Source organism: Muntiacus reevesi, chromosome 12 (genome assembly GCF_963930625.1).
Source record: "Muntiacus reevesi chromosome 12, mMunRee1.1, whole genome shotgun sequence".
NCBI lineage: Eukaryota > Metazoa > Chordata > Mammalia > Artiodactyla > Cervidae > Muntiacus > Muntiacus reevesi.
Window position 1 is genome coordinate 56,938,898 of NC_089260.1, and position 71,874 is coordinate 57,010,771.

Sequence of the window (71,874 nt, forward strand, 5' to 3'; positions counted from 1 at the left end):
TAAGGTTTTGGTGAAGGCGGAGTTCAGTGTGTCAGGGGAGTGTGTAATTTCCTCGGTTCTGTCTCATCACAACAGAAATCTGAAGCGATGGACCAGTGTTACAGCCTTCAGACAGAACAGAGTTACAGTCCTCGGGCAGACCAGCGTTACAGCTCAGTTTTATTTAGAAAGTAAAGGAAAATAAATCCTCCAGGCGTGAGGGTGAAAAACCCAAAAGAACAAAGAGAAGAGAGGTCCCAGGCTCGATTTTGGCTCCACTTTTTATATGTTTTTCCCTCCTCCCCCTGGGCCTGCCCTATGTGAATTAGGCTAGCCAAGAATGCTGTTTGTTTTACCTGAGGTCCTCACTCGAGCCCTCAGACCTTCCTTTGTTCTATTTTCATGGACTTTTCCCTTCCTTATCTTTTAGCCACTGCCATTCCGAACTCCTTTTTCCTATTCTAACTACCTAATGTAATCAAGCTTACTTTACAAGAGGCTTTCTCCTAGTCATGAGGATCTGATGTCACCATGAACAGATTTAGTGCTTCTCTAGATATGATGAGATGCAGGGATTGAGAACATAAAATCTATTCCTAAAAATATCCACCCATCTAAAGACCTGTCCCACCAGATTACCTGGAGCACAGAGCACCTTACTCCACCCTGAACTCCCTCAGGGGTGTTGAAGGTCAACAGCTGCAGCAGCACAGGCTTCAGTCTCCACAGAGGCAGATGGCAAATGCCCTTGTTGTCATTGTTGTTTAGTAGTTGGCAAATGCTCTTGGCAAGTGCCAATTCGTAGTTGACAAAATCGAACACTCCCCTCCCCCATCCCTGAGAAAATTGTCTTCCATGAAACTGGTCCCTGGTGGCAAAAAGGGTTGGGAACCACTGACTTAAAAAACCTTCAAGGGTTCCCCTAGTAAAATTCAGCACCTTTAGCTTGTCATGAGTAAATTCACAATCTTGACTGAATGTACTTCTTCTTCTTTAATCTCAAGCCACAGATACTACACCCTCTAAACCCAAACTTCAAGGATAACTTATTCTTTCTCCCTTTCCAGCCTGGGCAGTTGCAGACACTGGTCCTTAGCCCGGAGCATGGGAAGGGGAGGGGCCCTTCTTCCTTCTAGGCCAGAAGCTCCTGCTCACCTTTCATCTGCATAGAGGATACTCTTGCTTTCCAAACCCTTCTCTGACTCTCATCTCCCTTCCCTTTGTGTCACCTGAAGGTCACTGTCCCTCTGTGAAGTCCTGCTGTCCAGCTCAGTTTCTGGATCAAGGCACTGACCACAAAACAGGTGAAATTGCACCTGAGGGCTTTCTTCTCACTCCTTTTCAGAAATTGTAAGTTCTCTGAGGACAAGACAGTCTGATAAGATTTTTTTTTTTTTTTTAAACTTTCTAGTACTTAGTGCTGCCTGGAACACAGGAGGGGTCCAACAACTGCTAACTGACTCAATCTCATCATCTCTTTCAGCCTGAAACTTGAAATTCTGCCACAAAGATTCACAGCCTCCTTACCTCCAGGGATAAGTCTACCTTCCAGCTCCTCAAGGACAGAGGTAACTCCTACCTGAAGACTAAAAGGCTCCTCAGTCTTCTTTTAAATTTAAATTAGATGGTTAGGGGAGGAGCATAAGTATAAATACCCTCAAGAGACTTCAGAGATTACCTGTGAATTGACATTAACCTTTCCACAATATCTGCTTTCTTCTACCAGGAGATGGTGAGTGAGACCAAGTTTTTAAATTGTAAATAACCTGGTTTTTCTAATTGCCTTCTTTTTTTTTTTATACTCCAAGTACTAAACAAAAAGCAATGAGATTTTTTGTTAGCTTAAAGAGTGAAAATACTTGTTCTATGAACATTTAGTTTGCCAGTGAGTCAGATGAATTTGGGGAAAAAAATGCAAATACTTTAAAAAGATTCTACCTTATAGATTCTGTTGAACTGTGAATTAGATAATTTTTAAACAAAACTATTTTTTGAGTGAAAGTTTTTGATCAAACCTAACTCAAACTAAAAACATTTTCAAAATAAAATTCCGCAGTCTTTGAACAAACCTGTAAGTAAAGCACAGTGAAAATTTGCTAATTAGAGAGGAACAGCTTTTAGCGGAAATGTGCTAAGGTATGTATGCAGTTGAGAAATGTAAGATTTTTGACAATTGAAAGACATTTTCTGTGATAAGAACACATATTTAAAAAATTTCCTCAGTTTGTCTTGGTTATGCTGGACTGTGCAATTTCTTAGCCTTGGCAATTTGTCTGTCTGGGTAAGCATAACATAAACAGGTGTGTCTGATTTGGAAACTTCTGTGAAATTCAATACTTAGGAGAGTTCTATAGGAAAGGATTATTCCAGGAGAATAACTACTGTGAGTTAGATCTCTAATTTGTCAAAAACAGTGATCTTAGACGTATTCTTAGCTTATTAACTGTTCCACAAAGGGCTTCTGGCCTTCCCAACTGGCTCAGAGGTAAAGAACCTGCCTGCAATGCAAGAGACGTGAGTTTGATGCCTGGGTCGGAAAGATCCCCTGGAGGAGGAAATGGCAAGCCACTCCACTATTTTCCCCTGGAGAATCCTGTGGGTAGAGGAGTCTGGTGGGCTACAGTCCATGGGGTCCCAAAGAGTCTGACTAAGTAACTGAGCATACACACACATGTGATGTCTTACCAGTTGTTAGTCTCATTTAATATATATTTTTTCATCTCGGATATAGTATTTTTTACATCTAGCAATTTAATTTGGTTCTTTCTACAATTTACATTTATTTTCTGCAACCTTCTTGAGCATATTAAGTACACTTCTAATAGTTATTTTAATGTTTTGTCTACTATGTCATTTTTGCATTTGCATCTTGGTTTTCTTCCTATTGGTATTGAGACAATATGCTTTACCACTTAATTGTTTGTCTTGTAATTCATGACTAGACATCAGTGCTGTCAATTATGTGCTATTGGATGTTCGAATTTTTAAAAATTTCTTTAAATATGTTTGGGTTTCAGTTCTAAAATGCAGTTAAATTGTTTGAAATCCATTTGATCCTTTTGAGGCTTATAGCTCCATCAGTGTAAGTAACTAAATAGTCTGTTTAATCTGATTTCAATTATAACCAAATACCTTGAAAAAAAAAGTGGGTCTGAGAGCGAATCAAATTCCCTTTATTCAGTCAAGGCCAGAAGTAGAAATTCATCCAATATCTTTTTTGATAGCAGTTCCATGAGAACACTTAAGTTCACTTGTCAACTTTCAAGTACATAATGCTGTTAACTGTAGTCACCATACTCTTGATTAGATGCTTTACATGCGTCTACATTAGTTAGAGATGGAACTTATCCATCTTATAACTAAGACTTTGTACCCTCTGACTAACCTCTCCCCGTTTCCTCCACCCATGAGCCACTGGCTATCCACCACTGTTTCTATGAGTTCAGTTATTTTGTTTTGTTTTTGCCATGCCACATGGCTTCTGGGATCTTAGTTACCCTACCTGGGATGGAACCCAGGCCCTAGGCAGTGAAAGCACTGAGTCCTAAACATTGAGGTAATTTCCTACAGTGTCTTTTAAAATTATCTCTACATGGATGTGTGCTAAGTAGCTTCAGTCTTGTCCAACTCTGTGTGACCCTATGGACTGTAGACCTCCAGGCTCCTCTGTCCATGGAATTCTCCAGGCAAGAATACTGGAGTGGGTTTCCATTCCCTCCTCCAGGGGATCTTCCCAACCTAGGGATCAAACCCCTGTCTCTTATGTCTCCTGCATCTGCAGGCAGGTTCTTTATCACTGGCGCCACTGCATGCACAATCATGTAGCAAGTCAAATGAAATAGTCACATTCTTAGAATGAACTTCATGGTAATGATTATTTGTTACTGAAAACTACACATATTTTTGTTTATAATTTTGTTGCCCCCTAACTTACAGACTCTAGAGGGGCAATTCACAAATCAAAGGATGAGGTCAAGCCTTCAACCTCAGCAAGAAGGGCTCTTGGGTGAAAGTACTGATGCAGGTAGTGGTTGTTTGCCTGCTTAGTTGCGTCCCACTCTCTGTGACTCCATGGACTGTATGCAGCCTGCAGGTACCTCTGTCCATGGGATTTCCCAGGCGAGAATACTGGAGTGGGTTGCCATCAGGCTGCTGATAAGCAGAACTACACTTAAGAGGAAAGGCTAATGGCTTCTGCAGAGCAGGTTTGCTGCAAGCTGAATTAGCCCAGCACAGACCTAACTATCAGTCAGTTCAGTCAGTTCAGTTGCTCAGTTGTGTCCCACTCTTTGCGACCCCATGAATCACAGCACACCAGGCCTCCCTGTCCACCACCACTCCCGGAGTTTACTCAAACTCATGTCCATTGAGTCCGTGGTGCCATCCAGTCATCTCATCCTCTGTTGTCCCCTTCTCCTCCTGCCCCCAATCCCTCCCAGCATCAGGGTCTTTCCCAATGAGTTAACTCTTCACATGAGGTGGCCAAAGTACTGGAGTTTCAGCTTCAGCATCAGTCCTTCCAATGAACACCCAGAACTGATCTCCTTTAGGATGGACTGGTTGGATCTCCTTGTAGTTCAAGGGAATCTTAAGAGTCTTCTCCAACAACACCACAGTTCAAAAGCATCAATTCTTCGGCACTCAGCTTTCTTTACAGTCCAACTCTCATTTCCATACATGACCATTAGAAAAACCATAGCCTTGAATAGATGGACCTTTGTTGGCAAAGTAGTGTCTCTGCTTTTTAATATGCTATGTAGGTTGGTCATAACTTTCCTTCCAAGGAGTAAGCATCTTTTAATTTCATGACTGCAATCACCATCTGCAGTGATTTTGGAGCCCCCAAAAATAAAGTCTGACACTGTGTCTACTGTTTCCCTATCTTATCTATTTCCCATGAAGTGATGGGACCAGATGCCATGATCTTAGTTTTCTGAATGTTGAGTGTAAAGCCAACATTTTCATTCTCCTCTTTCACTTTCATCAAGAGGCTTTTTAGTTTTCCTTCACTTTCTGCCATAAGCCTGGTGTCATCTGCATATCTGAGGTTATTGATATTTCTCCCGGCAATCTTGATTCCAGCTTGTGCTTCCTCCAGTCCAGTATTTCTCATGATGTACTCTGCATATAAGTTAAATAAGCAGGGTGACAATATATAGCCTTTTCCTATTTGGAATCAGTCTGTTGATCTATGTCCATTTCTAACTGTTGCTTCCTGACTTGCATACAGGTTTCTCAAGAGGCGGGTCAGGTGGTCTGGTACTTCCATCTCTTTCAGAATTTTCCACAGTTTATTGTGATCCACACAGTCAAAGGCTTTGATATAGTCAATACAGCAGAAGTAGATGTTTTTCTGGAACTCTCTTGCTGTTTCGATGATCCAGTGAATGTTGGCAATTTGATCTCGGGTTCCTCTGCCTTTTCTAAAACCAGTTTGAACATCTGGAAGTTCACAGTTCACATTTTGCTGAAGCCTGGCTTGGAGAATTTTGAGCATTACTTTAATAGCGTGTGAGATGAGTGCAATTGTGCAGTAGTTTGAGCAATCTTTGGGATTGCCTTTTTTGGGATTGGAATGAAAACTGACCTTTTCCAGTCCTGTGGCCACTACTGAATTTTCCAAATTTGCCGACATATTGAGTGCAGCACTTTCACAGCATCATCTTTCAGGATTTGAAATAGCTCAACTGGAATTCCATCACCTCCACTAGCTTTGTTCGTAGTGATGCTTTCTAAGGCCCATCTGACTTCACATTCCAGGATGTCTGGCTCTAGGTGAGTGATCACACCATCGTGATTATCTGGGTTGTGAAGATCTTTTTTGTACAGTTCTTCTGTGTATTCTTGCCACCTCTTTTTAATATCTTCTGCTTCTGTTAGGTCCATACCATTTCTGTCCTTTATCGAGCCCATTATTCATGAAATGTTTCCTTGGTATCTCTAAATTTCTTGAAGAGATCTCTAGTCTTTTCCATTCTGTTGTTTCCCTCTATTTCTTTGCATTGATCAGAGGAAGGCTTTCTTATCTCTCCTTGCTATTCTTTGGAACTCTGCATTCAAATGGGAATATCTTTCCTTTTCTCCTTTGCTTTTCACTTCTCTTCTTTTCACAGCTATTTGTAAGGCTTCCTCAGACAACATTTTGCTTTCTTGCATTTCTTTTCCATGGGGATGGTCTTGATCCCTGTCTCCTGTACAATGTCACAAACCTCCGTCCATAATTCATCAGGCACTCTGTCCATCAGATCTAGTCCCTTAAATCTATTTCTCACTTCCACTGTATAGTCAGAAGGGATTTGATTTAGGTCATAACTGAATGGTCTAGTGGTTTTCCCTACTTTCTTCAATTTAAGTCTGAATTTGGCAGTAAGGAGCTCATGATTTGAGCCACAGTCAGCTCCCAGTCTTGTTTTTGCTGACTGTATAGAACTTCTCCATCTTCAGCTGCAAAGAATATAATCAATCTGATTTTGGTGTTGACCATCTGGTGATGTCCATGTGTAGAGTCTTCTCTTGTGTTGTTGGAAGAGGGTGTTTTCTATGACCAGTGTGTTCTCTTGGCAAAACTGTATTAGCCTTTGCCCTGCTTCATTCTGTACTCCAAGGCCAAATTGCCTATTACTCCAGGTGTTTCTTGACTTCCTACTTTTGCATTCCAGTTCCCTATAATGAAAAGGACATCTTTTTTGGGTGTTAGTTCTAAAAGGTCTTGTAGGTCTTCATAGAACCTTCAACTTCAGCTTCTTCAGCGTTACTAGTTGGGGCATAGGCTTGGATTACTGTGATATTGAATGGTTTGCCTTGGAAACGAACAGAGATCATTCTATCGTTTTTGAGATTGCATCCAAGTACTGCATTTCGGACTCTTATGTTGACCATGATGGCTACTCCATTTCTTCTAAGGGATTCCTGCCCACAGTAGTAGATATAATGGTCATCTGAGTTAAATTCACCCATTCAAGTCCATGTTAGTTCGCTGATTCCTAGAATGTCAACTTTCACTCTTGCCATATCCTGTTTGACCACTTCCGATTTGCCTTGATTCATGGACCTAATATTCCAGGTTCCTATGCAATATTGCTCTTTACAGCATCGGACCTTGCTTTTATCACCAGTCACATCCACAACTGGGTATTGTTTTTGCTTTTGCTTCATCCCATCATTCTTTCTGGAGTTATTTCTGCACTGATCTCCAGTAGCATATTGGGCACCTATCGACCTGGGGAGTTCCTCTTTCAGTATCCTATCATTTTGCCTTTTCATACTGTTCGTGGGATTCTCAAGGCAAGAATACTGAAGTGGTTTGCCAGTCCCTACTCCAGTGGACCACATTCCCTCAGACCTCTCCACCATGACCCGTCCTTCTTGGGTGGCCCCACACGGCATGGCTTAGTTTCATTGAGTTAGACAAGGCTGTGGTCCTGTGATCAGATTGGCTAGTTTTCTGTGATTATGGTTTCAATGTGTCTGCCCTCTGATGCCCTCTCACAACATCTACCGTCTTACTTGGGTTTCTCTTATCCTGGACGTGGGGTATCTCTTCACGGCTGCTCCAGCAAAGCTCAGCCGCTGCTCCTTACCTTGGACGAAGGGTATCTCCTCACGGCCGCCCCTCCTGACCTTTAACGTGAAGCAGCTCCTCTCCGCCCTCCTGCACCCGCGCAGCCGCCGCTCCTTGGGCGTGGGGTAGCTCCTCTCGGCCGCCGGCACCGACCCTGGGCGTGGGGTGGCTCCTCTTGGCCGCTACTGCGCCGTCGCAGCCTGGCACTCTCGGTCGCCGCCCCTGACCTTGGGCGAGGGGTAGCTCCTCTAGTCCGCGCTTCTGCGCGGTCCCTCACAGCCACCACACCTAACTGTAGCTGAAAGCAAACCTGTAACACAGCTTAGCCTCACTTATCCTCTACAAAAAAGAGAAATCAGACTGAAATGCCTATGGTAGAGTTTCTCAACTTGAAATCCTTGCTTCTTTATTGGTAAAGAATTTTGTGCATTTTCCTGGGTCAGAGAATCTGTAGCTATAAACAAATTCTGGAAGGAGGGAATGATCTCTTAAAGTGGTAAAATCTAGAGTTTGTAACAGGAATTCTATTTCTTTAGACACAGGGTGTCCCACCCGACCAGAAAATTGAAAGTTTTTTAACCTAATCTTCAACCTGCATTTACTCTTTCTGTTGTCTTTATCCTTCATCTGCCTGTTTATTTTGAATAATAAATACTGAATTTATTTTGTTGTTGCTTAATATTCAGATAAAATCATGTGACTGATATTAACTCAATGTTTAAAAATGCTTAAAGGTTTCTAGCTTATAGTGACCCCTGGTGTTGCTTTAAAAAACATGCAGTATTCTATTCTTATCTTTCATCTTTAAGACCATCCACTGACATTACCTGGGGCTTCCCAGGTGGCTCAGTGGTAAAGAATCCGCCTGACTGAAGAGACATAGATTGGATTCCTGGGGCAGGAAGATCCAGGGTATGGCAGGAGGAGGGTATGGCAACCCACTCAGGTATGTATTCTTGTCTGGAGAATTCCATGGACAGAGGAGTCTGGCGGACTACATGGGTAGCACAGAGTTGGGCATGAATGAAGCAACTTAGCATGCACATGCACACACATTTTGGAGATATACATAGCTCTAGATCATGCACTTTAAACTATTGGGTAGTCTTCAGTTGTATAACTTGAGTATACTGCTATTTACTTATCTGCATCCCCACTAGTGGGCAATTATGCTTTTCCCATATCACTTTATCCTTTGGCAGAGTGCCTGTTGTTATTTAGCCGCTTAGTCATGTCAGAGTGCCTGCTGCTGCTGCTGCTGCTGCTGCTGCTGCTGCTGCTGCTGCTGCGTCGCTTCAGTCGTGTCCGACTCTGTGTGACCCCATAGACGGCAGCCCACCAGGCTCCCCCGTCCCTGAGATTCTCCAGGCAAGAACACTGGAGTGGGTTGCCATTTCCTTCTCCAATGCATGAAAGTGAAAAGTAAAAGCCAAGTCACTCAGTCATGTCCAACTCTTCACGACCCCATGGACTGCAGCCTACCAGGCTCCTCCGTCCATGGGATTTTCCAGGCAAGAGTACTGGAGTGGGTTGTCATTGCCTTCTCCAGTCAGAGCGCCTTGGTCCCTGATAAATGTTTCCTGAGTGAATGAATAAACTAAATGGATCATCCGTGAGTAACAAGGAAGCTTATTGTGAAGCGTGCTAGACTTCTGGTATGGACTGTAGTTGAGAATCGCTACTAGAAATTGCAGTGTCAAAAGGATACCCAGGCAGCTCCAAGCCCAGCCCCTCGCTTTGTTTTCATGATCTTAGAGGCAGATAGACAGGGTTGGGGAAGAATAGCCTTTTACTGCTTTCAAGCTCTATATAGTTTTTCAATGTTATGATTGGCATTAATATCCTCAGTCATCTCTCAGCTGAAGAAACAGTACATCTCAAGGATGATCTTTCTACTTTTGAATTCAAACAGCACTCTATTAGCCATCTTTTGAATTGTACGGACACACCCAGCTGGCAGGCTACAGGCCTCACAACCTGAGTGTGGCCTATATTTACTGAGTCAAGAATAAATCTGCCTAGGCTGCTTTGTTGTTACAAGGAGACCAGTTATTTAATGCTCGAGTTTGGGTTCAGATACTCTGGTTCCTCAGTTGGTTTTCATATCGTGACAGAGGGCAGCTTCCAGTGAAGAACTTGAGAACACTGACTATGCAGTGATGGCAAAGTTTTGGCATAGGACATTATTTACTGTTTGGGGATGATGCATTTTGTGGCTGGGGCAAAGCAATGCTGAAATGTGGTTGACTGAAACCATGCTTAGAAATTTCTGATTTTTGGCAAAATGCCGCACATACTTTCTCCTGGTATCTAGCTTCTACATCCTCTGAAGCATCTTGATGCCCTTCTTGAAAATCAATTAACTTTAACAGTTCATTTCTGGACTCTCAATTCTTTTCCTTTAATCAGTATAACCTTATGTCAGTACCACGCTTTTTTTAAAATAAATATTTATTTGGTCATTATCCCAAAGTTGGTGGTTGTTCCGTCGCTCAGTCATGTCCGACTCTGTGTCCCCATGGACTGCAGCACACCAGGCTTCCCTGTCCTCCCTGTTTGCTGAAATGCATGTCCATTGAGTCAGTGATGCCATCCAAGAAGCTTATTCTCTGTCGTCCTCTCCTCCTTCCTTCAATCTTTCCCAGCATCAGGTCTTTTCCAATGAGTCGGCTCTTCACATTAGGTAGCCAAAGTATTGGAGCTTCAGCTTCAGCATCAGTCCTTCCAATGAATATTCAGGGTTGATTTCCTTTAGGATTGACTGGTTTGACCTCCTTGCTATCCAAGAGACTCTCAAAGAGTCTTCTCCAATACCACAGTTCAAAAGCATCAATTCTTCAGGGCTCAGCCTTTTTTATTGTCCAACTCTCACATCCATATGTGACTACTGGAAAAACCACAACTTTGACTAGATGGGCCTTTGCAGGCAAAGTAGTGTCTCTGCTTTTTAATATGCTGTCTATGTTTGTCATTGCTTTTCTTTCAGGATTAAGCATCTTTTAATTTCATGGCTGCAGTCACTATCCACAGTGATTCTGGAGCCCAAGAAGTAAAGTCTGTCCCTGTTTCCATTGTTTTCCCATCATTTGCCATGATGTGATGGGACTGGATGCCATGATCTTAGTTTTTTGAGTGTTATGTTTTAAGCCAGTTTTTTCCCTCTCCTCTTTTATCAAAAGGCTTAGTTTGCTCCTCTTTGCTTTCTGCCAAACTCATGGACTATAGCCCGTGAGGCTCCTCTGTCCATGGGATTTTCCAGCTAAAAATACTGGAGTGGGTTGCCTTTTCCTTCCCCATACACTGTCTAGATTACTGTAGCCTTGTGGTAAGTTTTGAATTTGGGAAGTGTAAATGCTCCACATTTGTTCTTTTTCAAGATGGTTTTGGCTATTCTGGTCCCTTGGATTTCCATATGAATTTTATGATGAACTTGCCAATTTCTGCAAAAAAAAAAAAAAAAAAAAAAAACCTACCTAGGATCTTGGGAGGGCTTATGTTGAATCTGTAGATCAGTTTGGAAAGCACTACCATCTTCGTAAGTCTTCCAGTTCATGTACAGGGGATGTCTTTAATTTCTTTCAACATTTGTAATTTTCAGTGTACAAGTCCTACAATTCTTTGGCTAAGCTTATTCCTATTATGGGCTTTTAAGATGGATGCTGTTAAAAGAGTTGTTTTCATTTCTTAAATTTTCACTTTTTAAATTTATTGCTACATTACACAATTCTAATAAAAATGCTTTAAGTAAACAATACCACCGAAGCAGACTCATGAAGTAGGAAATCACTTGGTGGGGACTTTTGCTGTTTGTTTGTTTGTTTTAATATGTACTATTTGCTCTATTGAAGGCATCCATTCCATAACTTTTTTAAAAAGGCTGCATGAACTTCCTTTCAGGAAACCTGTGATTCTCAGTTTATTCCTTGGTGATGTTGGACATTTTTCAAAAAGATAATCTCCTTGAAACAGGAATGTTCTTGGGAGACTTGTATATAAAGAAGACAAGCATTTCACACAAAGATCTCTATTGGGTAGGTTTCCAGAAATTTAGGGATATAAAGAAATGAAGGGGGAAAGAGGAAGAAATAAAAAGCCTGTAATATGAATGTGATAAGAAAGATGTAAAACTAAGAAAATTTTGAAATTCTTTTATGTTTTAAATGCAGCTAGATGTACTGAAATACATACTAACACTTCATTAATTTCAAGAACTGATGGAGTTTCATTTTTCAAAAAAAGTATTTTGACTGACCAATTATTATTCTGGGACCACACAAAATGTCTGAGTTGTAGTGTATTTTATATGTTCTTTTTTTTTTTTTTTTCCCTGGCCATTCCTCCTGGCTTGCGGAATCTTAGTTCCTCTGACCCAAGATTGAAACCAGGCCCTCAGCAATGAAAATGCAGAGCCTTAATCACTGGACCACTAGGGAAGTCCCTACATGCTACTTTTTATCCTAACCTAGAGAGAGATGTGAGGTAGCTACAGTAGGTGTTGCCACCATTTTAACAGGAGGAATTTGAAATCATTGATGTTCCAAATACAAATGAGATCTCTGGTTTTCCTAAAGGCTAACAACTTATGATCTAGTTATGTATAAATATACATATTTTTAAAAATTAGGGCACATTTGAGAATAACAAGTGATTTCAAATTAATTCCTTTAAAAGTACAAAGATATAGAAAGCTGTGAATGGATTAGGATTTATCTGATAAATTCATCTTCAGAGAGAGGGTAGCAGTACAGGGGAAAAGAAGAAGGAAGATTTAGGAGGACTGTAAGGATCTGTGAAGATTTAGTCCTTTGTTTCTCAAGGCCATCACCTGTATTAGAATTTCCTTTGCTGCTGTTTAGTTGCTAAGTCATGTCCAACTCTTTGCCACCCCACTGACTATAGCCTGCCAGGCTCCTCTATCCATGGGATTCTCCAGGCAAGAATACTGGAGTGGATTGCCATTTCCGCCTCCAGGAGATCTTCCTGATCCAGGGATTTGAACTCATGTCTCCTGCTTGGCAGGGGATTCTTTACCACTGAGCAGAATTCCCTTTACAATGTGTTTTAAAAGTCCTGGGCCCTGTCAATGGTATATATCCAGTGTATTTGACACTAAAAAGTGGATAAATTTCCAATGCTCCATTCTTCTATACAACGAAATTGACTTAAGTAACAATCATGCACTAACAATGGCCAAAAAATAAAGACTGAAAATTTTTCTTGTAAAGTCACATAATCAAGGCAGCCAAAACTAAGTTTAAAAGTGGCATAAACATTACAGAAACAAAAAGGAAAAGAATCTCTCTATAGTGTTTGTATCTACCTAAGAGTTTTAATTCTGATCTTTTGTTAAGAGATCAACATGAGATTTCATGTAAATAATTGTCTAGCAATTAATAAATCAATTTTAATAAAACTGAAAGATCAAAAGTTACCTTTGGTAAGTACTAAATCATACTGCTGATGTAATGTTTTATTACTTTAATCTTAAGTGGAACAATAAGCAATTAAGGATAAATTCCAATTTTAAAGATGCTTTAAATTCTGTAAAACGTTCGGCATATGCACTGAATTTGGCATGTGTCAACTGGTCTCACAGAAGGACTGACAGATGATGGAGTCAAGAGCCATGACTCCCTTACTGGAAGGGGCCAAGTACCTGGAGGGGAACGAACAGGAGGCGTGGATAGGTCTGCAGATGAAGGAAGGCAAGGAAGGGTGGAGGAGTTCTTTCTCACAGCTTCCTTGTGATGTAGGAGGTAAGATTATTGATCAAGCAAGAGGGATTGGAAAGAGGTGGGGCTTAGGGATTTAAGAGCAATATAATCTGATGGAGGGATTTAAGAGCAATATAATCTGATTTAAGAGCTAACTAGGAAAACACAGCACAGTAGACTGAGGCAGGACGAGACACCAGTTTTTAAGACACCCAGTTCAGTGCATCTCTTAATAAATCACATTAAAAAGGATGTCTGGTGGTTCAGTGGTAAATAACCTGCTTGCCAATACAGAAGACACAGGTTCGATCCCTAGGTGAGGAAGATGCCCTAGAAACTGGAAAAGGCAACCCACCCCAGTATACTTGCCTGGAGAATCCCATGCAGAGAGGAGCCTGGCGGCTACAGTCCATGGAGTTGCAAAAGAGTCAGGGATGACTTAGCAACTACACAACTGGGAGGTATGCTGCCTGCATGGGAGGCAGGGAGGGCTGCCTGAAAGAAATGGCGGAGTGGAGAAAGTAGTAGTTTCGGCTTCAAGACATCCCAGCTCTACTTTTTAACATTTTAAGCACGTTTTCAAAATAATGAGACAGGAACTTGACATGAAAGATGACTGTTTTGTCTTGATCTACTGGTGTAAATCTGTTGGAAAATAAAGTGTGCTGCATTTTCTTGTGTTGCAGCACTAGAAACAGTGTTGCTCACCAGCTCATCAAGCTCCTCACTAGCTTGAAGACAGTCACTCATAACTATCACCATTATCATTAATAATATGTGTGAACAACAACAGGCCAGCTGAGTAGGGCAGCTGGAAGGTCTGTAAATAGTACTGGACTGATTAACTTAATAATCACGTGCCAGCAGCCTCTAAGTAGCACATGACCACACTATACACACCGAACTAGCTATGATCTTCAAAACAAAGTCTGAGGCTTTTAAAAGGAGTTAACTTTTAAAAATGGGAAATTATGATTCATACTGTGAGTAATGTCATGTCAGTCGTGGTTGCTGGTTGTTTGAACATAATCTTTAAGAAATTGTTTGAGAAATACCAAGTGCAGATGGGGAATGAAATCCCCAATCAGGCAGAGTTAACAAAATTAAGCTGTGTACTATGATCTTCCTGATACCCTGATGTGTTTTTTTGGTTAAAAGATGTCATAAACTTGTTACTAGAGCGATTTTTGAACAGTCCCCCATCCAAGTTTTTAGATATTTAAGGGCAGAGGGCAGACGTTTTCCACAGTACCTTACCTAGTTAACCTTCAACTTGAATATTTGCATAATTCATTACTTTCAATATTTTATTAAATGCAAAGCTCTTTGTAAAGTTCTAGGAACTTAAAAATGAGTCATTCATAGTTCCTTAAGGGTTTTAGATTTAGATGAGATGAGTTTACTTGTGTAACATGAAACAGAGGTGGTGGAAAGGAGAGTAGTCACTATCTAGAAGCTGGCACCTGGCTGAGCTCCCAATTGTTTTGAAGGATGGCTTTGAGATGAACAAGATCGGAAGAACGTTCCTGGATGATGAAACTCATACCAGGCATGTGTGAAGGTGAGAAGTGCCAGAAGATAACCTAGAGGTATGCTGGTACCTAGGAGATTCTTAGGCTGAGAAGTTTAAGTTGTAACTAACACACAAAACAAAATCAGTGAAGGTCATAGGCAGGTAAGAGATAGGATGAGAATGGTCTTAGATAAAGTAAATAACAAAAGATGAGTTGGGAGGTAAGCTGAGCAATAAACTGAAAAATGTGTTGGGTGCTGTTAATAAATGTGAGTGTCCAGCAGGCACTGGGCAAATAGCTTTATTAGAGAAGGATTTCCATTTTGGCAGGTCAGACAGATACTGAAAGATACTGAGTTAGCCATATAGTTTGTTTGGGTTTTTCTGTAAGATGTCATGGAAAAACCTGAATGAACTTTTCACCCACCCAACAGAAGGATCTAGGTGAACTCTGGGCATGTCAGGGAAAGACTCCTTGAGAAGGTGACACTCAAGTTGAGACCTGGTAGAAAAAAAAGCTTTAACTGGACTGACCTGAAGTACTTACAGTGTTTTAATAGTAGCCTCTTAAGGATTCCTAAAAAGAAACAACTTCTTTTGTCTGCCCGGGAAATCTACAGAAGAACCTAAAATGTTTATTAATGAAATAATGTGATGATGACAACATTCAGTTTCTTCTCTGCTCCTCCAGCACCTCATGTTTTCATCATTTGCATTATCATTACTTTTGAGAATTTGGAAGAGGCCTAAATAACAGATTTAAGAGCGAAGAGGGAGACACTACAGAAGGCAGCAAGGAGAGAAAAATATTTAAAAATATAAAGGCGCAGTGGTTTAGAAAGTTCAAATTAAGTCTCAGCATTGTCCATTTAATACAGTAACTTGGGGGGGCTGGTCCTTGGATTTTTTGTTTGTTCTTGTTTTCATTTATTAAGGAAGGGAGAGTGCAGAGGGTTGCTAATATCCTTGGCTTTAAGGGAAATAAAACTTGCTGAGAATTATTATGGACACATGAAGTATCAGGAAACGGCAGTAGTGTTTTCTCTGTTGTTGTCATTCAGTTGATAAGTCATGTCCAACTCTTTGTGACCCCATGGACTGTAGCATGCCAGGCTTCCCTGTCCTTCACCATCTACCAGAGTTTGCTCAAACTCATGTCCATCGAGTCAGTGACGCCCTCCAACCATCTCACCCTCTGTCACCCCCTTCTCCTCCTGCCCTCTCTCTTTCCCAGCATCAGGGTCTTTCTCTAGATATGTGCATATGTCAAAAACTAATCTTGATACATTTTCACTTATCACTGGGAAAGAATATCAGGCATATAAGTTCCTACTATTTACACTCTGGAAAAGGGGAAGATGAGGACTGAATTAGTTTTATTCTCCCTCCCACCCCAAAGAAAGAAGTGAGACAAGAAACATTTGAAACATTTTATTCACTAGATTTGTCACCAGCACATTCCAGTCATGATTTTACATACTAAGGTGTATTTAATTTGTAATGATGAATGTCATTGATGACTAAGAGGAAGGTCAAGCACCAATATATTTTTTAAAGGCCTAAGACTGTGCTTTGCTTAGCAATTTTCTGGCTGAATTCCTTCTTACCGCTTACTCTCTTTGTGCCTATTACTATGCTGTGCCTGATAGAATCAGGTCCTTTCTTCAGTTCTTGCCAGCTCACACCTTCCCCCAAGGCATAACAACAATTTAGCCTCTTAACTTCAGTTCCCTGCTGTACATCGTTGGCATGGTATAATAAGACTCCACTTCAAAAAAATAAATAAATAAAGGAAAATGATTTGCCTCTGTGGGAACTGTAGGAGTGTAAAACAAACAAAAAATAGATAAAGTAGTACCCTGTAGGTCCTTCTCAACCTTTCGGATACCGGGTCAGTGAGATGGAAACTGAGAATCCCTAACGCTAACCAGCTGTTTAGTGTTTATCAGTTCCCAACATGACAAATAAAGGTTCGAAGACTGTCTCCCGGTAGCGTGTGTTTGGCTTGGCAGCCCTTGAAAAGGTTGTTAATACCCGTTTTTCCGCAAACACAACTCTAAAGCCCTCTAATGACAGCCCTACCACCCGCAAGCTGTTAACTCATACCCGATATTCCCCGATTTAACAGGAATTCTAAAAGTATCATATATATTATTCCACCTGTAACTTCTGATCACCAGACTTTTAATACTTAAACGCTGCGGCTTCAAGCCATTGCCCGTTGATTGGTCACATTCACAGAATCAGGAACTCCCGAGGATTGCTACAGAATTCAGGGTCGAGCTGAAAGGGGTGGTCGCGGCGCTTTCGACCTCTTCCACCTGACCCAGTTTTAGCTCCCTTCTTCCCCATTCCTGGTCTGAGAGCCTGCCGCCCGCACTGTGGGACCCGGCCTGGGACAGCCCTCCGGGCGCCCACTCCCCTCACAAGCCCTGGTCCGTTCCAAACGAGGTCCCGGGCCCTCGGCAGCCCTCCACCTCCGCGACAGGTCGACCTCTTCCGCCCAGGCTAACTCAGGATTCGGCGGGTAGGCGGGCGCAGGGCCACTCGCTGTAGTGGAGAAGGTCAGGCTCACCTTGGGGCACTCGCGCCCGGACGACGGCCAGCACCGTCCCAGACCGCCCGGCGGAGTCTCCGGGGTCACGGGAGGACTCCCAGGTCACCAACCCCGGCATCCGCAGCAGCAGGTGCCAGGACAGTTGGAACCGGCCCTACCCGGAAGCACGCCGACTTCCGGCAGCCCGCCGACTTCCGGGCATGCGCGGAGCTGCGCTGAGTGCGCCCGCCCCTCCCCCGCCCGCTTCCCGGCGTGCCCCGCGCAGGAAGGGCCGGAGTCGACAATAACAAACCCGTGGCGGCCGTGCCCGCGGCCCTACCGAGCCCGGCGCTGCCTCGGGTTCCGTCGCCCGGCCCCTCGGCTCTGACCGGCCGCGGCTCGCCCTTCCCCGGCCCCTGACGCAGAGCCGAGGGGCCTGCCCGTCCCCGTGCCCGGAGGTGGCTGCCTCGGCGGCGCCGGCGGTTGTGTCGGTTGGCGGCGCGGATGGGCGGTTGGTAGCCGCCGCCGAGGACGAGGCGGCGGCGGAAGATGGTGCCGGGGGCCACGGGCCCTGCTGCTGCTGCCGGCGGAGGAGGAGGCGCTGCCCGGTGAGCGCGGCGTCGGGCCCCTCAGGCGCGGGTCCCCGGGCGGAAAGCGGAGGCGGGCGGCTGCGCGGGGCCTCTGCGGCCCGGACTCTTGGGTGCCCCGGACCTCGCAGTGCCCCCCGACCTCCCGGTGCTCCCAGCCGGCGTCGGGAGCACCGGGGCCCGGGACGCACCCTCGCCGTCGCCGCCGGGCCGGGCCTCGAGGTGTCAGACGGCGAGCAGGCCGGGGCGAGGGTCGCAGACGCGACGCGGCTCTGTCCGGACCCCGGAGCGCGAGGCTCCCCGAGGGCAGCGTCCGGATAAAGTTACTCCCGGGAATGACTCAGCCTCCGCCGGCCCGCGGGTGGGTGCGGGCCGGGGCGTATGTGCGGATTTCACAACTTCCCCGGCCGGAGCCGGGCGGCCCCGCCGGGAGTGGGGGGGTGGGTGTGCATCTCCCCGGCTCCCCGCTGGACGCGCCGCCGCGCCGGGGCTTGTTTGGTAACCGAGTCCCCGCACCGGGCTCCTGCCGTGTGGTCACAGCGCGGGGCCTGCGGGCGGGCGGGCCGCGGTGCTCGCGGTGGATACGGAGAGGGGAGACCCCACGCGGGCAGCAGGATGCGGGCCGCAGGGGGACCGGCCTGCTTTGCTAGCCACCGTATTGTATAGTCTCTCGGTTGCCGTGTGTGGGTGGTGCTTGTGTGTGTGTGGTTTCTTCACAGGGTGGGGAGGTTAGCCGCTTAGGAGGGGTACTCAATTTGAGGTAGACAGCCCGTGTGATGAGGAGTCTTGTTGGTGCGTTTCCATTTTTGATACACACAGGGTTCTTCAAGGTCCGGTGTTCCTGGGGGAAGACGCAAGGGGCCGTCGAGGAAGGCGGCTGATTGGATCTGTAAGCAGGCCCCCCTGGAGATCTGAAGATGGTTTTCTCCTTTCTGTTTTTAATGTTGTAACAACAGAATATGGTCTGAATGAACATATTTTCTCAACATTTTAGTGTTTAACATTGTGTCTAAAACCTAGAGTTTTATAAAACAGGGTGCTTTGTGTTGATAAACGGTTGTGTTGGTAAATGCCTGTTGATGGAAATCAGATACGGACTCAGACACGGTTTTAAAAAGAGTAATTTAATTTCGTCTGTTTGGAATGCTTTATGTTTGTCACGGTTAGGATTGTGTCTGGCCTGATTCTTGGGTGGAGATGTTGGATGATAGGAGAGAAGGGCCGCATTTTTCTGGCCCTTGCTGAACACACGGTCAGAATACAGGGCAGGTTTACTTCCAACAAATGAAACTCATTGAAGGGGCAGAGGGCACAAGACCTTTGTTTTTGGGGGAGGGGGAAAAAACAAAAAGCCCCACACTTTTGAACCTAAATTTTTATTATGTAAGCTTGTTCATTTCAGTCAGAAGCTTGAGAGGAGCTCTTATTGGGCCTCTAATTTTGAGACTATCTTTACACTCTCCTGCATTCAGCAAATGTTTGAACACCTGCTTTATGCTTTACTTTGCAGATGTGTGTAACTTTTCAAAAAAAGCAGTGCGTAGTAAAATGTTCTTTTCCAGACGTTACTGTTTGGTAACCCCAGTAAGCTTTTTGTATTCAGAAAACACTGGCTCAGGCACCTCCAGTGAAAGTCTAGCAGCCCCCTTCCACACTCACTCACTCACTCAGATGGTTGTTGCTTCCTTACGGAGGTAGACCATGGAGCCATCTCTGCAGGGCATACAGGAATGTGTACCATATTGTTTTTGCCCAGTAAGAGAAGGGAGATTGAAGTCCTGTATACAGTCAATTACTATTTAAGCATTGTCTGAAATCTGAAGGAAAGACCCAAGAGAAGTGAGGAAGCTATTTCTGACCATCTCGGATTAGAAGGAAACTGCAGCAGCTCTGAGGTCTTTGGCATATACAGGGAAAGGAGAGATTACTGAAAGGTGGGCAGAGAGGTGTAAGGGGAGAGCAGTAGGAACACGTGGTTTGCTGGAGGCTCAACAGATACTTAGAGGAGGGTAGCATCCTGTAAACTGCTATGTTCGGAGGCACAGTGGTTTGTTCAGTAAACCTGGTGAATCTGGGAAGCAGTTTAGATTGAGAGTCATTCATTATTTTCATGAAATGTTAAACCCCAGCAAGACCCAGTTTTAACTCTAGCAATGAGCAGTGAACAAGGGGAACTTTATATGTAAGCTTTGTATGAAGTTGTAGACAGCAGCGGTGATGCTGGTATTTTAAGGAAGATCAGTTGCAAGTTCACACTGTGTTGAGATGCATTGAAATAGACACAGTGCCTGAGGAGCAGATTGTGGAGTGCTGGGTTGACGATTCCATACTAGCTATGCATGGCATTACACTGCTGTGGTTCTTCCATTATTGTGGACCTGAGAAACCTGTAACCTGGGCAGAGAGCCCTGGGAGGGTGGCCTTTCTCCATCCCTCAGTGAAGCTGCTGTTCTCTTAAGTGGCTTTTTGCAGGCACAGTGCTTGAATACCTCCATACACCCCTTCTTCCAGCTATTTAGTGACTTCCCTGAGGGTTATGGGATGTTCCTCCAATTTTGCTCTCTGTTGAATTCTCCTTTAAAATTTTTTTATTGTAATTATTTTTGGTCCTGCCATGCAGCCTGTGTGGTCTTAGTTCCCTGGAAGACCAAGGATGGAACCCTCGCTCCCTGGAGTGGAAGTGTGGATTCTTAACTACTGGACACCAGGGAAGTCCCTAAATTCTCACTTTGTTGGCTTGTAATTGTGCTTAGAGATGAACATAATTGTGACTGGTTCAGGACTATCTAGGTCATATTTTTCTTTTATATGCTGCACATAATTGGCTAGTAATCATCAGAATACTGAAATATTAGTCAGTATTTCCATGACTGTGTTTTTAACCATTATGCTGCAAATTCCAGCTGCGCGCATCCTTTTTTGATACTGCTGTGCATTTACATGCTGTGAAAGAGTAGAAAATGTTGTAGATACTATTGTGTGAGACGTTAGACTTTAAACAAACAATTCACATTTACATTTAAGGACAGCGTCATACGTTGTTTCATCACTAAGTCGTGACCGACTCTTGCAACCCCGTGGCCTGTAGCCCACCAGGATCTTCTGTCCATGTTATTCTCCAGGCAAGAATACTGGAGTGGGTAGCCATGCCCTCCTCCAGGAGATCCTGCTGACACAGGGATCAAACCTAGGTCTTCTCCATTAGTAGGCAGATTCTTTACCACTGAGACACATGGGAAGCTCATATTTGCAATTGTTTAAAAACTACTATGTGCAGTCCTGATGTAGCATCTTTTAACAGTTATTCTGAGAATCTATCAAATGACATGCAAATTTTTAAAAATTTTTATTTTTTAAATTGAAGGGTAGTTCCTTTACAGAATTTTGTTTTCTGTCAAGCATCAACATGAATCAGCCATAGGACATGAAGATTTTTAAATTGCATTAACGATAAAGTAATAATAATGTCTATTGGGACACAGATTTTAGACTGTTATTTACTGATATAGTCAATTCTAATTTATCTTTAAGTCATGTGTTTTATGCAGCTTTTATGAATGTCAGGATACCACAATGTGAAATACGTTTATATGAACTGATATGGAGAGATTCTCATGTTATTACGCTATTCAACTCAAACAGATTGCATGTATGCGTGCTGTTCTCTCATTTTTGAGAAACTACTTTGTACATGTATACTTCCTGTATCTGGAGGAAGACCCCAAAGGTCCAGCTCTATCCACACTGCCAGGGGTCTCCCTCTCACTCCATTCCTGTCCTGCTGTCCTCCCATCAGGTCTGGTTACAGACACCCTGGACCTTTCTGGAAAGGCTCTCTAGGGAGTGTGAGGAAGATGGCTGACCTACTCTTCTTTCCTTCTTTTTTCTTTTCTTGTCAGAGAAAGAGGAGGATCAGGTGGGAATAAATCTGATCTGGAGAGGTTGAAGCCCAGTTTGCAGTCCCTGGGTGACCTGGACACTCCCATTTGTGGTGAACACCATTAGTTTCATTGATGCAGCACCCGTGGCCCTCAGGTTCAGTTGCTGAATTACAGTTTGCAGAATTGCAAATCAGACAGAAGTTTTCCTACTTCTTATTACTTCTCTGGAGCTTTTGGTCCACCTTGTCCAGCATCATCCACATTTCATGTGGTCTGCTAGACTTGAGAGCAACTTGAGGGTCTTTGGACTCCTAACACCAGGCATAGAAGTACTGGTTGCTTAGTTATGTCCAGCTCTTTGCAACCTCATGGACTTTAACCTGCCAGGCTCCTCTGTCCATGGGATTCTCCAGGTAAGAATACTGGAGTGGGTAGCCGTTCCCTTCTCCAGGGGATCTTCCCAACTAGGGATCAAACCTGAGTCTCCTGCCTTGCACGCAGATTCTTTTTTACCATCTGAGCCAGAATCTGGCTTTGCCGGGTGTTCAGTAAACACAGGGTGAATAATGACCAGCTGTGTGCCATATGGGAGGTCAGTTATTGTCTGGGGCTTTCCCTTTGTCTCCCCGTGTAAGGAAGCTGTTTCTGAGTTTTGAATGGATCAGACAGGTTGACAGTAAGCTAGAGTGACAGACCTGATTGTTGTGGTGGTGATGCCTCAAAGAAGAAATTGCAGATATCCAGTGATAAATGATGGACACTTGTGTGAATAAGGGAGATGCTTTCTTGTTTTTACAAGCATGAAAGTACAATTGTAACACCTGTATCTCTGGGAATAAATGCATTGGAATCAGTGTTTTTAAAAATACTCCCTCATTTATAGCTTACTGTATCCGAGAAGGACCCAGGAGGAGCAGATGTCCTTTCATGATGTGAGATTGTTCTCCCCACATGAGATACTTCATACGACTTGACAGCTTGAGAGAGTTCTGTAAGTTCAGAGTCAGAGAGGGAAGACTAAGGGCTGTCTGTGACCAGGGGTGACTTCCCAAAGGGCTGATGGACCCAGAAGGGCTTTCTGACCACACTTGAATGAGTAACTTTCAAATGAGCAGAAATGGCAAGTATGGGAAGACTGTGTAAAATGAGAGGATGGGTTTCATGTAGGGAAATAGCTGGAGATACTTTTGGAAAGGCAAACGGGTTGATTATGAAGTTCTGTAATGTTGGTAAAGTTATGGCTGTCACCATTTTTGGAGTTGTTATTATATTCCTTGCACCGTGCAGTAATCTTAGATGCATTATTGCTGTCCCTCTCTGCAGAGGTGGTATTTCAGTTCTTGATGTGCAGAGGTCATCTGAGTCTCCGTGCTAGAGTCGGCATTCAAGTACAGGTGACTCGCCATTTCAGTGGTCATCTAGCCTTAGGCCAGAGTTGGTGGGTTCTCTTTAAAGGGGCGCGCAGACGATGGAGTCCAAGGAGACTGTGTACAGAGTGGGTCCTGTCCTGAGGTCAGTGGGGCAGTGGCTGTGAAGAAGCAGATGATAGGTTTGTGGCCTGCCGTGGCCACAGCCAAGCTCCAGGGGGCGGAGCATCTGGCCTACATGCTTGTAAGTGGTGGGCGTGTTCAGGAAGGGCTCGAGCAGAAGAGAGTTTCCAGGCTCTAAAATAAGGATTATGTCATTGGAAAACCAGGGGTTGGATTATATAGGAAAAAAGGGATAGGATGCAGACAGAAATAACTGACATCTTGGGTAGCAACAGAGCGATAGTTTTGTTCACAGAGGAAGTTAGGGAACAGTTTTAAAGGGAAAGCACTGAAGTGAAGTATAGACCTGCTGAGTTTGAGAGACAGTGTGGTTTCTGGTTGGAGATCCTTGCAATGGCTGAGCACCGGTCCTGAGCTGAGGGCAGAGGTCTGGGAGGGTTCATAACCCTCAGAGGTGGTTGTCTTGCCTTTGGTTGGCATAGCCCTTCTCTGCATGTGTACATTCTCTATATTCTCACAGCCCTATGACTTGGGAAGTCTCCTGCTTTGTTGTATCAGAATAATTTAGGTTAGTTGAGGTCCATCAGAGTCACACAGTCAGTAGTAGGAACAGGACTTGAATATAGGTCTTCTGACACAGGATCCACGTTCTTTTCACAGTGCTCTTCTCCCTCTTATGTGCATGTCTTGGGAAGTGTATGGAGTGAGGGGGTAGTTCTCCCTGGGAGCCTGGTGGGGGCCAGCCTAGGACCAGCAGGTGAGGAGCCTTGTCCCTTAGCTGGACCAGCTTGAGATGGTGGGTTTTCAGGTTCTTTATTTCTTTGTAACTGTGTGATGTTCTTTTTTTCTTTTTCAAAAATGGAAACAAGTATTTTTAACCCCCAATTGTGATTTTTAAAGAGACCAAAGTCCAGCATCCAGAGATAGCCTTTTAAAAAAAATTGATGTTAAATTGTTCCAGACTTTTTAATGCTTGTGTCTACATACACATCCCTCAGTATTAGTTAATAAACTAAAACCCACAAACAGAATCACATGGTATATTCTGTAGCTGAATGATAAATACGTCAGTTATCTATAGGTATGGATTTAATGAACATTTTAAACACATTTGAAGCACAATAAAACGTGGGTGGGCTGCACATCCCCACCAGGAGGAGGCAAGACTGTCCCTCCTGACCCCAGAGAGGACGCCCAGAGCTCTGCACCTGGAGCGCTCTGGACTCCCTGCCATGCGAATCTTCTTTTGCTTTTACCGTTATTGTGTATCCTTTCACTATGATAAAACGGTAATCCAAAGTATAGCACTTTCCTGAACTCTGTGAGCCTAGGGGACGCCTGAACTTGTAGTCTGCTGGTCTGAAGTGAGGGTGGTCCCGGGCACCACCAGACTTGTGGCTGGGATCCCAGGGGAGTGTGGTCTTGTGGAGCCTGGTCCATCTAAGTCCGGGTTTGACTGAAACCACTGCACACCCATATGTGGAGTGCATTTTGGGTGTCAGTATTGCTGTTTATGAAGTATTTGTAATAGTGTGGAAAGACAGTTATTTGTGAAGGACAAGTAATTGATGAGTCAAGATATACAGGATGATGCTCTAGTATGAAATCCTCCTGTAGAGTTTTTGTGATTGTTCAGTTTTTCTCTCATACCACACGCCTCCAGGGCGGGCAGGGGTCTGCACTGACACTACTCACCCTTCACCGGCTCTGCCTCTTGGGAGCTCCTGGCAGTCATCTGTCCGTCACTTCAGTCTGCTGGCTTCCTGCCCTTCATTCATTAAGGATTTGGTTCTGATCTGCAGTGGGACAGGAACACGTCTCTCAGTGTTAGTGTACAGCTGCTGGCGTGCATTTGGGGAGTAACTGCGTGCTCTGTGATCGGTAGTGGGGTGAGTGTAGGTGATCTTACTTATCCTTGGTGGAGATGACAGCGTTGAAAACCTTAGGGATTTTCCGTAGGGAACAAGCTGAAGAATCCTGTGGTCAGTGTCAATTATGTGACTTCTCCACAGTCTTCACAGGCATATAGCATAATTCTTTGCTGTTAAGTGGCTTCAGTCGTGTCCGACTCTGTGCGACCCCTTAGACAGCAGCCCACCAGGCTCCTCCGCCCATGGAATTTTCCAGGCAAGAGTACTGGAGTGGGTTGCCATTGCCTTCTCCGAATTCTTCACTAGTGTGGGATTATTCATTCATTTTATTGAGAAAGTATTTTAGAGCTGGTTTCCAGGAGTGCAGGATGCTTGCTTTAAAGAAGCTTGTTATTCAGGAGAGGTGAGAACTGTGTGGAGAAACATCCCAGTATCTGCAGCGGAGTAGCGCACGTGGATATAAAGTCAGCACAGCGAATGGCAGGATTGTGTGATTAACTCCATGAAAGAAAATGTGTGTGTGTGTGTGTGTGCGTGTGTGTGTGTGTGCTGGGGTGGGGGGGTTTGCAGTAGATCATGGGGGGTGATGATCACAGTGGGCAGAGGAGGGAGGGTCCAGGCTGGGGAAGAGCCTCAGAGACTTGAAGTAGCCCATTTTGTTCAGAGAGTTAAGCAGTTTGGCATTTGGTAGTGAAACCTGGGGAGGGGAGGAGAGGAAGAAGCCATACAGTGTCTGCTGTTTTGCTGGACTGTCTGGGCTTGGATCCTGTGATATTACTGAAGGCCTGATTTCTTAGTTTCCTTATCTGTGAGGTGAGGATGATGATAGTATCCCTCTTAAGGGATTCTGTGTGTGTGTATTAGTTGCTCAATCGTGTCTGACTCTTTGCATTCCCATGGACTGTAGCCCACCAGGTTCCACTGTCCATGGGATTCTCCAAAAAGAGCAGGTTGTCATACCTTGTCTCCAGGGGAGTCTTCCTGACCCAGGGATTGAACCTGGGTCTTCTGCATTAGCATCTGAGCTGCCAGGGAAGCTCAGCTTAAAGGATTCTTGTGAGGATCGAATGAAACATTTAGTGACACGTTTATTAGAACAGTGACCTAGAGCACAGTAAATAAATACTTATGAATGGTGGCTGCTGCTATGAAGGTCATCCTGATGGTGGTTGGTGTTCAGGAGCGGAACCACATTACACACACAACCTCCCCCCCCCCCCCCGCCCGCCCCCTGTCCTCCCTGAGGACAGTGGGAGGATGCTGAGGGAGGTGAGGGGTTGAGGATGCAGGGAGTAGATTGAGAGACTTTTGTGGAAGTCAGAGACAAGTAAGGGCTTCATGAACACAGGAGCCTCAAGAGTCAAAGTTGGTGGTCAGTAGACAATAAGACTACTACTAACTGGATTGTTAGTGCTGTTTACCTACCTATGAGGAAGACAGGATGGTCTGTAAGACAGCATGTGAGAGATGGGGTTCATTGGTTCCATCAGTAAAGAGAGGTTTTAGGTGACAGAGCTGTTGGGGGTGGGGTTGTATAGAGAACTCGGGTCTAGGGAGGCGTGCAGCCGGGTTTGGTCATCAGCAGTGGTGCCACGGGAGGTGGTGGGGTCCCAGCCAGACACTGGGGAGGAGGAGCAGCCGCCCAGCAAGGGCACTTCCTGTCTGCCCAGTGGTGTGATGGTCTCTACTCCCTGTGTTCCTGCGATGCCCCTGTGATATTGGTACTGTATGTGAGAAGTACCACACTCCTAGCTGTTGGAAACACACAGACATATTATTATTCCACATTTGCTGTGTGCTCTGTCTCAGGAGACTCGGTGATGGTCTCTGGCAGGGGTGGGGTCTTGTCTGATGTTCAGCAGGAATTGTCATGCTTGTTAAGAACCAGCTCCTTGCAGGTTCCTAAACAGAGGCTTCTTGCTGGCTCTGGCTTCTGTTTTTTGCCACGTGGGCCTCTCCATATGACAGCGTGTTCTGTGAAGCTGGCGGGTGGGAGTGGTCAGCTGACAAGGTGGAGGTTATGTTGAGGAGGTGCTATCGTGTAAATGACCTCCTGTTACCTTGGCCGAGTTTCAGTGGTTCCAACAGATCCCAGGCCTTGCCCATGTCCAAAGGGCTGGCTTTGAGGCTCGGGGCTATGGTACCCTTATTCCTCTTTTACAGGAGAAACTGGAAGTATTAAATATACAAGTAATGGGGACCATTGTGTCTTAAAGACAGAAGGGACTGTAGGCTTCGACAGTGTTGGGGCGCTCTCTGGGGACTTTGTCTGATGTCTTCTAATGGGATGGTCTAGGTTAAGGTCATGTGCTTGTGGTTCAGTGAAGAAGAGTAGGGATCACTCTTTCAGAAGAGCATGCTATTGTTATTGTTGAATTATTTCTCTCTATAATAATCCAGAAATTTTTCTTTTCTAGTTCACTGAGTTTAACCAGTAATGCCATTCAGTTGCCAATATCAAGCAAAGCAGACATAAGCCACTTGTAATCTGCTTCTTAACAACAGTGGTAGTCCTTTTAACAGTGCGTGCCGGTGAGTCACAGTTCCTGCCTTTATAATGGAGTTTTGATCTAATGCATTTAAAATAATGATTTTGGAAACATTAATTTTAAAGCCTTGCTTCCTTTTCCCTTCTTCCCTCATAATTCTACTCTAAGCTCGTGTGGAAAGAGCATAAAGAAAGATAGCTACTAGTTTCTGAAAATTTAGTTTTTTGTCATCTTTCATTACTTACATTGATCTTGGGGATTTTTACCTCTAGTTGTTAAAAAATAAAATACTATCTCTTGACATCTGCCCCTTTATTCATAGATGAGGAAGCTTTATTTATATGTAGGGTTTTGACTTGGATAACTGGGTAATGGCAGAGTTGGTTTAAATATTCAGATATCCTATGCACTTTCTGCTGTTCCACAAAGTGATAAGCTCTTAGGGCCAGTGTTTCTCGTGTGGAGTGTTTCTAGCTCAGCGCGGAGGTGGAACTTGGATTAATCAAGTCTGTCCCTCCTGTTGCAAGTGGTGGCTCTTATTTGCTGTTAGTAAGTTTAACCTTAAAGCTATTTTTTGTTGTTGTTCCAAGGAAGAAGTGGGGGGAACTTTTGGAGTTAGAAAAATGTTTGACCACATTTTAAACTTTTATTCTTAATGTTGTGTGGTACATGAAAACAGTGTGAAATATACACCTAACTGTTGTAACTCCTGGCCTCTTTCTTCCTGAAATCAATCAATTTTTTTTCATGATAGAAGTTATGCTTCTCATAGCCTCATTACTGTTCATTATTATTTTTTAAGCACCAGGTTTACTGAATTGTCCAGTTAGCCATGTTAGACATCAAATCCTATTTTGTTTTTTTGTTGCTTGTGTATTATAACTGTGCTCTGTCTTATGGGAACATAACCACATTTATGCATGTGTTTGTAAATTGACCAGTTCTCTTGTCTGTTTCTTTCAGTAACCATATCAGAGTGTGAGGTGTAAGCTTACAGAATCCAGGAAACCATCATGAAGTTGTATGTATTTCTGGTGAACACTGGAACCACCCTGACATTTGACACTGAACTTACAGTGCAAACGTGAGCTCTGTTTTCCTTGATTCTCATCAGTTCTGCATTTCGTACATGTAGAAAGTTAAAGATTTGATTTTGAAGATACTGTTCCTTTGTTAAATAAGAGTGGCAACTTGAAAAGTCTTAAATCTTTTGTCCTCATTGTTTACATGTACAATTGCCATCTTTCTCTAAAATGTTAACATTAAATTTGTTAAGTTGTGCTTTGTTGTTTGTGTGACTATATTTTCACAGTAAACAAATTGATTTCAAACCAAAGCAGTCTAATAGAAGTAAGTTTTCATAGCTGATTGTTTTCCTGAATTTCACAGTGCACTGCTGAGGGGATCGTTGCTAGCTGTATAAACCAGCATATACCAGCCCTATGGTTTTTCATCATTGTTTTTATTATTTTACATGAATAAAGCCAGTAGTGTTTGTTTTGTTAATGATAGAGTAAAATTTGGGATAAACCTTATCTTTTTTAATGGATGAAATTACTTTTTGAAAGTTCTTGTTTTTACAAAATATGATTTGACTTGTAATTGAATGGTTTTTTGAAAGATGAGAAAAAGGGAGCAATTTTCATGTGGTATCCACTTAATGTGTTTTATGTAATGGGATGTCTATTGAACTTTCCACATCACATGAGGATTTTAACAAACGCTAATATAAGCAGCGTTGCTAGTTATGTAAAGATCACAGAATTAATATTTCTGCTGGCTGCACTTCATGGGCTCAGCGTTAGATGTGGCACATGGGTGGTTTACTGACCTTATAGTTGTTTATGATTGGCTTGTTGATTGCGGAATCCAGTTGCAGAAACAATAAACTTATATATCTTACTACGGTTTGGGGGGAAACTTTTTGATTGAAGTTCATTTGTCAGATATTTTTACACAGAGTGACTTTGATAAAGAGAAAGGCCGTCCTCAGGCAAATGTAAATAACGGATTTTGCCCCCCTCCCTCTCTGAAGTGTGGCTGACCTGAAGCATGCAATCCACAGCAAGTACAAGATCGCCATTCAGCACCAGGTGCTGGTGGTCAACGGGGGCGAGTGCATGGCTGCCGATCGCAGGGTGTGCACCTACAGCGCCGGGACGGTAGGTGCCCGACCTCCTCGACGCGGGCGGGCGCCAGCTTTCCAGCGGCTGGGGGCTGGGGTCTGACTCCTACAGAGGGCAGTGGGCATGTTCTGTGTCTGTAACAGTTTATTTCAGTTCTTCTTTGTTTTTGTTTTTTACTTCTCTAGGACACAAATCCAATTTTTCTTTTTAACAAGGAAATGATCTTGTCTGAGCGTCTACCTGCTATTCCTAAAACTACCTTTTCAACAGAAAATGACATGGAGATAAAAGTCGAAGAGTCCCTTATGATGCCTGCCGTTTTTCACACTGTTGCTTCAAGGACACAGCTTGCAGTGGTAATTGTAATATTATTTATACTTCAGTTCAGTTCAGTTCAGTTGCTCAGTTGTGTCCAACTCTTTGCGACCCCATGAATCGCAGCACTCCAGGCCTTCCTGTCCATCACCAGCTCCCGGAGTTTACTCAAACTCATGTCCATCGAGTCGGTGATGCCATCCAGCCATCTCATCCTCTGTCGTCCCCTTCTCCTCCTGCCCCCAATCCCTCCCAGCATCAGGGTCTTTTCCAGTGAGTCAAGTAAGTCTTTGCATGAGGTGGCCAAAGTATTGGAGTTTCAGCTTCAGCATCAGTCCTTCCAATGAACAGCCAGAACTGACCTCCTTTAGGATGGACTGGTTGGATCTTCTTGCAGTCCAGGGGACTCTCAAGAGTCTTCTCCAACACCACAGTTCAAAAGCATCAATTATTCAGTGCTCAGCTTTCCTCACAGTCCAACTCTCACATCCATATATGACCACTGGAAAAACCATAGCCTTGACTAGATGAACCTTTGTTGGCAAAGTAATGTCTCTGCTTTTTAATATACAGTTTAAAATTTAAAGCTGGTGTATTTAACAAAATAATGATTGGTAATGTTTTTGTGGACAATTAGGCAACAGCAAATGATCTAAAAAACTGATTACTTCTAAAAGCATTCAAATCTAAATAGCATAGCAGTCTAAATTATAGAAGCATGCCCAAAACATGAAAAATAGCAAACTTTTTGAAAAGATAATTTTGTGATGCCTCTGTCTGGTTTATAATTTCAGGTGCACACTTTGTTAGTCATTCTACAGTTACAGGACCTTAGCACAGAACAACTATCTGAAATATTTGTTTACCATCTTTCCTTGAGGATGATAACTTTAGAACATTGCTTGAATCAGTGAAATTCTGTGTTCAGGTAGACAGACACAGGCAGAGAGCTTAAGGAGTGTGGTTCTTTCTTGTATCCATGGTCAGGTCCTGGAGGAGAACCCAGTTTCTTCCTGATACATATTCGTATTGCTGCTTGCAAACCCTATGGGTTATTTCCCAGTCATTTGGTTTTGTTTTTGTTTATTTGTGTTTGTTTTTGACTTGCTAGTACTTTGCTGTAATACTAGGTGTAAGCTATCAGTAGGGGGACACATTTTGCTTTCAGACATAAAAAATGTCTTAGAATCAACCAATAAGTGTTTACCTTTTATGAAGATAAACTAGTAAAATAATAAACTACTAATAAGTACGAATACTTGCTTTCTGAAATATATTTCTTAGCAATCTGTTTTAATGCAGTACATGCATTTGTGAAACTGACTCATTCTTCACATGAGATGCAACATAAAAAAGAGAACCTCATCTCTCATCTTTCTGAAATATGTTTAATAAACATTAAAGGGTCTGGAAATGATTTTTAGAAGGCAGCATTATTTTTAAAGGCAAATCTGTCAACTGAATTTATATACTAAAGTTCTTTAGATATGTTTTCTGTTTTTATTGGTCTACAAATAAACTAATAAAGATAGGTTATATAGTTGCATGCCATTTAAAAACATCCATTTTAGGTGATATGATTGTATATTTGGTAAATTTGAGAGAATTTAATAAAAATACATCAGAAAGAATTGTAAGGTTGATTGGAGTATGTGATAAAAATACGTAAACATTATTCATATTTCTCTTATTGGTTCTCCTTTAGAATAGAAATGGGAAATATATTGCATTCTCAATAGCAGCATCAACAAAAGCTTATTCAATTCTAGAACATAAAGCATTATAAACAAATGGAAAGATATTCCTAATGTTCTTGATCATATTCTAATCACAGTGTTCACTAGCTTAATTAGTTAGTTGCTATGATGAAGCATTTTTGCTTTTGGGGAATGAGGGGAGTTTGCAAGGTTTTATTTGTTTTGCTTGGAAGGATCACTGTCCAGATGTAGGTAAGAAAATAAGGAGAAAGAAGAATGGGAAATGTAGAGAAGAAGGTACCTCAGGTTGTAGCATTCCCCCAAAAGCTGCTGTACGTAACCAAGACAGTGACCTGCGGCTCAGACTGTCCGCCACATCAGCAATTAGAGACTTGTGTTTTGGGCCATTCTGCGGGGTTTGTGGGATCTTAGTTGGCCCACCCAGGGATGGAACCTGGACTCCCCACAGTAAGAGCCTGTATTCCTCACCGCTGGACTGTCAGGCTCTGTCTTCTAACCATCCAGAGTGCAATCTCCAGAGTCACATTTCCCAGTTACTTGTGTGACCTTGGACTTTTGTCTTTACTATTAGTAAAATTAATAATAGAGTATTGTTTATTAACATAAATATTTGAAAATGCACGTATCACAATTGGATATTCATTGTCATTGTATTTTCATAAAGTGAACACAGATTTTAAAATATGACATCAGCCATGGCCCTCCTGTGTATTCCCTTGTGTTCAGTCCCCATTATTCTCTTCCGTGAAGTTGATCAGTGTCCTGACTCCTTTTGTGACTGACCTGAATCAGTGCAGTGTTCCTGAGACTCAGTTGTGTAGTTGCAGGTTTGTATTCACTGCCATGTAGTATTCCCTTGTGTAAATTCACAGTTATACTTTTGATGGTTATTGTTGCCTGACTCTGCGCAGACCTCCAGCCCTGCATCCTCCCCTAGGTATGAGTTCCTCTTTGTTACCATGGCAGCAGGCAGGAGCCAAAACCTAGAACAGCTCTGAACAGTGCTTCCTTTGACATGAGTTCAGAGCACATTCATGCATGCACTTAAGTACACGTGTGCAGACGTGTACATAGGCGTTACCTTCTCTTACCATTTGTTTCTTCTTTTCCAACATAGGAAATGTATGAAGTTGCCAAGAAACTCTGCTCTTTCTGTGAAGGTCTTGTCCATGATGAACATCTTCAGCACCAAGGCTGGGCTGCAATCATGGCCAATCTGGAAGATTGCTCAAATTCCTACCAAAAGCTGCTTTTCAAATTTGAAAGTATTTATTCAAATTATCTGCAATCCGTAGAAGACATCAAATTAAAACTTACTCAGTATGTTTGCCATTAAAATGGATAATAAGATGTTTGTTTAAAATACCTTTGCAGTTTATCAGTACTTTTAGTAACGGTCACTTCATTTCTAGTAGGCCACATGTTTATTATAATTGAGGTTTATTTTTTTGAGACTTTTATAATGACTTTTATGGAGTGTAAAATTTATAAAACTATGGTTAGTTTTATCCTCCACATATTATATGGATTTACCACATTTTGTTTTCTTGTATTTTCTTTATGTAAAAGACTCTATACTTTGAAATTATTTAGAAACCCAAGAATCTTTGTTTCTTGCCTTGCTACCAATAAAGTGAGGCAAAATGCAAATGAAAAGTTTTCAAATGCTAGTCAAAGAAAATTTTTTCTTTTTAAATATTGCCATATGATGTAGGCTTGCTAAGATGGAAAAGAGCCATTGTGTCGTAGTTCTCATTTAGATTCTTTTTTTGGTTCTTTGCATGTAAGCATCTGATACCCATTGGTTCTTTTTTAAAAGGGCTATAATGGACGTAAAAAATACGGCAATAATTCCACACAAATGTAGCCCTTTGTTTTGTGTGTACATGTATGCTTTCAGTGTCTTGTATTCATTTTTTGTTCGGTTTTTCTTAAATTTTTTATTAGAGTTGGAGGGAAGTAGCATGTTCTTTTTTGAAATCAAGTGGGCCTTATTAATTCAGGTTTCTGTATTTTGTGGTATGAATATTTAGAACATGTTGGTCTTGAGATGACAGTGGGACACATCTTGGAAAGGAAGAGTGATTAAAACTGGAAAGAGCTTTTAAAAGTTTTTGTAATAACCTTTTCAAGTAACTATTCAGGGGTGCGAGGCAGGGGCTAGTCATCTCACATGTTAATGTAGGAACATGAATGATTTTATATATATTTTTATAGCAGTTAAATCGTCAAGATTTCATCTTTCCTTCATGTTTTTTGACAACATGTATCTATCTGCGAGTCTGTCTACTTTCAAGGTGTGATAAACCCAAGAGTTAACCTTAATCTCTAATAAAACTGTTAATTTTATCCTCTGCTTTCATTATATCTCAAATGTTTGATTAGCTTAGAGACAAAACATTAAACTTTAAGGGACTGCTATAGTAAATCTTTTATAAGTTTGACTTTTTTGTACCTTAAGTTTAGTTAAAAACTGAGTGTCCATGTGCATAGTGTGGCCTTGGTACCTTTGCTTTAGAGGGTCTCAGTGTGTAAAGGTACTCTCCTCTCTCTCTGCTTTCTTTAATGGACACCTCGTGGACTGCTCAGATGCATGTAGTCTAAGAGAGAGGGGGTGAGATTTCTGTGCAGTGATAACCTCTTCCTTTCAAAATGCTAACCTCTAAGTTGAACAGTCACATGATTTACTGACAGGTCTTTTGTACTTTAAGTTTAGGAACTGCGGTTTCAGTCATGGCCAAGATTCCATTGTTGGAGTGCCTCACCAGACACAGTTACAGGGAATGTCTGGGGAGAGTGGATTCCTTGCCTGAACGCGAAGGCTCAGAAAAGGCTGAGACGAAGACCTCCACTGAACTGGTGCTCTCTCCTGATACACCTGCAGCAACGAGCAAACCCTCTTTAACCTCATTTCACTCGTCTGTGGAGCATGTAGGCCCAGACGCCGCAGATACTGAAAGTGGAAAAGATGTGAGGGAGCCTTGTCCAAGTCCTGCCCAGCAGGACGCAGCTGCAGTAGAGGCTAAAGAGGGGGACCTGCCTTTCTTTAATGTTTCTCTGTTGGACTGGATCAACGTGCAGGACAGGCCTAATGACGTCGAGTCCTTGGTCAGGAAGTGCTTTGATTCCATGAGCAGGGTGAGGAGTCTTAGTCTGATCTCTTGTGTCACTGTGTTGTTTTCGACACTTGAAGTTACATTGCCTTCACGTTTTAAGTAATTTCCTGTACAGTAATGGGAGAAAGGGTCCCTTGAGCCTTGGAGTGAAACTTCATAACCACCTGTAGGACCTTGGACAAACCAAATCATTTAACAGATAATGTTAATACTTATGAAACTGACAGCAAATTTGGAAAGATTACTATATAAGTAAAATCTCTATGCAGGGCCAAGCCTTGAAGTATCCACTCTAGTGGGGATGGTTTTGGTGGTGGTGGTGCTACTTAGAATTTTTTTCTTCATGGTCCTGTAGGATCACTTGGACTTTTTAATATCTCCTATAATTTGTCTCTGCAGCTATGCTGCAGATATAATTTTGCTTATATCTTTAACAGTTAAATTGTTTTACACTGAAAATGATTTACATTCAGTGAAATACATAAGTCTTGAGTGGTTAGGAACCAGCTTCCAAAGGAGGACAACACTGTTCTACCTCCCAAAAAACCCTGTGGGCCTCTTTCTAATCGGGCCCCCACCCCTCCCTGGCAACTGGCCTCTGATGTTTAAAAGAAGTAATTTTAGATTCACCTGAGATATTTTAAAAGTCAGAACTTAGATGTTTTACTTGTATTTTGTAATCATAGCGACTTGTGCTTAGGGTTATGCTCTCCCCAAGTACACTTATAAAAGCTTTTAAACTTGGGGAGTAAATCTGGAATAAAGCTCTTCAGACCTGATCAGTAAGTGGTAGAAAATCTTGGCTGCCTGAGAGGAAGTTGGTGGGGCAGGTGTGTCAGTGGGGCGGACCAGATGAAACAGTGCATGAAGGTGAACTTCTCGGTCGGACAGAGGCTTGGTCTGTGGCTGGCTGTTGGGAGAAAGGCCACACAGGTCTGGGTCCCTGGAAACAGCAGCATTCTGTTCTTGCTGAAGGCGGAGTGCAGTCTGAGTCGTCATTCTCTCAGTACCCGCGTCCTTGATGACGTCCTGTGGGCGTTGCTTTCATTTTGGCCATTTATTATTTATTGTCAAAGAAAGCTTCAGTTAAGACGTTTGCCAGGGTAGAGAAGTGTGGAATATATTATGCAAAGATTACTGCCAGAAATGAATGAAAACTAGTGTTCTGTTCAAACTATTGACATTTTAGTAGCCTGAAAATTCCATTTGTGTTTGTGGAAAATCAGTCATGTGCTTGTGATAGAATGATTGAAGTGTCATTTTTTATAGTTTTACATCAGTCAGAGAACAGGCCTCTAGGCCATGGGAGCCTCTTTTTAAAGGGCTTACAGGTGGCTGTGTGTTTGCATGTCTGAATGAAATCTTAACAGAGCCTCAAGTTTTATTCACTTTATATGACAAGGGAGAAGAAACAGTAATCCTTGTCTGGCTTGATGAAAATTCACGTTCATTTACACCAACAGAATTGAACGAGTCTTAAGACACTCTTCCATATTCATCTGTATACTTGTGTTGTCCTCTCAGTGACTTATGAAATACAGGAACATCATAACCAGCAGTATATGGTCCAGAGTTTTTTTCTTCCTTAAGCACTGCTGTTTTATGTGTCGTAATTTTGCCCAAGATGAAATCTGTTTTAGTCATCTTCTATAGCCTTTTGTCACCCTAATGATTTATAGCTAGTCAGTACTTTGGATATGTGTGCACTGGACTCATCATGAAAATAGAAAATGTTCACATATGCACACATTTTAGTTAGCTGTCGTACAAGGCAGATGCCTCCCGTGTTAAATAAGGGCTGTTGACATCTTCATGATCTTTGAAGTGCAGCTGCTTATGACTACACTGAATTCTCAGTAACTGTAGAATAGTTCATTTTTAATTGCTTCCATGTGTTGTCAGCGTGCTGAACACTGTACCAAAAATAAATAATTTATGGTCCCTTAGCCGGTGGTGTTCAGGGAAGATGTGTTTGGCTGGACTGCTCACAGTGAGCAGAGGTAGGCTTCAGTAGCTGGTTGGGCAGTCAGCATGAACAGAGACCTAGCTGGAGAAACTCAGGATTCATTCATCTGCAGTTCTGTGTCTCTGGGCAGAAGGAAGCCGTTTAGGAACTTGAGCAGAGGACAGCTCTAATGAGTCAGTGATCATGACTGATGTCCACGTGGAGATGCTAGCAGGCAGACAAACATGGATTGGACACTGGTGGGAAGATAAACGGTTGAAAAAGGTTGAGAGTTACCTTATTCTGGTTAGAGTCATTGCTGAAACCCTGTGAGAAGCAGTAGAAATGGGCCACTGCACAGAACCCTCCGGGATCGCCTGTTTATGGAGGAGGTGGAAGAGGAGCAGGGTCCAACCGAGGTGACACTGAAACTGGAGGAGGTGGTCTCCAGTGGGCCACACGTGAGCCCCGAGAGCAGCCAGTGTAGGGCCATCTGCATGGAAAACACCAGTGTGCAGTGTTCTCCTGAGGGTAGAGGAGCAGGTGGAGAGAAATGTTTGGGTTCCTGAATCACATAAATTCTTGGAAACTTGGAGGATTAAAGTCCAGCAACAGGAGAGATTACACAGCAAGAAAGTATAGAGATGAAACAAGATTTCTGGGGGAGTGCAAACTGAAAATAAAGATACTGCCAAGGGGAGGGAGGTTTGAAGATGTTGATATGTTTTAGGGGGGAGGTTGGATTGATTAGACAGGTAATGACCAAAGAATATGTTTTTGTTACTAACTTTGCTCTACTTCATAAGACCTTGAAAATAGAATTTTCGGTGGGGCTGTTGAGAATTGAATGAATTGTGGCTTGAGTTGAAAGGTGTATGCCTGGAACTTGATTGCCTCTTAAGTATCCCAATATGATCGGTAATAATTGTGTTTTTGTAATATTGTAATTACCCTGTTCTTGACCTTATAGAAATATAATCTTGATTTCTCATGTTTCCACTTTTCTATAATCTTTACTATCACTTTTTTTTTTTTAAGATGTGTATCAAAATAGTGTGAAATGTATTTTAAGCTCTTGGCTGAAAATTTCATTCATACATATTTCCATGTCACTCAGCTTGATCCCCGGATCATTCGACCCTTTATGGCAGAATGCCGTCAGACTATTGCCAATCTCGATAATCAGAACATGAAAGCCATCAAGGGCCTGGAGGACAGGCTGTACGCCCTGGACCAGATGATTGCCAGCTGCGGCCGACTGGTCAACGAGCAGAAAGAACTCGCTCAGGTGCTTACTGCAGACCTCTCTCAGGGAAGGGGATTTGTGGTTTCTAGACTAGTCTTTTATATGCACTGTTTGTTTGCTGTGCCCTGTGTTTCCACATCACCCGTGAGTACTGTTAATGGTGGTATTACTGGTTCTGGTAGAACAGGAGGCGGCCGGTTCCTCACGTTCAGAGGTTTGAGCTGAGGCTGCACTGGGCGGTAGGGAGCCCTGCACACGCCGACGGCCCCTGTCTGTGATCCCTGAGCACCTCCTGCTCCTGCCTCAGGAAAATGGGGAGCCTTAGGAGATCTAGTTCAATGCCGTGTTCCAAGAGATCAGGTAAAGAATCCACCTACAATGTGGGAGACTGATCCCTGCGTTGGGAAGATCCCCTGGAGAAGGGAAAGGCTACCCGCTCCAGTATTCTGGCCTGGAGATTTCCATGGACTGTATAGTCCATGGGGTCACAGAGTCAGGCATGACTAAGCTACTTTCACTTCCAGGAACTCTGATACCAGATTAGATTTATAATCATGAGAAGGTGGTGGGATTGTGGAGAGTGACTGACCTGGAAGTTTTCCCCATGTGGTGACATTCTGTAATTTTTAAACATGATTGAAATATTTATAATGTTTTTGGACATTATATATAATATATAATAGTTTATGGACTGAATTGATCTTGTAACTACCAGATTCTCTTTTTCTGTCCCTTAATTTTGGATCCAGCCGCCTTAACTGATTTCTTCATCTTGTGTTTGCACTGACTGGGTCCCCACCCTCACCACCCCCTCCCAGTGCAGTGCTGAGTGTTGATAGATGTTACACTGGATGTCTTTGGTTAATTCCTAGTCTGTGGGAAATGGTTGGCATTTCACCATTACAGTGTTTGTGGTGGGTTTTTTTTTTCCCCTTGTTTTATTAGAAAGCCGTATAAGGTTAAGGAAGGTACATTCTATTTCTAATCTTGGACCATCCTTGGATTCTTGGAATAAGTTCATTGTGGTCATAATATATTGTCTTTTTAATGTATTAGCAGTCTTCCCTTTAAATGATACATTCATCTTTGATGTATTAAAGTCTATCATGCATTAAAAATGGGCTTCCCTGGTGGCTCAGATGGTACAGAATCCGTCTGTAATGTGGGAGACCTGGGTTTGATCCCTGGGTTGGGAAGATCCCCTGGAGAAGGGAAAAGCTACCCACTCCAGTATTCTGGTCTGGAGAATCCCCATGGAGCTTGGCAGGCTGCAGTTCATGGGGTCTCAAAGAGTCAGACATGACTGAGCAACTTATACTACTTTTCTACAGTAAAGTATTCTTTAGTATTTCCAGCTTGTGGTAAATTCAGTTTTTGTCATTGGAAAATCCTTTGTTTCTCAAAGATATTTTCTCTTGATAGGGAATTCTAGGCTATTAGTGATTCACTTGTAGCTGTTTACCTTTGGTTTGGTTTTTAGCAGTTTGTGACGGGGTGAGTTGTGGGTTTCTTTGTATTTCTCCTGCATTGAGCTTGCACTCCATGGATTGTGGATTGACGTAGTATTTTCCTTGGATTCAGTAAAAAGTATTGAAAACCTCTTAAGATTTTATCAAAGGAGATTAAAGCAGTAAGTTTTTTTATATATTAAATTACAGAAAAAGCATAGCCACAGTTAATCTTGCAACATATTGGAGGAAAAATAAAGTATAGCATTATTAGTATTAAAATTGTCTTGTTGTCAGATATTGAACCATCTTGACTTTAACAAATCATTTAAACCTAAATTTATGTTCATGATGTTTAGAAAAACGTGAAAACAGTAAAGAGAGAGAACTACAGAAAGAAGCTACGTGTGCTGTACTAGCTTGAGCCCTACAAATGTGATTGTGTACGGTGGCAGGTGTGATAGTAACATGGATGTGCACACCCCGAAACTTCCCTAGCATGTTAACTGTTCAGTAAATAGAACAGGAAGAAAGCTGTCACTACAGTGACTCATCGAGATGTCTCTTCAAGATGTCTTTAGACTTATTTTTTTGAATTGTTTGCTGTTGGATTTGACACGTGTGTCTGAATTAATCTACAGCCTAAGCACAATCCTTACCTAACAAAAAGATGCAGGGCTCAGTCGTGAAAATAAATAAGGATAGCTAAGAAAAGAGTCTAATCATTATTTTTCCTACAAAATAATACTGTGGAAAGCATTGTTCTGAAGACATGCACACAGACAGGTCAGTGGAATAAGGTACAACAGCTCAGAATTACTGGAGTGGGGAATGGCTTTTCAGTGAGTAATGCAGTCAACTGATTGTTACTTTATTGGGAGAAGGGTATACTGTTGATGTCACTGATTAGATTAAATCTGTTGTGAAGTCAGTGACCCTGTGTGACTTCCCTTGCGCTCTGACTGCACAGCAGCCTAGCAGGGGTTTACTGGTTCTGGTTCTCATCTGCCTGCTGTTTCCTTGGACAGGTTGCTTTATCTTCCTGAATCTCTTTCTCTTTTTTTTTTTAAGCATGAAAATTGAACAGAATTAGATGAGCATAAATTTCTTAAAAACTCTGAATCTTTTGCTATGGACCCATCTACTACATAGGGGATTTTAAAATCTTATTTGAAAGGAGAACAGTTTGTGTCTAATATGAAGCTTTTCCTCTTAAACGAATATTCCTGTTTTTAATGAAAGTTAATATCCTTTAAAATGTTTTCTCTCAAAGGGATTTTTAGCTAATCAGATGAGAGCCGAAAACTTGAAGGATGCATCTGTGCTACCTGATTTGTGCCTGAGTCATGCAAATCAGTTGATGATTATGTTGCAAAACCATAGAAAGCTGTTGGACATTAAACAGAAGTGCACCACTGCCAAACAGGAGCTTGCAAATAACCTTCACGTCAGACTCAAGTAAGTGCTTCTCAGGCAGCTGGTTTGGGGTGTTCAGAGTTGACACTTCGTATTTCTCCCAAGTGATGGTGTGATTTTATTACCATGCTGACGTACTTTGTTGGTTGACAACCGTGGGCCCGGATGGTTTTTCAGAGTCTGTGCGCCTTGATTTCATTCTGCAGGTGGTGTTGCTTTGTGATGCTCCACGCTGATCAGGATGGAGAGAAGTTGCAGGCTTTGCTCCGCCTGGTTATCGAGCTCTTAGAGAGAGTCAAGATAGTAGAAGCTCTGAGCACAGTTCCTCAGATGTACTGCTTAGCTGTTGTCGAGGTTGTCAGGAGGAAAATGTTCATAAAACACTACAGGGAGGTATGCAGGCTGACTCTATTTACTGTGTCCGGGCCTCAGTGAGCTGGTGCTGATGCTAACACGTGCTCTTCTTTCCTCAGTGGGCCGGTGCTTTAGTCAAGGACGGAAAGCAATTATATGAGGCTGAGAAGTCAAAAAGGGAATCCTTTGGGAAATTATTTAGTAAGTGTTTTTTATTAATAACTTACATTTTTTAAGAAAAAGTGCTAGTTTTATTTTGTAGCTCTGAGTGCATTATGCAGCCGGAGTTGTAGAATAACTGCATGTTAATCTCTTTACACAGGGAAGTCTTTTCTAAGAAATCGTCTGTTCAGGGGATTGGACTCCTGGCCTCCATCCTTTTGTGTATGTATTTATTTTCTAACATGACTAAGTCCTGTGTGTTCACACCTTTATTTCAGAAGTGGAGATATTTATCAGAAACAGATTTTTAATCAAAATAACAGTGTTTTTGACTCTAAGATGAATTCATAGTTTTTGGTCAGGAGTCTTCTCTGCTGAGAACTGTGACGTTGTAGGACACTGCTGAGATGGGTGGGAATGGAGTCTCTCCCCCTCACTCGGTCTGTCTCCCTCCTCCTCTCCTTTCCCTGCTTCCCTTTTTTTCATTCATGTTGGACAATCCCCAATCAGGTCATCTTCATCAAAGCCATGAAAAATAGGTCCCTGTATTTCTAAACCAGTTTGGGACCACTAATTTTATTACATGAAAAAAACAAAAAAACAATTCTGTGGTCAAATAAGTTTTGGAAATGCTATTTGTTTTCTCCTCACACACGTGTTTTCTCTTCACACATGCTATTTCACGGTCATGCATGTTTCATGCTACAGGATTCCTTAGGGCTATAGACATTGTGTTTTTGTGTGTCTGCAAACAGGCAGGGTTTCCTACACACACACCTTTACTGGGGAACCCTGCATAAGTCATGACTAAGGCCATGGCCTTGTCTTAAAAGCTGCATTTCTCAGCAATAATAAAAAGAATGGTAGGTGATTTTTTTTTTTTAAGAAGCTGCAATTGACTAAGATTTCATACTTTGGAAAATGTAAAAAAAAAAGTTGGAGAAAAGGGTATGGAAGGAAGTTTTGCATCAGAAAGAAATTCTTTTGCCTTAAAACAGCACTACACACCAGTGGTGACAAAAGTAGATGGAGGGCCAGGGTGGGCCTCAGGACTATGCGGACCGAGCTGTCTGTCAGGTGGGAATTTGGGAATAGCCTGTGGTATCGAGACAGGTGGGTTCCTTTAATGTAGATGGGAACAGCAGCGTTCCTGTGAAAAGATGATGAGAGCAGAGAAGAGAGGGAGCAAGCCCAGCATCCCTGTTGTTTCAGACTCGGAGATGGTCTCTTCATTGAGCAGTCCTCCATTTGTAGTTGATCAACTTATTCTGTTTCTATGGGATGAGTAGATCATTTGAAGCATTTTAAATTATTTATTGTATTGAATTATATAGTAAGAAATACAGTGTTTATAATAAGAAATATAGTAAGTATAGTCAATACATAGTAAGAAATCATATACAAAATTATCCTGTATATTTTTTGGTAATTTTTTTTATATATAGACACAGAAGCCTCGAAAGTTTGACTGTGAACTTCCAGATATTTCATTAAAAGATTTACAGTTTCTGCAATCATTTTGTCCTTCTGAAGTTCAGCCATTCCTCAGGTAAAGGCCTGTAGTTCCCACCTTGGGATGTTCTTGCTGCCCTGGGTGGTGGGAAGAGCACCAGCGCTCGCAGGGAACTCCAGAACAGAGGAGGATTTCATGATGGTCTGGTTCTTCCATGGCTCCTTTGGGAAGCTTGCAGGCAATATAAAGATGATTAGAAAATAAAGATCAGAAAATGAAGATGATAAAGTAGAAGAAAATTAATGCCTTACATGAAATTAGTTTTTTCTGATAGTAATCTGTGTTGTTGCATGGTATGTGTTAGTCTTCTTAAACTTGTTTGGTATTGACTGATACAGGATGGTTAGTCATTTTGGGCACAGATTACAATATTTGGTTGTAGTTATCCCTTTATCATTAAGAAATCAGAAGTCTAATTTGGTTGCACTCTGTTTCAGGGTTCCCTTACTTTGTGACTTTGAACCTCTCCACCAGCATGTACTCGCTCTGCATAATTTGGTAAAGGCAGCACAAAGTTTGGATGAAATGTCACAGACCATTACAGACCTGCTGAGTGAACAAAAGGCAAATCCAGTTCTTTGCAGTGGTTCGCCCTGTTAGCATGCATGCCTGTGGTGTCGCAGCTCGGTCAGCCTGTCCCTCTCTCTTCCAGGCCTCTGCGAGTCAGACGTCCCCGCAGTCGGCTTCCTCGCCCCGGCTGGAAAGCGCGACAGGAATTACAACCACTACCTCACCCAGGACACCGCCTCCACTCGCCGTGCAGGATGCCCTGTGTCCTGCGGTCTGCCCCTTAGAGGAGCTGTCGCCAGACAGCATCGACGCCCACACGTTTGACTTTGAGACTATCCCCCATCCAAATATAGAGCATACTCTCCACCAGGCCTCCTTAGACTTGGATTCACTAGCAGAAAGTCCTGAGTCGGACTTTATGTCTGCGGTGAATGAGTTTGTCATAGAGGAGCAGCTATCGTCTCCAAACCCCATCAGTGACCCGCAGAGCCCGGAGATGATGGTGGAGTCCCTCTACTCCTCTGTCATCAACGCCATTGACAGCAGACGGATGCAGGACACCAGTGCCCCCAGTCAGGAGGATCTGGGCGACCACGTGTCCCTCAGCGTCCAGCTGGGGAGGTGCCGCACGTCCGCCCACGACTCGCACCTCAGCATTCAGACCCTGAAGGAGGACTTCTGCCACTTCCGGACGTTCGTGCAGAAGGAACAGTGCGACTTTGCCAATTCCTTGCAGTGTACAGCAGTAGAAATAAGAAGCATTATCGACAAAGTAAAGCACTCTTTGGAAATAACACTACATGAAAAACATCAAAAAGAACTAGAGTCTTTAAAAATCGAGTATGAGGGCAGGCTTGCTACTCTGGTGAAGGAGAGTGAAGAGAACAAGAGCAAGATCACCAAGCTGCGGGGGGACCTGGTGTGCCTGGAGGAGGTGCTGCAGAATAAGGACAATGAGTTTGCTCTGGTCAAGCACGAGAAGGAAGTCGTCATCTGCCTGCAGAAAGAGAAGGACCAGAAGCTGCTCGAGATGGAGCACACGGTGCACACCCAGCAATGTGAGATGGAAGCCCTGCGGCAGTCGCACGAGGTTGCTCTGGAGGACTTGAAGAAGCTCCATGTGGAGAATGACGAGAAGCTCCAGCTACTGCGGGCAGAGCTCCAGCACCTAGAGCAGAGTCATCTGAAGGAGCTGGAGGACACACTGCATGGCCGTCACACACAGGAGTTGGAGAAGGCCATGAGCGAGCACAGGCTCTGCTTGGAGAAACTAGAAATGGAAAACCAGCAGAGGGTTGAGCAGATCCAAGATTCTCATGCCGCAGTCATCCAGGAGAAGGAGCAGCAGCTCCAGGAGTTAAAGCTCAAGGTTTCGGATTTGTCGGACACGAGATGTAAGTTAGAGGTGGAGCTAGCTCTGAAGGAAGCAGAAACTGACGAGATAAAAATGTTGCTGGAAGAAAGCAGAGCCCAGGAGAAGAAGACCTTGCAGTCTGTCTTCGAAAAAGAGACTGAACAGTTGAGAGCAGAGATCAGTAAACTAAACCAAAAGATTCACGACAATAATGAAAATTATCAGGTGGGCTTGGCAGAGCTGAGAACTTTAATGACAGTTGAAAAAGATCAGTGCATTTCCGAGTTAATTAGTAGACATGAAGAAGAATCTGATAGGCTTACAACTGACTTAAATAAAATGACATCATTGTATCAGCAAGCATTTGAAATAGAAAAAGGCCTGAAAGAAGAATTAGCTGAACTGCAGAGTAAATTGGACTTAGAATTGAGTGCTCTTGAAAAACAAAAAGATGAGAAAATCTCCCAGCAAGAGGATATGTACAAAGCTATTATCCAGAAGCTAGAGAAAGACAAAGAGGAATTTGTCATGAGACAGGAACGGGACCGAGAACAGCTAGTTCAGAGGCTTAATTGTGAAAGAGAAGCTGCTATTGAGACTGCCAAAAAAGAAATGCACTTGGAAAGAGAAGCTGTTGAGAAAGAGTTGTTAGAGAAAGTTAAACATCTTGAGAGTCAATTAGCAAAAAGGTAAGAAAGAACTTCAGTCTGTAATCATAAAATTACAGTCTGGTGATTCAAATTTTAATTGTGTGTGTAATCACAGTACCTTAATTTCCTCATTTACCTTAGGTAAAAGTAACCATTGAGATATTTGTGAAGTAAAGATGTCCTTTTTAAAGTAGTCTGTGTTACTTAAAAACATTTGAAAGAAATAACATTGTAAATCCACTGGGATGACCTCTAAAAATGGATTCGTATTTTGGATTTCAAGAGAAATCAGTTTTGAAAATTTCAAATGTTTTCAGGATCTTTTTTCCTTTTTTAATATATAAATTTCCTTTCGGTTTATTTGTAGTTTGTTCCTGAAATTTTTCATTTGAAAGTTACTGATTTTCATTCTTTTAAAATCATGTATGTATGTATGTATGTATGTATAAAAGAGCAGTAGTTAGGAACGTCTAGGTTGCGACTCGCTTCCTGGTTGTTATTTTCTGATATTACAATCTCAGTTATTTCCTCTGTGATTCAAAAGATAATGTTAAATTCTGGGTTTTATACAGTGGTGGGGTTTTTTGCCTTTTTATTATTGTTGCTGCCTGATGTTACTGCCTTTGATCAGAGAAAATGGTCTTTGGTATTTCTACTCATTAAAATATATTGAGGGGGTTTGTGGCCTAATAAACAATTTCTAGAGCATTATTAGTTGGTTCTATCGTTAATTCTTCCAAGAGAATATCTGTATAGGTGTATGTGCTTTATGTAATTTAACCTCCAGCCGCTTCTTATCACTTATACGCAGTCTCTTGTGATTGACTATCTGCTGTATACTGTTCATCCTGGTGCACAGTTGAACCTCAAAGTCCATTTTGAAAACAGAAGCTCTTTATGTTTTCTGGAGGGATTGGAGGCTCTTAGAGGAACTGGACCTCTGAGTGTCCCCAGAGCCTGGGGGATGCAGAGGTCGAGGCAGTCACCACAGAAGGCCAGGGAGGCCGGCGGCACCAGGGTCCTCCAGGGGCCAGTGAAGAGTATGGTGCACAGTGTTTGGTCAGAGATTGTGGTCCTCGTGGGGTACTGCCCAGACACTGCACTCCCTCTCTCCTACCCTTCCTCATCGTGCTTTGGAGTCCTCTGAGAATCCTCTGGACACCGGGCCCTCCTGCAGGCTCACCGTGGCTGCCGTGGGGGAACGGAAGCCCCTCCATACCTGCCCAGTGCTGCCGGGACTCGTGTGGACCCCACCTTGTGTCCACCGTGTCACCTGAGTGTCCTAGCTCCAGGAGTGAGGCTGTGTCCACTTTATGGTAACTGAGGAGACCATGGCAGGGATCAGTCTCCACAGACCAGGTACAAGCCTGAAGCCAGGTTCCCTGCTTCAGAATCTGAAGGGCCTCAACCATGGTTCTCCCGTAGGACTTGACACAGCTCCATTCAGTGTCCGTTTTGGCAGAGCAGCCGCACGGGTATGGGCTGTTGGTGGTGGGGCGGTGGGGGGGAGTGATGGGGTGGGGGTGGGGTGGGTAAATGCTCCCTCAGCAGGGAGCGCACAGGTATTCAGGGGAGGAGCTGGAGCAGCAACTCAAATATGCTCTGTCCTGCCTCTGGGTCTCAAAAATCCTCACCCTTACCTTGGACAGGCCGTCCTGTGTGCCTGAACTGCTGTATACTTAGAAATCTTGTTGTACTGACAGGCTGTGGGTTCTCATGGCTCACGCCCCTGATAGCTCACCCACTGTGTCTTGCCCTGATAGCTCAAGTAGTTGCTAATTCCTTTTTTTTTTCTTTAATTTTAAAAATTAATTTATTTTTGGCCATGCCAGCACATGTGGGATCTTAGTTCCCTGATCAAGGATCAAACCTATGCTCCCTACTTTGGAAGCATGGAGTTTTAACCACTGGATTGCCAGGGACTTACTTTGTTTTTACCTTTAAAAAAATTATTTCATTGACACATAGTTGAAGTATAATCTGAAGCCCCATGGCTCAGACCGTAAAGAATCTGCCTGCAGTGTTGGGAAGATCTCCTGGAGAAGGGGTTGGCTACCCACTCCAGTATTCTTGCCTGGAGAATTCCATGGATAGAGGAGCCTGGTGGGCTGCAGTCCATGGAGTCACAAAGAGTCGGACACAATGAACATTTTAATAGTTGATGTACATCGTTATCCTAATTTCTGCTGTGTGGCAAAGTGATGCAGTTAAGCATATGTATCTTCTTCTCCATTAAGTCATATCCCAGGATATTGAATAGAGTTCCCTGTACAGCAGGACCTTATTGCTTCTTCATCTTATATGTTACAGTAGTCCATTTAGACTTTGGTGACCTGCCTCCCCCTTGCCTCTAACCTCATTCTCTTCCCTCTGCCCTGCCTACTTGCCTGGAACTTGGCTTTTTGTTTTCCCCACAATAGTTGGCTTACCCTGTAACTGTAGGTGTGTCACTTACCTACACGAAGTAGACATTAAGCAGACAGTATGAAGAGATGCTCATATGTAAGCCCTGCGTACGGCTCATTTTATCCCAAGTCCGTTTTCTTAGTGAGCAAAGTCCCTGCCTCCATCCTGGTTCCTCAGTGACCTTGAAATGATGCTGCCTGTGATTTTTAATCCACCCCCTCCCCAGCCCCAAAGGAGAAACTTGGAAAAACACTGAAGTGTCCTTTTAAATTGAATAAATGTACATTTAAAACCCTCCATTGACTTGGTTGCTAGGATAGTGTGAGAATGTTTACACGACAGTCTTTCTCTTGAGCTGGGGATATTTTAACACCTTGGATGAGAGTATCTACTTCTTGACAAGCAGTTCTGATGTAGAGGATTGTGAGGTTGAAAGCAGATAGAATAACCAGCAGCCTGGGCTTTGTGCTTTCTTGCTGACCTCGCCTCTCATCCCCTCAGCACCCCCTGGAGGTGAGCAAGTTCTGAGAGAAGTGAATCTGAATTCAGGCATATGTCAGTTTGCTCTGTGTACACATTTAAGTTTCGCTTTAGTTTAAAGTTATTTATTCATTAACTAACAAAATGAACCAAAGCCTGTTTAAGGAATGAAAGCTCTTCAACAGATGTGTTCTGCAGGTGTATTTTTATTCAACTCTCAGTCCTGTGTCTGGCAGTTACAAGGAAGGTAAAACTAGAATTTGAAGCTGAGCTCTTGAAGTATGTTGATTTTTATATTGAAAATGTTGCCTTTTGCTGTAGAAACTGATTATCCTAAATATCGGATAAACCACTCAACCACACTGCTGGGAGTATGTGATCTATATTAGGCTTTTCCCTGGCACTTATTTCTCTTTTATTGGTGGATAAAAAACGAGAGTTGACATAGAAAGATCTTTTAACACCAGTTAACTACTGTTAGGTTAAAGGAAGATGTTTAGCATTTCTGGTGTCATCTAATTATGATACTTGGTATACTTGTGATTATATCTGTAATACTGGGGAAAAAATATAATACTCTATTTAATTTTTAAAGTCATGCCATGGAATCTGCCAGAGAAGATTCTTCAAGCCTAGTTGCCGAACTTCAAGAAAAGCTCCAGGAAGAAAAAGCTAAGTTTCTAGAACAACTTGAAGAGCAGGAGAAAAGGAAGAATGAGGAGATGCAGAATGTTCGAACATCTTTGATCGCTGAGCAGCAGGTGTGTGGACTCCCGGACTGAGAAGGTTAACAAGTGTGTCTGTGTAGTTGAGGTTTTTGCTGTCTTAAGTGTGACTTTTCCTACATTGATCCTGGTGGTATTTGCAAAGTATCTTCTTCATATTTAAAAGCATTTTGTTTTTAACAGTTATTTCACATGAGTACTTCAAAAAGGAAACAGTCCTAGTTTAGAAATGAAGAAATGTAAATTCTGTTCCTGACTTCCTAGCTTCCTCCCTGATCTTGTCAAAATCGTTTAACATTTTCACATCACGTTAATTTTTGCAAATGAAAGTGTTTATAGTACTACATAGATAATATTTGAATTTTTTTCTTTAAGCTGTGAAATTTTCTTCTCCACTGTGTGCTGTTAATTCTTATCCATGTGATGAGCTGGCATTTTTATTTAAAATGTCACCTTGTGAATGATACTTTTCTTCTCCATGTCAAGACGTACCACCAGAAATAGATGTAGTGTGTTTTTTGTGTCCGTCACTGCCCTGTGCGTGCAGATCATGTGAGTGGTTCTTGTTCTGTTGTTCCAGACCAATTTTAACACCGTTTTAACAAGAGAGAAAATGAGGAAAGAAAACATAATCAATGACCTCAGTGATAAGCTCAAGAGCACGATGCAGCAGCAGGAGCGGGACAGAGGTGAGTGGGCCTCAGAAGTGCGGCGTCTTTGGCTCTGACGGATGCGCACCATGGGTAACTATCCCCACCCCCGGCTGCAGATCTGATCGAGTCCCTGTCTGAGGACCGTGCGCGTCTGCTGGAGGAGAAGAAGCGACTGGAAGAGGAGGTCAGCCGGCTGCGGGGTGGTGCCTTCGTGCCCTCCCCGGGCATGGCCGCAGCCCCAGAGTTGTATGGGGCCTGTGCGCCTGAGCCCCCGGTGGAGGCCCTGGACACTCTTGGTGAGGGGAGGCCAGACTCAGCCATGGAGACCAGCACGATGTCTGTCCAGTGAGTGCCCCATCCTCCTGTTCAGGCATGGCCAGCCAGCACTGAAGGTGGGAGGGCTGGGCAACCCTAGTGGTGACCGCAGCCCACAGACTCAGGAGCTGGACCCGGTGGATTGGTTATGGCACAGTCTGTGTTACCATTACTAGTTATCTGTGGGAGCCCATATGGGCATGTTTCACAGGGTGCCTTGGTGTCCCTGCAGTGTCCACAGGTAGTCAGGAAGGGCTGCCAGACTGGTGTCTGCAGGGGTTCCAGGGTTGAGCCCATTGCCTCAGGGAGCAGGGGTTACCAGAGGCTCAGGTGTATTCATGGGGCTGAGGCCGTGGTGGATGGAGTGGTCACTTACACGTAAAATCTGAAATGAAAGTCATATAGGTAGAAGTGGAGAAGGAGGAGTGTGGTTTCCCCAGGGCTGTGAGTGCAGGGAGGAGGTAGTCATGTGAGGTGAGTGGGGTGTGGATTAGTGTTGCACAGTACACGTGTCTCATACCACCTCATTGTGCACTCTTAAGTATGTTACAGTTTTATTTGTCAGTATGGCTAAAGTAAGTCATTTTCTCTTAGAGAAAACGTCCACGTGCTCTCTGAAGAAAGACAGCGGATAATGCTGTTGGAACGAGTAAGTGCGCTTTGTCCGTGTTGAAGCATAGTGGGTAAGGCCTGCACTCTGGATTGCAGTGAAGCAACCTTACACTGAGAACAGACTATGTGTGTTTATATATTAGATGTTTTTAATGGTTATTTTGTGGTTATTTTTGAGAAGCTCTGTCATCTCTGATCCTAGTGGCTGGTAACAGTTCAGGATTCAGCAACACAGTTTAAGTGTGAATTCCACATATTAATTTTCAAAAACTAAGTATTAAGTGTTTTCCAAAATAGGGCAAAAACAGACTATGTGAATAATGAAGAAAAGTTAGGTTCTTTTATAGGGACTGATTGAGGTGAAGAGAAAAAATGGCAATAGGGGTTTCTTCTTAGTTGCAGACTTGCCTTTCTTTGTTCATAGAGCACTTTTCATTGCTTAGGCTTTGAAGATTTTTAACAGTTTCTTTTGCTCTCCACAAGATAACTGTCTGAGGATTTGGAGTCTGAACTGTGCAGACGTGTGCCCTCGCTGCTCGGGTCTCTCCCCTGCGCTCTTGTTAGTGAAGGGTCATCACGTCTGCTTGCCTGTGTGTGTAACTGTGGGTTCCACCTCCTGGGCCCCACCTCCTAACACAGCCTCTGGGGACAGATCTTGATAGTGTGTATTTGCAAGTCCTCGAGGGCTTCTAATGCAGATTAAGCTTTGAGAACACCTAACATAAGGAAGTATACCTAAAAATTATTCCATTTGCCTTTTATGCTGGTAAATAAAACAGTTGGAGAGACTCTCTAGAAAAGAATGTCCCCAAGATCTTTTTATACTAGAGATTAGCATTAGTCCATTATGTTTGGATTTGAGTATTTATGAGCATAAACCATGGTGTCTCTTTCTCTTCTCTGCAGACACTACAGTTGAAAGAAGAAGAAAACAAGCGGTTAAATCAGAGACTGGTAAGATTTCTCGCCCAGTTGATCTTGACATTTAAACTGTTTGTGTCACATTTCATTATGAAGATCAGAAGGTTGTGTGGTTTGATTAATTCATTCCTGGTAGGTTTTGTTGACTAATCAGTTTTACAAGTCAGTCTTAACGTGCTTTAATAAAGCAGTTGCTTCATTTTTCATACTCTTAATGATTAGGATTTATGAGGCAATGGGAGTAGTTTGAGGCCTGTGTTCAGTACCTAAGGCACTGATTAGAGTGGAATTATTTTAAAGTGTCTTTTATGGAGGCATCCAGTTTCTTGCAAGTGCCTGTCTTAACTCGAGCAGCAAAATTTCCACGTTACTTCCATAACTGCTAAACTGTCAGTCCTGAACTTAGGACCACAGCAGCTTTAAGGCTGTTTGCTGTCTGTGTGCGTGAAGCAGATCCTTTCAGGAAGAGGTGCAGAAGTTGCTGCCACAGCGGCTCCCCATGTGCTCTGGGCTGCGTCCCCGGGGGAGGAGACTCTGCCTGCGGGGCGTCATCACTGTGTCCTCTGTGCTCCCAGAGCAGTGGGCAGTGCACAGGACGCTGTAGGTGCTGTTCAGTGTTTAAGACGGAAAGCCATTTATCTGTCTTTGGTTTGCGTGACTAGAGTTGGGCCACTCTGCTTGGGAGGGTTAGATGTCCCTGCCATCCTTTCTGGCTCCCAGACCTGGGGACCCACGTGCCCTGTATCAAGTAACAGTGTGAGAAGTAGGCTGAAGCCCGACTGAGACCAGTTAGCCCCGTCCCCTCCCACCTAGATGCTTGCAGGGGAGGATGATAGGCAGGCCCTTCCTGGGCTGCTGCTTGCTCAGAATTGTGGGCTATAAACTTTTATTGAAATCATCAGCTCCTTCCTTCTGATATTTGTTAGGATTAAGTATCTGTTTATTGATAAAATAATTCTATATCCAGTTTTTAATCCAGCCAAATTTGATTAAGAATAGCATAAGTAGAAGTATAGGTAAATTTGTACACTGAGAGTAACTGTTAAAGGAAAGGCATTACATTAATGAAGCATGGGAGTTTGGGCCCTGAAAGCTGGGACGCAGACGTGACCACACATCATAGTGGAAGAAGTGTGTGCAGTCAGGCCTAGAAAGTGCCTGGAGAGAGCACATGACTCATGTAAGCTTTTGAACTGTTCTCTTCCAGATGTCTCAGAGCATGTCTTCCGTATCCTCAAGGCATTCTGAGAAGATAGCCATTAGAGAGTAAGTATTGTGTTTATTTTTTTTCTGTGAAAAAAAAAAATTGCCACATTGAATAGTACTGAATTGTTCATGAAAATGTGTTTCAGTGACTATAACCCTTCAACCTCAGTTTCAGTCAACAGAGTGTTATACATTCATTCGTAATTAATATTTTTTTAATTGAAAAGCAAGGTTTTTCTGTATTATTTTGGGGACGCTGTTGTGCCCAGTCGTGTCTGACTCTTCTTGACCCCTTGGACTATAGCCCACCAGGCTCCTCTGTCCATGGGCTTTCCCAAGACAAGAATATTGTATTCCTTCTCCAGGGGATCATCCCCACACAGGCATCGAACCTGGGTCTCCAGTGTCTCCTGCATTGGGATTTGGGGACATTGGGATTGTACTGGAAGTCCTTCCTGTCCTAGCTTTAATTGTCACTTACATTGCATTCCTGAAGCTTCTTCAGTTGCTGCCACTTCTTTTAAATCTCTTTTACCACCTTCATCTTTTTCATTTTAGATTGGAGACTCTTGATTTTTTTTAAATTGTAGTGTTTCTTCCTTTTTTTATTACTCGGACTTTGTTTTATTGATATGCTACACCTCAGTAATGCACTGCTTATTAACACTGACTTAAAAAATAAACAAGACTTTCTGTTTTGTCTGTAATAGATATGTCAACCAAATGTCTGGGTTACTGACATTAAACTTGGTGATTTGAAAGGGCTGGGTGTATCTGTCTTTCCCTACCAGCTGTATGTCAAGTCAAATCAACTTACAGTCTTTCAAAAATGAGAAAGATGAGCTGAAAACAAAAACGCCATCTCCAGGAAGCCCACCTTCCCTTTTGAGGTGTTGTCTTCTGATGTTTGTCCTGAACATGTCTGGTCCTATTCTTTTAGGCAGGCAGTTAATTGTGAGATAAACAGTTAATGAAGGAAAGACTGTTATCTTTGTAGAGTTTCCCTAGTGATGTTGATGATTTATCAGGTTCAGGACCACTGTTGTCTGAGATCCAAATTAATTTTGAACGGGTATTTCGAAGATAATTCTGAAGGACCCTGAGGAGACAGACAGACGCCATCTGAAACACCAGGCCATCATACCTGGTCTCCATACTGCCTCTCCTCCCAGACCGAGGGGACTTTCCTGAGAGCCTGGAGCAGCACTGTTGGATGAGTTAGCGCTTCCCTCCTCACCGTGACTACTCGTTTGCTCCCCCTATTTTTGTGTGTTGTTGTAAAATACTAGGTTTGAATGAGTACCTTCTTCCTGTAACTAGGTGAACTTGGGTATTTTTTTCCCTGTTCACCCAAGCCGTGTGTGTGTGTGTGTGTGTGTGTGTGTGTGTGTGTGTGTGTGTGTGTGTGTGTGTGTGTGTGTGTGTGTGTGTGTGTGTGTGTGTACGTACTTGGGTATTTTTTTTCCTCTTCACCCAAGCCGTGTGTGTGTGTGTGTACGTACTTGGGTATTTTTTTTCCTCTTCACCCAAGCCGTGTGTGTGTGTGTGTGTGTGTGTGTGTGTGTTTCTCTTAACCAGTGGTCTCTGACAGTTGCTGGTATTACCGTTTGAACGTGTATGTCTAGCACTGCTCACTTAGCTGAGACACCTGCTGTTGCATTGATAACTAAACGTCGGTTGGGCCCTGCAGCATCCACAAGCAGACCCTTGAGGCGGGGTGGTGGTAGCTTCTCAGGTGACTGAAGCTGCTCCTCTGCTCAGTTTCCAGGTGGGCGACCTGGTGCTCATCATCCTGGACGAGCGCCACGACAACTACGTGCTCTTCACCGTGAGCCCCACCCTCTACTTCCTGCACGCGGAGTCCCTGCCCGCCCTGGACCTCAGGCCGGGAGAGGGCGGTAAGTGTCTCACTGAGACAGAATCCCAGTGTGTGCTCTCTGATTGTGTCAGAGTTACACAGGCAAGAGAGAGCTCTGCTTCCATCTGCTTTCTTGTTTGTTTGTTTTTATTTGGTCTGCATTATCCAGATTATTTTACTGGATTCTGTTGACAGTTCAGCCTGAGTGCAGCTAACGCAGTCAGGTCAGTTATCTTATACCCTGGTGACAGCAGGATTGTACTGTTAAAATGCTCATACCTATGTAAGCTTGAATATAACGTGCTCATTTGTTTATAAGGGCACTCTTTGTTTTGGCGAAAATAAATTCTTTTAAATTATAGAATGTCTCTTCTGTGCAATATATCATTCTGTTTTTCTACCTTGCTTTTCGTTATTAAACTTGTCACTACTTTCATTTTCTTTTCAAAGCAATGAGCTTTGTTAAAATATACCAAGTTGCGGTTAGTATGTTACAATTATCTGGTACTTTGGCCTTTAAAAGAACTCAAAAAGAGCATAATAGACACCCTGGAATACTTTGCCTAAATAGAAAGACTGTATCCATTTGGTTTGATCTTCCTGTTTGGCCTGGAGAATTCCATGAACTGTATAGTCCATGGGGTCACAAAGAGTCAGACATGACTGAGCGACTTTCACTTCACTTCCTGTTTGGAGTGGTCAGATGTCAATTCTCTGACACTGGCTCTGTGGCTGTTGGTGGTGGGTTATGTAGAGTGTAACTGTGGAAAGTGAGGTAAGACACTTACAATTTAATTTCCTAGTGTTTTTACCTTGAAAGCCATGAACTTGAGTTTTTCTTTCTTTTTTATTTTAATGGTTTTTTGATCAGGGTGTTATGCCCTTGACAGGGGTACTCATCACTCCTGGGACTTTAGTGTTAGACCAGGGGTCCCCAACCTCCGGGATCTAATGCCTGATGATCTGAGGTGGAGCTGATAGAGTAATAATAGAAATAAAGTGCACAATAAATGTAATGTGCTTGAATCATCCTGAAACCATCTGCACCCCTGTCTGTAGAAAAATTGTCTTATGCTAAACCGGTCCCTGGTGCCAAAAAAGTTTGGGGACTGCTGTGTTAAATGATTCTTTTCAGAAGCTGTGACTTGTTTGTGGAGCCCTTACTGGGCCTTAGAATAGGCTCGCCACGTCCTGTGGCCCAGGGGTTCATTGTCCATGGTGGCGTCTGTGTGTGTGTTTCTGATGGTTTATTCGGGAGATCTGGTAATTTACGTCTTGCCAAGTAATATTTATAGAATAAAATCAGTTTTATCTTCTCTTGGGAATTTCAGAGGTTTTACTCTAAACAGATAAATTATTGGTCAAATACTTTTGGAATCAACTTTTTAATGACAACTTCTGGTGAATTTTAAAAGAATGAGCATGTGTCTCTCGGCTTGTGACATGGGTTTTTTCATCGCGTCTCCTTCCACATTTTTTCCCTTCGCTTCACAAAAGTAGTCCCTTTGATGTTCTTTCATTCTTAGGTATTTATTTTGCACTGACTGTTTGCATTGTGGTGCCAAAAATAAAAATGCAGTGCTTTGCTTTGAACCTAGAAAATCAGCTTTGCGCCTGTTTTCAGCAGCAGAACAGGTCATGTGTCTGCACTTACAGTAGGTGGCACTGCTGAGCTGCTTAGAATACCTGGATTTATTTGCTCCTGATTTGTACTCCGATTGTTTGCTTCTGATTTATTTACTATTTGCACTTAAAGTAAAATGAATCCAGTTTTGTTTTATAAGTCATTTTGCATTTCTGTGATTTCACTTGGAAGAAGGTCCTTAGTCTGTTTTGATTCTGGCAGTTTTGTTTTCATGAATAATTATAATTGTACTTTCAAAAAGAAATTAATGATTTGATTCCATAGCTTCAGGTGCATCTCGAAGACCGTGGGTCCTTGGAAAAGTGATGGAAAAGGAGTACTGCCAGGCCAAAAAGGTAAGCTTCACGGTGAGATGCAGACCCGGGAGTTGAAAGAAGGTTCTCTGGCTGTGTCATGTAGAAGTCAGGAGCAGTGCTAGTCCTGGCCTTTTAGTTCACTTGAGTCAGGCCTTGAATTTCATCAATGTGCGTTTGCACCAGCAGTTTTGTGAATGTTTGTGTTACTTGCCTTCTGAAAATAGAGCTAGATTACCAACAAACTGTCAACCTGTCCAGGAAAACTGCAGCAAGTTACTGTTCTGTGTTGAGTGGCTGGTGCTTCTTGTGCAGTAAAGGAGCTGGTGATGAATCCATCTGCTGGCAGAGCTGATGCGTCCTGACTCTCAGTGCCCCCCCACTGAGGAGAGACAAGTGAAGTGCTGCCGGCTCAGGATGCGCCTGACTGTGATGTTGGCAGTGTCAGTGTTGAGGGCTCAGTGACCTCCAGTGAGCAGCTTCCCCACCCTCCTCTGTGCCCCATGCACCAGCAGGACTCGAGCCGGGTGGTGCTGGACTTTCTCTGATGCTCATCGTAATGACATACGGCTCACTTGGCACCATACCTTTATCAGTGATCACTGACTCTTGCCTCAGTATTAGTGGCTGAGTCTCCACTCATATGGGGAGGAGGCGGACGTCCTCTGGTAAAGACCACCCCCCCCCCGGTAATCTAGCCTTGAGTAGTGTGATGGGATGGAACTTGGGCACTTTGGTTTAATCACCCTTTTCTTTCTGTCTTAGGCACAAAACAGATTTAAAGTTCCTTTGGGGACAAAGTTTTACAGAGTGAAAGCTGTGTCATGGAATAAGAAAGTGTAATTTGAGGAAGAAATTGAGACCTTCTGTGATGTTTCCTGGTTTGTCCAACAGTGCTCTTTCATCACTCCAAAAACAGCAGGCCATCTTTTTATATAAAAGTCAACAGGACAATGTACTTCATTGGTGTATATCATTTACTTTTTACCTGACTACACTTTAGGAACAATAAATTCATCAAAACTCTGAGCTGAATTAAAATGGTTTTGTTTTTTTCTACCCAAGTAACTCTAGAAATGGGGACCAAACTAGTTCATTTTCTCAAAGGGCATACCCTGTGCATTGTGGCCTACGATAAGCCATGCTAATTGCCTGTTACATATACATTAGCTTGAATTTAGATAGTCCGTGTTAGTTACTGTACCAGCATTTGTCTTTTTGTGAAGCCAATATCAGAAGACTTGCACTCTTTAACACATTCTTTATAAAATGTATACATTCTTCAAAACTATTTAAAGAGGAGTGTTCCTGCATGCGGATAATCATGATTTTGTTTGCCTCTGTAGATTACTAAAGCAAATTGTTTCATTTATTTTTTTAAATGCCCTTTGATGTTTCAAAACAAAAAGGAACTCTAATTCAATTGACTGACTTTAAGATCAGGCATATCCACAGTCTTGAGAAGCACTTTGAGCAGATGGTCGCCTGGGTTCTCCAAGGAGGAGTGTGCTGGGGGTGGTCTCCAAGTAGCACACAGCCCCTCCCAACACTTTCGTACTCTGTTTAGAAGAATCTTATCGACGAGGTCGTAGTTCATGGTTCAGTTTCAGAAAAGCATATTCATTGTACATTAACCATTTAGAGGTCATTTAAATAACAAAATGTTGTATTGTAAAAGACATGTAGAATTTTAAAACAATAAAGATTTGAACCTGTAAATGTGTGTGCCTTTTAAAGACAGAAACATTTTTAATATATTTGAGTGATTGCTGGGAAGTGTGAAAAACTTGTTCTGTATCATATCAAAGAGAAACATGTTTATTACAAAAATGTTCTTTAACTGTATGCTATGTAACAGGGTCAAACAGCCTTCTGTAGAGTAGAATTGTGTAAACCCGGTCTTCAGATAAATGCCGCGAACAGAGGCATTTAAGTGAGCTGCCTGAGTGGATTGAGATTTGTTTCAGGTTTGTTGCTAGAGAACAATAATAAAATGGCTTTTTTTTTTCCAGAAAGTATTTAATTTCTTCATAAAAATAAGTTAAATATTTTTTTAAATATGTATATCTAATAGTACAGAAAATGGAATAAACACCATAGTGTATAGAAAACTGAATTTGACAACATATTAATGAATAAATGGACAAATGATTTCACGTTTCTCTTCAGTCCTTCCATTGCATCCTCACGCAGACAGCATCACCAGCAAAGAGCTCTGTGTGAGGGTGGGTCTGCTGCGCAGGTGTTCTTGGGTCTGAGTGAGTCTGCCCGATGGACTTTTTGACTTCAGATTTCAGAGTCATGCTGTGAGATGCAGGCTGAACCTGATCTCCTGAGTGGCGCTCTTTAATGTCGACTTTTGTTGCTTATCATTTTTCTTACATCCTATTCTATACCTATGCTATCAGTGGTTACCTATGCCTTCATAAAGCAAACAAAAAGAAAGTATGGTTTTCTTAGTTACAAAGAAGAGAAATGAAGCCTGGTTGGGTTCTTAACTTTGGGTGGGTGAGGCCAGCCATGGCAACAGAGTGCCCAAGCTTCTGTCCCAGGTCTGACTTTATCTGGGCAAGCTGCATAAACTCTGAACTCCAGTTTTCTCATGTATAAAGTGGTGTAATAATAAGACCTGCCTCAGAGGGTTGTTTTAGAAAATTAAGTGGTGAAAATAATAAATGTAAAGGGCTTTGAACAACTTCAGATAAAAAGACTAAGTACTGAATAAACATTAGCCATTATAAAGATTTCTTTGTCTAATCAGAACCTGCAAATTCACTGTTCAAACTCGAATAGAAATGTAGCTTTATTGTAAGAATGAAAGTTTAAGTCACATTTAAATGCCAGTATATTTCAAGCACATAAGAATTATGTGGATAGTTTTATTTTTGCAAAGGTACCAGAATGAGCAAAAATTATGCAAACCTTTATTAAAAATCATCATGGTGTAAAACATGCACATGCTTTCAAAAAAAAAAAATATGCCCTTAAAGTGAAAAAAGTGAAAGTGTTAGTCGCTCACTCATGTCTGACTCTCTGTGACACCATGGACTGTGTAGCCTGCCAGGTGAATCCTCTGTCCATGGGATTTCTCAGGCATGAATACTGGAGTGGGTTGCCATTCCCTTCTCCGGGAGATCCTCCTGACCTAAGGATCGAACCTGAATCTCCTGCATTCCAGACAGATTCTTTACTGTGAGACAACTAGGGAAGCCCTTAAGCCCCTGTCCTGTTTCCCAACTTTGCCAGGTAGAGATAATTTTACTTGTTTGGCCACTTTTATGTGCTAAGCTATATGACTAAATTGGTATTTCTGGATAAAGCATTTTTATAATGTCATTTTACTTTCTCATTTGAAAGGAAGATTTAGTTATTTTACAAGAACCTTTTCTCTCATTCCTGTGTAGTACATTTTAGTTGGCTAGCATTTACGTTATCATGACTTCTTTTTAAATAGCCATTCTAAGTGGGTGTTTTATAAGTGCCTGTGGGGAATTTCTGTGTTTTTGTTGAAGAAATACCAGTTCAAGCACTCTGTCCATTTTTTTTTTTCAGTTTTCTTTTTATTGTTGAGTTCTAAGGGTTCTTCATATACTGGATTCTACATTTATATGATTTATAAATATTTTCTCCATTTGGTAGGTCATCTTGTTAGTTTCTTGAAAATCTCCTTTGATGCACAGCTAGAACGGCTCCGAAACCAGTTCTCACTTTGAGACTTTTGGGCTCTGGAGAAAGTGGAACCCACCACCACCACCACCACCCCTTACAGGGCCTGAGTTGCCTGTATCTCTGTTAAACTGTTCCTGCAAAGGAACTGCTTCTCTTATTTCATCTCTCTTCCCCCTGCACAACTGAAGGAAACCAATGGACACTTGCAAACGTTTCTTGGAAAACTTTCCTAGCCAGAAACACGTGTTTGTTAGTTTTGCCAGTTATTTTGCTGCTAAAAGATGTAAGTCACCATCTTTACATCTTCCGTTCCAGTAGCAGTCTTTCTTTTCCAGCCTTCTCAGGCACTTCCCTGTTCTCCCAGCCTCATCCGGGGCAGTGCCAGGTGCTCTGGATTTTCTTAGGCAGTGCCTCACTCTGGCTGCTGGTTGCTGCGTCAAGTATTTGGTAACCGCTCACCCAGAACAGTGGCTGATGATAACATTGATTGGCTTCACGTGGTGTGCTCATCTGGCAACTCACCTTGGGCTGGGAGCTCCGTGACATTGCTCAGGTCATCCAGGTGCTTTGGTTCCTTATATGTCCTCTCAGAGTAGCCTGGTTTCTGAGCGGTGGCCACAGGATTCCTAAAAGTGGCAGGGGGCAGGCAGCAGAGTCAGAGGCTTAGAAGTCTTCACATCACTTCTACCAGTCTTTTGGTCATCCTGAGTCACTGAGCCAATTAACACAGGAGTAGCTGCATAGATATATATATCCATGTATGTGTATATATGTTTGATATATATGTATACATATATAAATATATATATATGTGTGTGTGTGTGCATGCACAGCTACTCCTGTGCTTCAAGTTGGGCCAATGACATATATTTTTTTTATATACAGTCTTTAAAGCACCACAGGTATGCTTTAAAAATAAGTATATATATAAGTAAGTGTATGTATACTTAAGTATAAAATACATATATATGTAACTATATAAATTCAAAGTATATACTTATAATTTATATATTTCAAAATAAGTATAGTATATAAATATACTTTGTAATATACAAAATAATACATATATACTTATATACACACTACAAAAATAAGTATATATATATATATCCACATACATTAATAATACATACATAGTGCTTAGTCACTCAGTCATGTCCGACTCTTTGTGACCCTTTGGACTGTAGCCTAGGAGGGTGCTCTGTCCATGGGATTTTCCAGGCAAGAATACTAGAGTGGATTGCCATTTCCTTCTCCGGGAGGTTTTTCTGACCCAGGGATCGAATGTAAGTCTCCTGTGTTTCCTGCATTGCAAGCAGATTCGTTACCTGCTGAGCCATCAGGAAGTCCTAAGAGTGTATGTGTGTGTAGCTACTCCTGTGCTTCAAGTTGGCTCAGTGACTTGGAAATATATATATTTTTATATGCATGTGTTTTATATACATACAATCTTTAAAGCTTCACATGTATTTTTGAAGTTAGGACTGAAGTAGCTATTGGCCATTAATACTTAGGTGTAAATATCCTTGATTTTTTTTAAAGCACGTGATTTTAAAATCTAATTTTCATAAATGTATCCTTTTACTTACACTTACTAGTGATAACTGGGAAGCAGTTTAATGTTATTAATGTCCATTAATTGACAACTTTTATGTTAGCCATCCTCTCAGAATATAAACCAGCCATCTTTGGCCAATTTGTGAGAACACTTTGCACAGTTTACAGTGTTCATGGGTAAAATGGAAATTCAAATGGTTCCTGGTGTATTGCTGGTGAGACACGCTGTCAGCTAGAAGATATGTGGTTTACAGACTTCTTAGGTGCTTCTGACGCCAGGGAGGTTGAGCCCCACCTGTTTGTTTCTGCCTCACCTTAAAATAGGTGAGGCTTCATAGTAGCATCACTTCCAGTGTTGGCAGAAACAAGCCTCCATATGGCAAAATGCACAGTCATTCCTCTCTAACGTACTTTTAGTGAAAGGTGTGTTTGTGTGCTGAAAATGCTGGGTGTGTGTGCATGTGTGTGTGCGCGTGCATGTGTGCTGAAAATGCTGGGCCATCAACCCACTTTAACAGATGGGAAGATCTGCTGGAGGAGGAAATGGCAACCCACTCCAGTACTCTTGCCTGGGAAATCCCATGGACAGAGGAACCTGATGGGCTACAATCCATGGGGTTGTGTAGGAGTCGGACACAACTTAGTGACTAAACAATAACAATCCTTTCCCTTGAGAGTCAAGCACCAAGACCTCCTCAAGGCAGGAATCCTCCACCTCACCATCCCTAGGGTTTAAGGCAATATAGGAAGTTTCAGCACTTTGGGGAACTCCTGACAAATGTCAAGTGTTGCTTCAGAGGGGTCTCTGCAGTGTTGTGGACCCTAATAGCACAGATGCTTCTCTGATGGTCTGATTCCAAACCCTTGTTGTAATGCTTTTTTCTCAGGCTAGTTTAGAAATGCCCCCAACTAACTCCTGCACTGGCCATAGTGAATAATTAATTTGGCTGTCACTTGTAATCTCTTTGGAATTCTGTTTGGCCAGTGGGTGTCTCCTTAACCAGCCCAGGCATCTTTCATGAGTTTGGTTTCCTAAAGAATGAGTTCTTAAAGTGAACTCTTATGGAACTGAGAAGCCTAATCTCACAAGCTTATACGATGCCTGAGTTTTTGGCAATTTCAGTCAAAATTTTAAGCTCCAGGCTTCTCTCTTCTTCTGTTTGGGAAGTATGGAGATGTCACCACCTATGTATTAATAGTTACCACTTTTAAAACAAGTTATACATGGTGTATCTAAACCAGTCAATCCTAAAGGAAATCAGCCCTGAATATTCATTGGAAGGACTCATCTGAAGCTGAAGCTCCAATACTTTGGCCACTTAATGTGACGAGCTGACTCATTGGAAAAGACCCTGATGCTGGGAAGGATTGAAGGCAGGAGGAGAAGAGGGTGACAGAGGATGAGATGATAGGATGGCATTACCGACTCAATGGGCATGAGTTTGAGCAAACTCTGGGAGATGGTGAAGGACAGGGAAGCCTGTCGTGCTGCAGTTCATGTGGTTGCAGAGTAAGATTCAGCTTAGCGACAACTCATGGTCTACAAAAGTGCATACTTTTCCCTTTATTTTCATGCCACCGTACACTTAATTAGATCCTTTTTAAACAAATAACCTTTTCATGAGTATCCTTAAAACTTAGCTTGTAGCATTGAGGAATACATGGGAGCATGGAAGAGCAATGAGCCATTGTCTTCTATGACAATGGGCATTTACACTCAAAACCTTACCAGACAGATGGCTCTTCTTGTTACCAATTATAACTAAAAGCAATTGTGCATAATTTAAAAATATTTTGAGATGCCTTATAAATATCATTATGTAATAAATAAGAACATTAGAGGTCACCTTCTAACTGTAGTACCTGATATTCCACAAAGCATTTCTACATTGACCCATTATAACATGAGACAGTGTGCACTCCTTGTAACAGCAGAAGGCTTTCAAACTGCAAAGTTTTGATTTCTTGAAAAACAGGCTGTTTACTGTCATCAGTGATCAAAGTATTAGCTGAGATAGCTGAGACTTCACAACATGAATGAAATGATAATTTCTAGTAAGTAGAGTGGGGCTTCCCACGTGGTAGGTACAGTAGTAAAGAATCTGCTTGACAAGGAGGAAATGCAAGAGATGCATGTTCAGTCCCTGGGTCAGGAAGATCCCCTGGAGAGGAAATGGCAACTCACTCCAGTGTTTTTGCCTGGGGAATCCCATGATCAGAGGAGCCTGGTGGGGTCTCATGGAGCCCATGGGGTCGCAGAGTCGGACACTGCTGAGCACACCCACAGTGACTTGTGGATATAACGAATGTCGGAAGTTTCTCGACTTTCAAGCATAAGTGCTGCCTTCTTATTACTTGAACTATGACTTTCCTTCTGTTTAATACAATTGTATCAGTACTGCCCTGTCTTCTAAATAACTTCTCACGAAGCTTTTTCCTAAGGCATAAGTGTCCTCAGGGAAGTCCCTGGTGGTCAGTGGTTAGGACTCCACGCTTTCACTGCCAAGAGTGTGGGTTCAATCCTTGGTTGGAGAACTAAAATCTTGAAAGCCTCGAGGTATGGCCCAAAAAAAAAAAAAAAATCATAGTCACAGTTCGTCCATGTTCATAGATAAAGGCAGAGAGCGGATATGGTTCTGGTCTAAAGTAAAACCATGCTGGTTTGTGGTGGCAGAGTATACAGGTGGGCCTTGATTTACAATGGTTTAACTTTTTGACTACACTGTGAAAGAGATGGACATTCAGTAAAAGCCATATTTTGAATTCTGGATTTTGATCTGTATACGAGACAGTGCAGGCAGACCGTGTGTGAGCGTTGGGGTTGTCAGACAAGGAGTGTGTTGACTCTTTCCTGCTTAGTGAGCCTCTTGTAACAGGAAGAACTGTTCTGCTACAGGGAGTCTCAATTAAACACAGGGAGGGGAGGAAAAAAGAAATCCGTCATTTCACCATTAAAGCTGCACATACTGCTGAACCTACTCTGGAACTTGGCACATTCTGAGATGGACTCAGACATTTTCGCAAGATATGAAGTGTGAGTGACCCAGCACTTGTAGAAAATTGAACGTGATAAACTAGTTCCACTGGCTACACCAGAGAAATTGTGAGCAATACTTACATCATGTGATTTTTTTTTTTAGTTGTCGTTTTACAAAGAGTATATGGAATTTTCTTTCTTACAAATATTTGCAGATATTTCACAAAATATATATGTCACAACCAAACTACATACAAATATTTCTTGTAGCTAATGTTGCCATTTACAAGCAAGAGCTTAAAGTGTGCTTTTCTAATTAAAAGATAATTTGCAAACAGCATGACTGTAACACTATATTAAATGCCAAGATTAAAGATAAACTGATGTAGTGATATTTTTACTCATAAAAAACAGGAAAAGTAAAAAAAAAAAAAAAAAAAACCAGGAAAAGTTTAAATCCCAGGTTATAGCACTAGCTGTTTGCTCTCTGAGGTCTCAAAACATTTTTACAGTATTTCTAGTGAAAGGGTTAGTCTGTCATGTCTGACTCTTTGCAACCCCATGGACTGTAGCCCACCAGGCCCCTCTGTTCATGGAATTCTCCAGACTAGAATATTGGAGTGGGTCGCCATTTCCTTCTCCAGGGGATCTTCCCAACCCAGGGATGGAACCCAGGTCTCCTGCATTGCAGGCAGATTCTTTACCGTCTGATCCACCACTATCAGGAATATAGAAAATGAATTATGAATAATGCATAATTCAACTTCCACAGGCATTCATGTAATTTCACTTTGCTTTCTGGATATTGGGTTAAGGGGCATACTAAACTTTATATTGTTAAATTTTTTTTCTGTTAGAAAAAGTAGATGTAATAAAGTTCATAATAAAAAATGTCTGCCAGTGCCTAGCCTGGAGCTCACTGCCACCTTTGTCCTTATAAAGAGATGGAAAGTAAGTTGGGGAAAAGAATCCAAAGAATTCTACCAAAGCAAAAGCATTCATGTCTTCTCCTAAAAATAGCATCTTGGGAAATGCCTGTCTCTGGCCTCACAAATTCAGTCCTGGGTTTCTGCTCACAGGATAAAGTGGAAAAGAGACAGAGTCCAGAAATAGACTCAGATGTATACAGTCACCTGATTTACAGCAAAGGCACCATGGCTGTTCGTGCAGAAAGGATGGTCTTCTTTTTAAGCTGCTTATTTTGTGTTGTGGTGCAGCTCATTAACAATGTTGTGATAGTTTCAGGTGCACGCAAAGGGCCTCAGTCACACATGTACTTGTGTCCATCCTTTCCCAAACTCCCCTCCCATCCCGGTGGCCACATGACATGGAGCAGAGTTCCTTGGGCTATACAGTAGGTCTTCACTGGTTACTCCTTTTAAATACAGCAGTGTGTACATATCCACCCCAAACTCCCTAACTGTCCCATCCCCCAGGTAACTGTAAGTTCCTTCTCCAAGGCTGTGAGTGGTCTTCTTAATAAAAGATCCTACATGGAAAATAGATGCATCGTGGCCTTGACTGCAGATTATGCACAAAATCTATTTGAAGCATAAAAAAAAATGCTTGAAATGGATCATAAAATTAAATGTAAAAGACAAAGCAACAAAACTTATAGGAAAAACACTACAGAGAAATATCATTTTTTCTCCTCTGGGGAAGGACTAAAAAAATCAATTAAAAGACTGAGACATTGGATTTCATTGAAACTAAGAACTATTGTTCATGAAAAAATAAACAAAACTCTTAGAGTAAAAAGGCAAGTCACAGACTGGGAGGAGGTATTTACAATACCTCCATCCAACAAAGGACTCGTATTTAGATTATATAAAGAACTACAGATCAATAAAAAAAAGACAAGTTGATGTAAAAGTTAACAAGAGTTGATGGGATCTTCACAAGAGGATAACCAATGGCCAATAAGTGACTAATAAAGTGCTTAAATCATTAACCATCAGGAAAATGCAAGCCAAAACCACAGTGAAGTACCACTGCACACCCATTCCACTGGCTTAAATTCAAAAGACTAAAAAGTGTTGACAAAGAAGTGGGAAATTGGAACTCATACCCTGGCTCAAATCATGAACTCCTTATTGCAAAATTCAGACTTAAATTGAGGAAAGTAGGGATAACTACTGGACCATTCAAGTATGACCTAAATCAAATCCATTACGATTACACACTGGAAGTGACAAATAGATTCAAGGGATGAGATCTGATAGAGTGTCTGAAGAAATACGGATGGAGGTTCCTAACATTGTACAGGAGGCGGTGATCAAAACCATCCCCAAGAAAAAGAAATGCAAAAAGGCAAAATGGTTATCTGGGGAGGCCTTACAAATAGCTGAGAAAAGAGAAGTGAAAGGCAAAGGAAAAAAGGAAACATAAACCCATCTGAATGCAGAGTTCCAGGGAATAACAGGGGGATGATAAGAAAACCTTCCTCAGTGATCAATGCAAAGAAATCAATTCAGTTCAGTCACTCAGTCGTGTCCTACTCTTTGCAACCCCATGGACTGCAGCGCGGCAGACTTCCCCATCCATCGCCAACTCCCATAGCTTGCTCACACTCCTGTCCATAGAGTCGGTGATGCCATCCAACCATCTCATCCTCTGTCATCCCCTTCTCCTGCCTTCAGTCGTTCCCAGCATCAGGGTCTTTTCCAGTGAATCAGTTCTTTGCATCAGATGGCCAAAGTATTGGGGCTTCAGCTTCAGCATCAGTCCTTCCAATGAATATTCAGGACTGATTTCCTTTAGGACTGACTGGTTTGATCTCCTTGCAGTCCAAGGGACTCTCAAGAGTCTTCTCCAACACCACAGTTCAAAAGCATCAGTTCTTCAGCACTCAGCTTCCTTTATGGTCCAATTCTCACATCCATACATGACTACTGGAAAGCCCATAGCTTTGATTAGACGAACTTTTGTCGACAAAATAATGTCTCTGCTTTTTAAAATGCTATCTAGGTTTGCCAGCTTTCCTTCCAAGGAGCAAGCATCTTTTAATTTCATGATTGCAGTTATCGCTTCTCCATCTTTGACTGCAAAGAATATAATCAATCTGATTTCGGTATTGACCATCTGGTGATGTCCATGTGTAGAGTCTTCTTTTGTGTTGTTGGAAGAGGGTGTGTTCTGTGACCAGAGCCTTTCTCTAGGCAAAACTCTGTTAGTCTTTGCCCTCCTTCATTTTGTACTCCAAGGCCAGATTTGCCTGTTATTGTATCTCTTGACTTCCTAAGGCCCACTTGACTTTGGATTCCAGGATGTCTGGCGCGACTGATCACACCATCGTGGTTATCTGGGTCATTAAGATTTTTTTGTATAGCTCTTCTGTGTATTCTTGCCACCTCTTCTTAATATCTTCTGCTTCTGTTAGGCCCATACCGTTTCTGTCCTTTATTGTGCCCATCTTTACATGAAATGTTCCCTTGTATCTCTAATTTTCTTGAAGAGATCTCTAGTAGGAAAGCTGACAGTAGGAAGCATCACTATGAACAAAGCTAGTGGAGGTGATGGAATTTCAGCTGAGCTGTTTCAAATCCTAAAAGATGATGCTGTTAAAGTGCTGCACTCAATATGCCAGCAAATCTGAGAAACTCAGCAGTGGCCACAGGACTAGAAAAGGTCAGTTTTCATTCCAATCCCAAGAAAAGCAATGCCAAAAAATGTTCAAACTACTGCACAATTGCACTCATCTCACACGCTAGCAAAGTAATGCTCAAAATTCTCCAAGCCAGCCTTCAACAATATGTGAACTGTGAACTTCCAGATGTTCAAGCTGGATTTAGAAAAGGTAGAGGAACCAGAGATCAAATTGCCAGCATCCGTTGTATCACAGAAAAAGCAGAGCTCAAAAAAAACATCTACTTCTGCTTTTTTGATTATGCCAAGCCTTTGTGTGGATCACAACAAACTGGAAAATTCTTCAAGAGATTAGAATACCAGACCACCTTACCTGCCTCCTGAGAAACTTGTATGCAGGTCAAGAAGCAAAAGTTAGAACTGGACATGGAACAATGAACTGGTTCCAAATTGGGAAGGGAGTACATCAAGGCTGTATATTGTCACCCTGCTTATTTAACTTCTATGCAGAGTGCATCATGTGAAATGTTGGGCAGGATGAAGCACAAGCTGGGATCAAGATTTCCAGGAGAAATATCAATAACCTCAGATACACAGATGATACCACTCTTATGGCAGAAAGCAAACAGGAACTAAAGAGCCTCTTGATGAAAGTGAAAGAGGAGAGTGGAAGAGCCATCTTAAAACTGAACATTCAAACAACGAAGATCATGGCAGCCGGTCCCATCACTTCATGGCAAACAGATGGGGAAACAATGGAAACAGATATTTTATTTTCTTGGGCTCCAAAATCACTACAGATGGTGACTGCAGCCATGAGATTCAAAGATGCTTGCTCCTTGAAAGAAAGTTATGACCCACCTAGACAGCATATTAAAAAGCAGAGACATTACTTTGTCGACAAATGTTCATCTAATCAAATCTATGGTTTTTCCAATAGTCATGTGTGATTGTGAGAGTTGGACCATAAAGAAAGCTGAGCACCGAAGAATTGGTGCTTTTGATCTGTGGTGTTGAAGAAGACTCTTGAGAGTCCCCTGGACTGCAAGGAGATCAAACCAGTCAATCCTAAAGGAAATCAGTCCTGATTATTCATTGGAAGGACTGATGCTGAAGCTGAAGCTCCAATACTTTGGCCACCCAATTTGAAAAGAAGAGCCAACTCATTGGAAAAGATCCTGATGCTGGGAAAGATTAAAGGCAGGAGGAGAAGGGGACGACAGAGGATAATATGGTTGGATGGCATCACCAACTCATGGATATGAGTCTGAGCAAGCTCTGGGAGGTGGTGAAGGACAGGGAATCAGGGTATGCTTCAGTCCATGGGGTCACAACTGAACAACAGCAACAACCCTGTTGGGGGGAGAAGTGGGGAAGGGGTTTGAAAACACTGCAGGATCCTTTGAAAGTACACTCTTCCTTACTGGCATGGCAATCTCACCCTTGCGTGTGTTAGTTGCTCAGTCATGTCTGACTCTGGAACCCCATGGACTGTAGCCCACCAGGCTCCTCTCTCCATGGGATTTCCCAGGCAAGAATATTGAAGAGGGTTGCTATTTCCTCCTCCTGGGATCTTCGCAACTGAGGGATCGAACCTGGGTCTCCTGCATTGGCAGACTGATATTACTGTCTGAGCCACCATGGAAGCCCCATCTCACCCTTAGAATTTATCCAAGAATAATGAGTGTGTATGCTTATTCAAAGATGCATAGGATCATGTAAATAGATAAAACCTAGAAACAATCAAAATGTTTTTTCAATAAACATTTTTCAACATTTATCCATTTCTTATTGAAAAATGGAGAAATCAATCATGATGTATTCACACAGTGGTACGTGCCCACCAAGGTCCTCTATCCAAGGGGATTCTCCAGGCAACAGTACTGGAGTGGGTTGCCATGCCCTCCTCCAGGGGTTTTTCCCAACCTGGAGATTGAACCCAGGTCTCTCTCATTGCAGATGGATTCTTTACTGTCTGAGCCCCAGGGAAGCTCACGAATACTGCATTGGGTAGCCTATCCCTTCTCCAGGGGAACTTGCTGATCCAGGAATTGAACTGGGGTCTCCTGCATTGCAGGCAGATTCTTTACCAGCTGAGTTACCCAGGAAACCCACAGTGGTATATTACATAGCATCTTAAAAAAAGAATGAGCTGTTGGTACACATGACATAAAGAAATATCATAGAAAAAACAGTGAATTAAAATGACAAATATAAAAGATTACATACTGAATGGTTCCATTTAAATGAAGTTCAAGTATGACCAAATTAAAGTATACACACTGCTTTATTTAAAAGGGATGGGATGACCATATATCTCTGGATATGTGCCCTGGAGTGGGATTGCTGGCTCCTGTGGTAACTGTATTTTTAGTTTTTAAGGAACCTCCATACTATTCTCCACTGTGGTTGTACCAGTTTGCATTCCTACCTACAGTGTAGGAAAGTTCCCTTTATCCCACACCCTCTCCATCATTTACTGTCTTTAGATTTTTGGATGATGGCCATTTTGACTGGTGCAAACTGATACTTCATTGTAGTTTTGATTCACATTTTGCTATTTATTAGCGATGTGGAACATCTTTTCATGTGCCTGTTGGCCTTTGGTATGAAGTTTAATGCAGTTTTAGACAACAGAACTCTTGGTCCCTGTCTTCTTACAAGATGAACATGCTTGAAGAGGGGAACTCAAAGCAAGAAAATGGGAACGCTCTGCTTTCTTATTGCTGGCGCTTTAAAGTGTGTGCAGCCCGTGGTTAACAACATGCCAGAAAAACTCAGGGCTCAGGAGAGATGGCCTGCCCAATTTTGAAACTCAAATCAAATTAAATGATGTAGTGTGTAGCCTAGGAGGCATGTGCATGAAAGAGAACGGCAGATCCATATCTTTAATGATGGAGAAAGGACAAGAAGTTGGCATGGTTTAATTTGTGTTTTTAAAGCAACCCCCTCCCCACACTGAGGGGCCTCTTTGGTCACTGTCCGGGTGCTGGTAGCACCAGTGGAACCCCACAAAGTGCCCCTCACTGGCATCTCCTGCCTAAACCACGGACACGACCTCCAGCATCTCTCCCTCTTAGTTAAACCCATCACCCAAGCCTGCAACACACCCCAGGGACAAGCAGAATCCCAGATCAGTCTATAGCGGCAGAGGAAATAGGCCAGTTTAGCCAAACCAACACACTTTATACATGTAGTCAGAGGACACAGCTAGCTTGCTTGGAAAAAAAAAAATCAACCTAGTTTCTCACCCAAAATAACATCTAGATGAACTGAGGATAAAAAATGTAAATGCCATTTAAAAACAAGCCCAATGATGCAGTTAATTGTTTGTCACCACCCAGAAGAGGGAGACTTTCTAATCTTACAAAAAAGAAATTATTAAAGGAAGAGAAAAAGATAAACTTGTCTGTGCCAATGAAAAAGTCTCTTCAGTGAATGGAATAACCAAAATAAAATGGCCAACAGCTCACAAAGA

The 71,874-nt window shown here is 42.5% G+C and overlaps 1 protein-coding gene across 2 annotated transcripts; it reads left to right on the forward strand.

Annotated features, from left to right (window-relative positions):
* Positions 1-17,584: 17,584 nt before the first annotated feature.
* Positions 17,585-58,327, forward strand: RB1CC1 (RB1 inducible coiled-coil 1). Of its 2 annotated transcripts, XM_065903471.1 has the most exons (24): positions 17,585-17,911; positions 27,550-27,664; positions 28,585-28,705; positions 29,657-29,783; positions 29,933-30,103; positions 32,898-33,100; positions 34,492-34,918; positions 37,959-38,129; positions 40,809-40,993; positions 41,158-41,344; positions 41,425-41,506; positions 41,628-41,689; positions 42,913-43,016; positions 43,418-43,544; positions 43,633-45,533; positions 48,976-49,141; positions 49,686-49,794; positions 49,875-50,103; positions 50,668-50,722; positions 51,592-51,639; positions 52,814-52,872; positions 54,574-54,710; positions 56,580-56,650; positions 57,374-58,327. In XM_065903471.1, the coding sequence occupies exons 3-24, from the start codon at positions 28,635-28,637 to the stop codon at positions 57,449-57,451; spliced, it is 4,770 nt and encodes a 1,589-aa protein (XP_065759543.1). In that variant the 5' UTR covers positions 17,585-17,911; positions 27,550-27,664; positions 28,585-28,634; the 3' UTR covers positions 57,452-58,327. The 2 variants fall into 2 exon arrangements, with proteins under 2 accessions (XP_065759543.1, XP_065759544.1); XM_065903472.1 differs by lacking the exon at positions 27,550-27,664.
* The last annotated feature ends 13,547 nt before the right edge of the window (positions 58,328-71,874 follow it).

Bases quoted from the DNA above. Each gene is read 5' to 3' on its own strand.
- RB1CC1 (XM_065903471.1), top strand. From the start codon at position 28,635: ATGAAGTTGTATGTATTTCTGGTGAACACTGGAACCACCCTGACATTT. The intron at 41,507-41,627 runs GTAAGTGTTTTT...CTCTTTACACAG, and splicing joins ATCCTTTGGGAAATTATTTA to GGAAGTCTTTTCTAAGAAAT. The intron at 43,017-43,417 runs GTAAAGGCCTGT...ACTCTGTTTCAG, and splicing joins GAAGTTCAGCCATTCCTCAG to GGTTCCCTTACTTTGTGACT.